This window comes from Mesoplodon densirostris, chromosome 2 (genome assembly GCF_025265405.1).
Source record: "Mesoplodon densirostris isolate mMesDen1 chromosome 2, mMesDen1 primary haplotype, whole genome shotgun sequence".
Classification (NCBI taxonomy): domain Eukaryota; kingdom Metazoa; phylum Chordata; class Mammalia; order Artiodactyla; family Ziphiidae; genus Mesoplodon; species Mesoplodon densirostris.
Window position 1 is genome coordinate 31,361,292 of NC_082662.1, and position 60,948 is coordinate 31,422,239.

General features: G+C 48.9%; 2 protein-coding genes and 1 long non-coding RNA gene across 6 annotated transcripts; 2 read left to right on the forward strand and 1 right to left on the reverse strand.

Moving 5' to 3' along the window:
• The first annotated feature begins 2,862 nt into the window (after positions 1-2,862).
• Positions 2,863-6,090, forward strand: LOC132483785 (uncharacterized). The gene is made up of 3 exons (XR_009531112.1): positions 2,863-3,235; positions 5,516-5,682; positions 6,005-6,090. It is a non-coding gene; the product is annotated as an uncharacterized LOC132483785 (long non-coding RNA).
• Positions 6,091-15,900: 9,810 nt separating this feature from the next.
• ZC3H12A (zinc finger CCCH-type containing 12A) lies at positions 15,901-25,434 on the forward strand. The gene is made up of 6 exons (XM_060089509.1): positions 15,901-15,939; positions 16,816-17,291; positions 21,689-21,828; positions 22,799-23,033; positions 23,532-23,638; positions 23,837-25,434. The coding sequence occupies exons 2-6, from the start codon at positions 16,897-16,899 to the stop codon at positions 24,709-24,711; spliced, it is 1,752 nt and encodes a 583-aa protein (XP_059945492.1). The 5' UTR covers positions 15,901-15,939; positions 16,816-16,896; the 3' UTR covers positions 24,712-25,434.
• Positions 25,435-30,904: 5,470 nt separating this feature from the next.
• On the reverse strand, positions 30,905-60,625 carry MEAF6 (MYST/Esa1 associated factor 6). 4 transcript variants are annotated; one of them, XR_009531113.1, is made up of 8 exons: positions 60,505-60,625; positions 59,189-59,304; positions 54,945-55,032; positions 54,721-54,766; positions 40,641-40,833; positions 37,005-37,062; positions 36,338-36,371; positions 35,725-35,851 (listed from the first exon to the last, which is right to left on the reverse strand). XR_009531113.1 is itself a non-coding variant. In XM_060089510.1 (7 exons), the coding sequence occupies exons 1-7, from the start codon at positions 60,592-60,594 to the stop codon at positions 35,843-35,845; spliced, it is 576 nt and encodes a 191-aa protein (XP_059945493.1). In that variant the 5' UTR covers positions 60,595-60,625; the 3' UTR covers positions 35,725-35,842. The 4 variants fall into 4 exon arrangements, 3 of the variants coding, with proteins under 3 accessions (XP_059945495.1, XP_059945493.1, XP_059945494.1); XM_060089510.1 differs by lacking the exon at positions 37,005-37,062; XM_060089512.1 differs by lacking the exons at positions 35,725-35,851; positions 36,338-36,371; positions 37,005-37,062 and adding an exon at positions 30,905-31,211.
• Between the last annotated feature and the right edge of the window lie 323 nt (positions 60,626-60,948).

The following is a 60,948-nucleotide window of genomic DNA, read 5'->3' on the forward strand; positions in this document are numbered from 1 at the left end:
TGGATGACTAATTATATGGTCATCCTACTCCAAATCCCCCACATCAGTGAGGGGGGCTCAGAGCTTGCCCCCCGGGGTTCTGGGGAAGAAGTCCTGACCCTTGACCTGTTTTCTGCCTGACTACAGAGTCCTATCCTGGAGCCCTAACCTCACACTTGGCTCGGGCTAAAGAAGCTCATTACCTCAGTCAGCGTGATGAAGAGTTGGGGTGGGGAGAGGCTGGGGAAAGGCCTAGGGTGCCCGGAAGGCACTGGGAATGGAGTCTGGGACTCCGGGACTCCTCTCCACCGCTGCCGGCAATTTACGCAACTCTTGATGCTCGACTTCCTCTTCTCTCCAGGGAAGCTGGGGGTGGAGGGATTAGCCACAAGGCTATCCTTACCAACAGTTGCAAAGATCAAATCAAACCAGAGAATGGATATGAAACTGTTTTGTAAACTGTAAAGTGTTGCTCACTTTTGACCAGCCACCGAAGCAGAATTTCCAGGTTCTCTTCCTGGAGGTGACCAGAGATGGGGACAGAGAGGGTCACAAAGGGGCACAAATGCGGAAGGGGCGATCTAGCCGGTGCCTTGGCACGCAGAAGTCCTGTAACTCACAGCCTGTGTCCTGCAGAGCCTGACCCACTACTCACAGGCCCCCAACACCTGCCCAGGGCGCTCTGGCCCCCTCAGAGACCCATCCTCCAGGCAGCAGCAACGGCTGCCAGCAAGCTCCATCCCTCTGTCTGCGGGAGCTACCTTCTCAGAAAAGCTCAGAGAGGACATCTTAGTGGCTTCAAAGTGGCACCCTTTTTATTCTAGGCAGAATTCCTTTCCCTTAGTTCCTAAATGGTACACCAAGGAACACCTCCCTACTCCCACTTGCCACCCCCAGCAGGATTTAATGACAGTTCTGAGAGAGGGGGACCCAGTGGGTGGGGCTCCAGGCTCACTCTTGCCCCCTCCCCTTTCCCCTCCTCCCCCCTCCCCCTTCCCCTCCTCCCCCCTTCTCCCCTTCTCGCTCTCTTTAACCAGAGTAGCTCTATTTTATATATTCTTTCCAAGGTTTTGCTTGCACAGAAATTTCCACCGTTAAAATACCTTTTCTGCTCCTCCTCTTCTCTTCCTTCCTTCCTGAACCATTCAGTCCTAAAACCATCAGGGGCAGCAGAGCAAAGGAGACATCTGCATGGGGGTGGGGGAACCACTACGGACAGGAGGGAGGTGTCACAGCGGGGTGAGGAGGGGTCCACGTTGGGGGAGGCAGCCTCGCACAGGGTGTCAGAGCCCCAGCAGGGTGGGGAGAGTATCCCAAAGGGACAGCCTGGCCTGGAGTGTCAGAACACAAACGGGGTGAGGGGGCAGCCACACATGGGGGCAGCCCGGGGTGAGTAGGGCAGCCACGTTGGGGGGATGGGCCCAGCGTGGGAAACCAGAGGCCAAGCTGGATGAGGAGGGGGACAGGCTGGGATCCTAAGGCAGTGGGAGGAGGGGGTCTAAATGGAGGGGGCAGTAACCCTCCCTGGGGACTCAGAGTCTGAAACAGGGCAGTTCAGAGAGGGGAGGGACAACCCAGATCACCACCAGTCAAGCCTCCTTCTCCCCTTGTCCAAATCTATTCTAAAGCCAAGGAGGACCTGGAGCCCTTCCCAAATCAATTGAAGTCATCAAATATTCCCTGAGCACTGGTGATGTGCTGGACAGCATGCTGGGTGCTGGAGGAGAGAGCCAGGACGGAGCACGACAGCCCAGAGGGCAGGATGGCTCGGAGCCCACCATCATAGGACAGGGGTGATGGGAGCACCTGGGGGACAGGGGGGCAGCGGGACCACTCAGGGACAACAGGAACTGTCCAAAGAGGCAAGCTGAGCAGTGAAAGAAGATGACTTTGCCAAGTGTGCCGGGATGAGGGCAGCAATGACTCTGGACCTCGATTTCTCCCCAGGGGAGAGAGCCCATCCTCACCTGCCCAGGTTCATCCCATCCCCAGGGGCCAGAGCCACCAAGAACCTCACAAGAGGTCTTTCCATCCTGGGGCCCCAAGGACTCACCCTAGGCACAGGCCCTTCAGGATAGACAGGGAGCTTCCGGGGCCGCCTCACTTTTATCCACACCCCACTTCACCTGGAGGCTCGCCTCGATGGGAAGGTCCCCCCTCTGCTTTCTTTTCTGAGGTTCAACATCTCTCATCATTGAGACATTCTGCCTGGTGCTTGAGTCCCTCTTGCTTTCTTTATTAAGAAAAATGGCTTGCTGAGGCCCTTCCCCACTACTGCTGAAACACTGATAAAATCTGTCCCAGGAGAAGGTGGGGGGGAAGCTGACCAGGTCAGTGAGTTGGGGGATGCACCAAAACCCTCCCTCAGGCACAGGCTCTGCTCCCAGTCCTTATTTTTTTCCTCAAAAGCCCTAAGCTATGATCCTTCCTTTGGGGGCCCCTCTGTCCTTCCCACACCTAGGGGAGATCCCCACTCATGCACCCCCAGCACAACAGTCCTTAGTCTGACTCCTCAAAGGGCCCTTTCGGCAGAGAAATGCTGGCAGGGTCCCACTCCAGGTGGTCCCTTCCATTTGGGCCTCAAGGTGGCCCGGCCCAGCCTCGAAAAGGAACGGTTGGACTCCATATGACCTGACTTTCAGGCTTCAAACGGCCCCAGGAGAGGTCGAGGCTGGACCCCAGAAAGGACTTCCTTTGGTTGAGATGCGGCAATGACGTTCTCGTGCCCCGCCTCCCTGCGGTCACCACGAGGGGGCGCCACAGCCCAACCCACGGGCTGTGTTATCAGAGGCCCGGCGGTGTCGCCGAGGAGCCAGGGAGGGTCTGGCGGGCCTCGGGGGCGCGGGGGTGCGGGGCTGTAGAGAAGCTGTTGAAGGAGCCCGAACCACCTGGCCGGAGGTGACACGCCCGCGCCGCGCGGCCGGGACTCGAGAAAGGGAGTGGCAACGGGTTTTGCCTAGTCATCGCCTGCGAAGACTCGCGTCACCTCTGATGTCAGGGCTTCCAGAGGCTTCGTTCCAGTTCCGGGCTCCAGGAAAGAGCGTCGCGGGGCGCAGAGGTTACACAACTTCCCCCAAGGTCGCGTCGGAAAGGACCCGCAGGGCCGGAATTCGAACCCGTCTCAGCGGGCATGTACCCGCCTGCACGGTCGGCAGGTGGCCGGGCTCCGCGTAGCATCCTCCCCAAAACCACCGCACAGCCCGCGCCGGCCTTGGCCTGGCTTCCTTCCTTCTCGTCCCTCAAAAGGTCTTTCATGGTAAGATCTCCTTGGCAGCCTTATAAAAAAAGATCCTCCTGAAACCACAAGTGTTTTTAAATGAATTCAGGTCCCAAATTCCCGGAGTACGGCGCGGAGGCGGAAGGTGACGGAAAGTCTTTCAGCGTGAAAGTTAGACGTCAAGGGCGCGGGGGCCCTCCCCCGACCTCCAGAGCTGGCGCTGCGGAGACACGAGGGCCCTCACGCGTCTCAGGAAGTGTCTGCTTTTGAGAACGCACCGGTCCTTGTGCTCTGAGTGTTTGGAGTCCGGTCCATTATGAGAAATCTCCTTTTGAGGATGGACATAGTCAAATCCAGATGTTGGCCTCGCAGAACAAAAAGCTCCCTCCAGACTCTCTTTAGGAAGAAACAGGTTCTCATCCTTTGAAGGAATAACATCTCTTGATAAGTGGAATTTTTCCCCCCAGCCAACAACCTTCTGCTCTGACTTTGTTAAAACCGGTTTAATAGCCCATCTCTGTTCCATTTCTGATGCCAGGATGGCAGTGACAAGGCGGAATGTCACCAGCTGCTGGATTCAATAGATTGAGTATGGCTTCACTAAGAAGAGAAGGCTGGATTTTTTTTTTTAGTATACATCATTTATTTAGATAGATTTCTTTTAGTTCAAGACATACATTCTAAAAGGGCAAATGTAAGATGACATACAGATTGTCAGAACAACTTCCCAAATTGTACACTTCATTTTGCTGATTCAAAAATGCTTGAATAACAACTTTTCAGAAAGAAGGATGCATTATTCACTAAGTGTAGACACTGATTGTAAAACAATCCCAGTAACGTTCATTTCTTAAAAGTACATCTTAGGGGGCTTCCCTGGTGGCGCAGTGGTTGAGAGTCCGCCTGCCAATGCAGGGGACACGGGTTCGTGCCCCATTCCGGGAAGATCCCACATGCCGTGGAGCGGCTGGGCCCGTGAGCCATTGCCGCTGCGCCTGCACGTCCGGAGCCTGTGCTCCGCAACGGGAGAGGCCACAACAGTGAGAGGCCCGCGTACCGCAAAAAAAAAAAAAAAAAAAGTACATCTTAAAATAGGGGAAATATGGACTACATATTTGTTGACTACAATATGTGTATATATAGCCAACAAGGATGTTTTATCAGTAAGGTCTAGTATTGTTGCTGAAACTGAGAGCTCGAAGCAGGAATCCTCTCCTAATTCTTCTTGCATACCACCAGTGATAGGATGCTCACTACCTATGAACACAATCCTTTTCATTGTGGGACAGTTCTGCCAGAGTTGGTTCTCAGTGCCTTGTCATCTCCGCGTTCTGCCCTTGGAGCAGGCAGGGTTATTGGTGCTCCCGTCTCTGCCCCCTGAGTCTCTCTTCTCTGAAGTCAGGATCCCCAGTTCTTCACTATCCTTTGCCCTCCACAAATTGGCCTCTGGTCTCTCCCTGTCCCCTCAAAGGTATGGCAACCAGAATTGAACCCAACCTTCCAGCTATCACCTCCCTCATCCTCAATCTATACCGCCGAAGATGCAGTCTGAGATCACATTAGTTTGGGGGCAGCCATCTTAACATGGGATTATATTGAACCTTCAGCCAAAACCTTTTTCATGAAAAATCTTTTCATTTTACGTCCATCCCCATTCCATTTTACTTCAGGGAGTTTAGTCTATCATTTCGTCTGCTTTAGGTGATTTCGAACCCTGGTTTGGTCATTTAAAATACCAGCCGCTATACCTAGTTTTAGGTCATCTGCAAATTGAATAAGCATGCTTTCTGCACCTTTACCCGAGGTATTTACCTAATGTTATGTGGTAACCTCACTCAGCCAGCCAGTGTCTCTAGGACTCAGTTTCCCCATCTAATAATGAAAAGTGAAGAGATGAACTCTAGTACTAGAGCTTGTGTACTACCTGTCAGACACTACACCAAGCCCTTTGCAAATACCTCGATGTTAATTAGTCACACCAGTTCTATGAGGGAGGCATTATTATCATCCTCCCCATTCTACAGATGAGGAAAACAAGGCTTTGTAGGATTAGAATCCAGTCCTGTCTGGCACCCAATCCAATGCTTTTAGCCACAGCGGCTCATTGCCTCCCTCAGATATGATCTGGAATAGAGCCGTTGGGCCCCCAACAGCAGTCTTCTTACAAGTTGCTAAACAGCACTCCTGGGGCACCCCTCAAAGATCCCCAAGTGCCACGCATGGATCAGAAACAGTACAGAGCTGCAAGTTGAAGGGGAATTCAGAAAGGAATACCAGATGCTTCAATTATGATGTGTGTGTGTCTGTGTGTCTGTGTAGGTGTCTGTGTGGGTACAGATGATCAAAGACAAATGATGATCACAGAAAAGCGGACCTCTGCCCCCCGCCATGCCTTCAGAGCAAAGTGGATTAAAAACTTCAAGAATGACTGAAGTGAATGTGTTTGCCAGCTCTGTGGAATTGGGGGTTTGGCGTCAGAACTTCAGGTAGGTTTCTATACATAAAGAAAGTGATGTTTCTTACACACCTGGTTAGTAGTCTGGGAGTCAGGCCCACCACACACCAGAGCCAGATGATTCAGCCACATGGCCGCACTCCGTATTCCCAACAGCCCTTGAAAAAGACGCTATTTTCAGAGCTTCGTCTGTGGTAAAGCTAATGAGGTTTAATCTTGCAAGTGAGAGGCTCTCCCCAGATCCTACAGGGACAGTGCTTCACTTTACATTTGTAATTTTTAAGATCCCCCCACAAACTTCAGAAACTTCAGACCCTACAGAACCTTCTCTTATTGCTTCCCCCATTTTATAGATGAAGAAAAATGCGGCACAGAGATGTCAAGCAAGTTACCCAAGGTGGCAGGGCCAGGAGGTGGTGAAGTTGGGATTCAAACTCTTAACCCCCTCAGATGAACCAACAAGGGCTTGAGGAGTCTTCCCAGGGGATTCATGTCTTTAATGCAGTACTGGGTTTCAATTTCAATTTTGTGTCAATTTCTGTATTTTAATCAGTTAAGAAATACTTTGTATTGGGACTTCTCTGGCAGTCCAGTGTTTAGGACTCTGAACTTCCACTGCAGGGGGCACAGGTTGGATCCCTGGTCCAGGAACTAAGATCCCACATGCAGTGCAGTGCTGCCAAAATAAAAAAAAAAAATACATTGTATTAATTGTCTAAAGGGCATTGCATGATTGAGAGACTGAGTGCTTGTCAAACGGTGATTCGCAGTTACTCCGTCCTTTTATCACTTAGCTGAACACTGCCAGCCCCTGGCATAGCTTTGCCTATGAAACAATTTAAAATTATTTTTATTATAATAACAAATTTATAGTCTATACCCATCATAGATCACTGGTTAAAGACAAAAATCCTAAAAAACAAAATTTGATGCTGAAATATAAGTTAATTGGGAAAAAAGTTAATGAAAATATTTCTGTAAATTCCTCCTATCTACACACTGCTTACATCTGATCATAATTTTCACAAGTTATTTGATAAATACTGTTGGGACCGCCAAGAATCCACCAGGATAACTAAATTGGGTCCCTACCTTACACCTGTGCCAAAATTAATTCCAACCTATTTTATTTTATTTATTTTTTTGGCTGTGCCACTCAGCTTACAGGATCTCACTTCCCCGACCGAGGGACTGAACCCAGGCCATGGCAGTGAAAGCTGGAATCCTAACCACTAGGCCACTAGGGAACTCCCTCCCACAGATTTTTTGTTTAACTATACATAAAAAGAAGAAACCATAAATGTGTCAGAAAAAAAATGGGCGTATTTGTGTCATAATCTTAAGAATGGAGGCCTTCTTACGTATCACAGAAAAACCCCAAACCATACAAGAAAATGATGTTTCTCTACATAAAATTGAAAAGTTTTCCTGAGTTAAGAAAAAAGAAACACACATACAAAGTCAAATGACAGCTGAATAGGAAAGGAAAATATTTGAAATCTATCACAAAGAGCTAATTTCCCTTATCTTTAAAGAGCTCCTGTGAATCAGTAAGGATAAAAGACCAATATTCAACAGAAAAATAGGCAAAGGACGTAAACAACTAGTCAGCCCCCAAAATGCAAATTGGTCTCAAATGTAAGAAAAAAGAACCTTCATCCTCACTTACAGTAAGTGAAATACAATGAGATACCATTTTGCATCCACTAGGTTGACAAAGATCAAAACGTCTGGTGACCACGGTGGGGCAAGGATATGGTGACATGGGCCGTTTTCATCATTACCGGTGGGAAGGTAATGGTACGATTTCTATGAAGAGCAATTTAGCATATTCTTCTAAAGCTCAGCACTCACATACCCTTTGTTATGGGTTGAATTGTGTCCCCCCACCAAATTCACATGTTGAAGTTCTAACCCTCAGTACCTCAGAATGTGACCCTATTTGGAAATCAGGACATTACGGATGGAATTAGTTAAGATGAGGTCATACTGGAGTGGAGAGGGGCCCTCATCCAACATGACTGTTATGCTTATAAAAAGGAGAAATGTGGACATAGACACACACACACAAGGAGAATGCCATGTGAACATCAAGGCTGAGATGAGGTGACACAGCTACAAGCCAAGGGACACCAAAAAGTGCCAGCAGGGCTTCCCTGGTGGCACAGTGGTTCAGAGTCTGCCTGCCGATGCAGGGGACATGGGTTCGTACCCCGGTCCGGGAAGATCCCACATGCTGCGGAGCGGCTGGGCCCTTGAGCCATGGCCGCTGAGCCTGCGCTTCCGGAGCCTGTGCTCTGCAACGGGAGAGGCCACAACAGTGAGAGGCCCGCGTAATGCAAAAAAAAAAAAAAAAAAAAAAAAAAAAAAAAGTGCCAGCAAACCACCAGGAGCCATGGAAGAGACCTGGAACAGATTCTCCCCGACAGCTCTCAGAAGGAGCCAACCGGGCCCCACCTGACCTCAGACTTCCAGCCTCCAGAACTGTGAAATAATAAATTTCTGTTGCTCAACATTCAGTTTGTAGTACTTTGTTACAGCAGCCCTACCAAACTAAGACATTCTTTGACCCAACAAGATGAATTCATCCTACTATGTATTTGTGCAATTGCAAAGTGGTGAGCAGATGGGGGTCTACTTGCAGTGCTGTTTGTAATAGCTAAAGGTCAGAAACAACCTAAATGTCTTAAAAGTCACAAACCGCCTAAATAAATTATGGAATTATCCCAAAGTTCTATTAGGAAGAGAGAAAAGAAAGGTGTAGCTGGTTGTAGAGAGGGCCTCGTTTGTATAAAAATAAAGAGAAACAAAGCAGAATGTAGGTGAGCAAATATTTGCTTGCAGCTGCATAGATTCTATCTGGAAAGATACACAAGAAATTGCTAACTTCAGTTGTTCCTGGAGAACAGGAACACTTTAAGGACCATGGAAAGGAGATTTTGGTTCTACTCAAAACACACCTGTACCTTTTGAACCTTTTACACTGTTTATGTAACACCTGTTCAAAAAAAAAAAATCTGTGTATAACATCAAGATGCCTCTAGTACTTCAAAAACCAACAGGAAAAAGAAAATATAGCCATTTTAGCTTTTCATCTTTTGGAAATAACATCTATTTATACCTGAAATAGGTTATTTGAGGAGATATCTTCTCTCTTACCTCTTCGTTTAGAAACAAAGCACAAAATGTGTTTTGAAAATAACCAAATAACTCACAAAAATGAAGCACAAGATGCCAAAACTCTAAACTCCCATGTATTGAAAGCAAATCTATTTTTTAATTCATAGCATGTAGTTAAATTTCAATCTATAATGACAATTTCAGCATACATTCAGTCTCCAAATCAAGCCTAACAAGATATTTTCAATTCATTTGTCTATAAATCTTAATTTTCCTCATAAAATTAATTTAAATTCTATTAAACAGTTGGCATAACTTATTAAATAGGAAAGGGTCAAAAGTAGCCTTTAAAATAACAAATCTTACGAAATATACACTTTCTAATACAACCTCTGGAGTCAGACTGATCTAAAATAAAATAAATTTTCTCAAAATATCTTCTTACCTTGCAAAAAAAAGAAATTATCTTCTTTATTCGAAAAAGGGTTTGTGAGGTCATTGATCGCTGTGAAAACAATTGGAGTGTTCAAACATGTTGAGAAATACAACCTGGGCTCATCCTGTATGTTTGTGCAAGCTGTGAACTGTATAACTCCAGGGGGTGCCATTGAGAGCATAATCCAAATTGTGCAGTGCACTGCCTGTGCAACCAGCCATATCAATCCTGTGCCTACTGAAAATGTTGGGGGTCATGGAAGGTTTTTGGGGAGGAGAGGGTAGGTGTCAGAGGTGGGGTCACATAGATTGGGAGGCCAGAATCTCATGCATACAGCCTCCCATCTCTCCAGGTTGACCTCCCTTGTGGAGGCACTAGCAACAGAAATATCCTGAGTTTTCTCTGAGCCTTACAGCCTTGGTTTTCCTAAGGTTGGTGGCAGGAGGACCATCTGCCAGGGCCTACAATCATCTCCTTGGCCGGTACAACTCAAAGTCCTCTTTAATCACTTAGCAGCTGAGAAGCAAGGCCAAAAGAAGGGACCCCACCATACCCTTCATTTTACTCCTACCCTAAAGGAGGCAGAGGTGGCTAGCGCAAGAGGAGAGGTGGAGGCAGCTGAACCTGAAATGACATTCAGGACATTTGGCCTCCGGGACCGGCTCTACCACTGCCTTTCTGTGTGATCTTGGCAAATCTGTAAGCCTTTCTGGGCTTCTGCCTCCCTGTTTGCAAAACGAAGAGGATTATTGCCATTCTTTATCTGTCTCTTGGAAAAACACACAAAAGAAGACAGAAAAACACAAAGCTATGATTTCACAGGGAATGCACACAAGTTCAAGCATTCCAATTATTATCATTAAACATCAAGAATTTGTCAGGAGGCTCTGAGCAGCTATAAAACCTCAAGCAAATCTCATGACCTCCCTGGGCCTTCGTTTTACCATGTGCCAAATGGCAAAGCTTGAATTAGATCAGCAGTTTGCTGACTTTTTCACCACTAAGAGTTTATTTTATTATTTCCAAACCATCCCCACAGACCTCACATTTTGTAAGATTTTATCCTCTAAGCTGTATTTAGGTCATTACTGTATACTTAAGAAATATTAAGTAATTATTGTTATCATTATAAAGGATATTTTTGGTTGTGACAGAATTTATGGGCTTACATAGGCAGAGTCTAGAACTAGGAATAGCTTCAGGCAAGGCTCGATCCAGCAGCTGTTACTGAGGACCAATGTTCTTCTAGTCTCTTGGCTCTGCCTCTCTGAAGTGTCACAAGGTGGCTTCCAGAAACTCTTGGGACTCCTTGCTTTTCTCCCTTGTGATTGGCAAGAAACAGAGAGCTTGCTGCCCGGTTAACATAAAGAAAAGACACAGAATTGAGACTCATTAACCTGGTTAGCCTGATTTGGGTCACATACCCTCTCCTGACCAATTACCAAACCTGAAGAATAAGACGTATTGATTTGCTTAGGCCAGTTAGGCCCCACTGCTGGAATGGGGTCATTTCTGACCAGATCACATGGCTGGGAAATTCCCAGCACTGTTAGGAAGGGGGAATCGGACGAAGGGTGCTGGAGAGACACCAGCAAGTTCCCTGTGGTGTGTTTATCAACCAGTGATATCTCAAACAGCCCATCAGAACTTGTGACCAGCAGGTGAGCTGCACATTAGTGACCTCCGGGATCTTGTGAACTGGTCTCAATGACAACCTCATCTGTGGATGGCCACACTGACCACGTGAGTCGACGTCAGCCCAGCTGTGGTTAGACTTGGCCCAGATGCAAATTCACCCATGAAGCTTCTAGTTCTCTACTCCCACCCAGCCTTTCAGAGATGGCTCAGCTGGAGGCCCAGGTGAACCTCAGACTCCCCAGTTCCCAGGCCTATGCCTGCCCTTTTCAGATACAAGAGGACATCTGTGAGCTGGATTTGGCAAAGAGGAAGCCACAGAGATGTCCACAGCAAAACATACCTGGAACCCCGGCTGCCTCGTTCACTGACTCACCACAGATTTACCAACACTGTGCCAGGTGGTGTCCCAGGGACCCATCTTCAAGGAGTCACAGTGAGGTGGGGAGACAGAGGTGCCCCAGACCATTACAGTTCAGTGTGGAAACACAGTGAGGCGGGCAGCAGCGGGACAGCGGCAGGCCCCTCCCCATCTCGGGCCAAAGGGCATGAAAGTCCACCCCAGCACTATCAGCAGCAGGACCACTTCAGCCCAGCCTGGACTCTCCTGGCCCGAGGGAAGCTATCTCTGGTAGCTTCAAGGATCTCACCCAAGTTGTGCCCCCCCAGTACAGATGGGGAAGTGTTCAACCCCAGGACTGGGGACCCAAGGTTCAGCACACCATCAGGGTCTTGCAGGATTCTCTCTGGCCCCTTCAGTGCAGTGGCTTTGGGTCTGGGGAGGAGTGGGAGTGGGGGTAGCGGGACAAGCCAACTCACCCTTTTGCCTGCCTTCAGACCCCACCTCTTCCTAAATCTTCAAAACCAGGTGGGATTCACTGGTTAAGCAAGCACACAGCGAAGCCAAAGGGGTCCCCTGCCACTGCTCTCTCCAACAGACACCTGAGATTCTACTACTCCTTTGAGTAAGGCATTGCCCTTATCAGGTCGTCAAGTAAGTCACCAGTATTTCTGAGTACCTGTGTGGGTCTGATCTCCCTGTCTCTGGCAAATGGGGCCAGGGATGCCTGGGATGGAGAAAGCCTGGCTAGTCCCATTCTCAACTTTTCCAACATTAACTTGCCATGTGGCCAGAGGCAAGTCCCTTTCCTGCTCTGCCTCTCCATCTATAAAATAAAGGTTCTGGTGGGCTTCCCTGGTGGCACAGTGGTTGAGAGTCTGCCTGCCGATGCAGGGGACACGGGTTCGTGCCCCGGTCCAGGAAGATCCCACATGCCGTGGAGTGGCTGGGCCCGTGAGCCATGGCTGCTGAGCCTGTGCGTCCGGAGCCTGTGCTCCACAACGGGAGAGGCCACAACAGTGAGAGGCCCACGTACTGCAAAAAAATTTAAAAAATAAAAATAAAATAAAGGTTCTGGGATAATCAGTCTCTATGAGGCTTTCCAGCTCTAACAGTCCAGAATGTGAGCATTCAAGGTTCAGCAAAGAACAGGGAGCAGGGGTGGCTGAACTGGGGGAAGAGGGGGGCCATCTGGCCAGGACCTCACAGACCAAAAGGATATATATAGCTATAGATATAGATATATAGATATATAGGATATATAGATATATACCAATAGAAATGAACAAAGCCATCTATCCTTCTTATCTACAAGGCCCATGAAATTATATACATATTTTTTAAATAAACTTTTTAATTTTGGAATTAATTTTCAATTTACAAAAGAGTTGTAAAGATAGTACAGAGAGTTCCCGCATACCCCTCACCTAGTTTCAGTTTCCCCTAATGTGATCATCTCATACCACTGTGGTACGTTTGTCAAAGCAAAAAAAAAAAAAAAAAAAAAAATTGGTACATCTCTATTAACTAAAATCCAGACCTTATTTGGATTTTACCAGCTTTTCCATTAATGCTCTCTCTGTTCCAGGATCCAACCAGGAACTATACTGCATCCACCCGGCATGTCTCTTCGTGTCCTATGGTCTGCTTCTGTCTTTCCATGCTTTTCATGACCCTTTCAGTTTTGAGGAGTCCTGATCAAGTATTTTGTAGAATGTCCTTCAATGGGAGTTTGTCTGAGGTTTTTCTCTGGGGTTACGGGTTTGGGGAAGAATACCACAGGGATGAGCTGCCCTCCTCATCATATACTGTTGGGGGCACATAATAGCCACTTGACTTATCATGGGGTGGTGGTAACCTTGATCACTCGGTCAAGGTGGTGTCTGCCAGGTGTCTCCACCATACACTTCCTATTGTTCTCTTTCCCTACTCTGTTATTTAGAAGCAAGTCACTAAGGCCAGGGCACATTCAAAGGAAGAGGAGAGGATAATTAGCCTGGAGAAGGGAGAACCTACACGTGTTATTTGTAAGATTTGTCTCTACCCCGGCCCCACCCAGCTAGTTATTTATTCAACAATTTATTTCTACCAGTACCAACTCAGGGATATGGATTTTATACTTTGGGTTACTATCTAATACTCCATTATCCATTTTATTGCTCTAACTGTTGCCGCTTTGGCCATTGGGAGCTTTTGGCTCCTGAGTCGCTTTGACACACTCCTACCCTTTTGAGTTTGGGGCACTTCCTAACTCTGGCACCACAATACACTCCAAGTTCATTTTTTTCCCTGTCCCAGCCCTAGAATCAGCCGTTTCTCTGAGGAAGTAATATATTTTTAAAACAAACCCTCCAATTATCTTGTCAATAGTCCAAATGTACTGCACCGCATTTGAATACATGATGAAAGAGTTCATTTGTTCAACCGAATTTTAAAACATACTTCAATTTTTATAGCTCCTAATGTGACAAGTCTTTTTTTTTTTTTTTTTTTGGCCATGCAGTGTGACATGTAGGACCTTAGTTCCCTGACCAGGGATCGAACTCACGCCCCTTGCAGTGGAAGCGCAGAGTCTTAACCTCTAGACCTCCAGGGAAGTCCAACAAGTCTTTTTAAAATATATTAGGAGCCTCAAAACATGGGGGGGATCTGGCCCTTTCTCCATTTCCAGGAGGGCTTGTGGAGCTGAACCTCTGCGGCCACACTGCTAAGGCTTGGGGGCAGCCTGCCCACGCTTCCTACAGTGGTGACCTAGCTCCTGTGTCCTTCCCAGTCTGAGCTGCCTGGTGGAGCTACCAAAGTCCTAGGTAATTCCTGGGACCTTTCTCTCTCCAGCCTCTCCTCGCCCCCCTGCCCAGGGGGCGACCAGTCCTGGAGCTCTGCAGACCCCACTCAGGCTAGCCAGGTGCAAGCAGGTGGCAGGAGAGCAGGAAGCCTCCAGGAAGGAAGTTGGCAAGCCCAGCCACTGAGACGTGCGTTCAAGGGATGGGGGGGGGGTGGAGCGGGTGGGCTGAGCACATTAGATCCAGAGGGCTCCTGGGGATTCGGGCCAAAGTTTGCAAAATCCAGCTAGAAGTGGAGCAGGGTTTCCCCGGAGCAGTCCTGGGTTCTGCAGAAGAGAGTCAGCTTCTCGGGAAAGAGCCGCCTTCATGAGCCGGAAGAGAGCGAGACTGCGGCTCACTCTGGGAGGACACGGAGCTGCATGACTCATCACCCAGTCCTGCTGGCTCCCCCTGGCACAGTGCTGGGCAGCATAGGGCCTGGGATTATGGGCGGAGTCCCAGCCTGGTCCTGGCCCAGGAGGCGGTCCAGGTTGGCAATCACAATCCGGCACGTAGGGACGTAGGCAGGGTGCTGTGGGAGCACCGAGGAGGAAGCAACTCAGCACCAAAGCAGTCTGGGCAGGCCTCACAGAGGAGGTGACATTATCAAAAAGAGGAATAGAATTGGCCAGGCAGCAGTAGGGAGGGAAGACGGGGAGGGCACTCCCGGGGCTAAGATAGGAGATGCAAAGGCACGGAAGTGTCTGCAAGGCCCTGGCACAGTGCCTGCCACCCAGCGAGTACTCCATAAATGCGAGGCATTATCGCTGTGGTTAACTTATCATCATTATGATTATTGACCTGGACTCATTACTTAATATTTTTACTACCATAAAGGCAGTTAATACAATGAATGAATGTCTAAATATACTGCACTTTTCACTGAATTTTTCCCAACTATAAAAGGGGCTGTTCTGAAGATTACGTCTACAGTACACACAGCACTGGGCAGGAGTAGTGGTGAGCACGTAGGCTGGCACACGGAAGGAGCCTCGTTTTCCCCCTCTCCTGGAGGCCAGCCCCTGGGGGTCCTGTGCCTGGAAGACACAGAAGAAGAGGTATTTGGGGGTCTTTAAAGATGACCAGACAACAAAGCAGGGACTTGGCTAGGTGGGATCATTGGTGGTTTCAAAAGTGACAAAGGTGGAACTTGGTGCCCTGGAATGGGAGCTCCTGGTCCTGGTTGCAAGTCTTTCCAGCTGGGACAAGGCAGGTTGTACCTGCCCTTCTATCCTGGCAAGATCCTTATTTCAGAAAAAATTGTACCTGGCCCTGGATGGGGCCCCAGCTCTGTGTACCTGCTCCAATCACGGTGTACCTGTTGAGTGTCCCTGTCTCAAGGCGAAAAGTGCCTGCCTGGGTGTACCTGTCTTGATAACTATGGCTCTGCCTCCAACCGTGTGTGTGGACCAACGCCTGTGTCCCGTACTGTACCTTCGGTGTACTTAGGTCTGAAAGTACGCGGCTGTACCTGTGCCTGTATCGCCATACCCTAGGTCTGCTCGTGACTAACTCGGTACGCATACTTGGTTCAGCCTGGGCTTACCTTACGCCTGCGGGCCGTGCACTCCTGCCCTGCAGATGTCCTCGCCGCAGGAGGCTAGAGGTCCACGAAAGGGGAAGCTGTCCGCAGCTCCTGCCGGGATTCCTGGCCAGGCCTGGCGCTCTCGGGCTGCGGGGGCGGGTCCTGAGGCCAGGGCGGAGTGGGGAGGGATGGGGCGGGGATGGGGCGGGGCGGGGGCGGAGCAGGAAGGGGCGATGGCCGCTCCGCCCCCTGCCGCCCGGGCCGGCTCTCGCCCCCCCGCGCCCGGCTTCCGCGTCATGGTCCCGAGCGCCACCTCCCCGCCCACCCGCCCCGTATAAAAGCGCCGCCGGCCTGGCCCCGGGGACTCGGACCCATGGAGATGCCGGCGGTCGCGGCTGCCGCACGGCAGGGTGAGGCGCGCGCGACGAGGAGGGGGCGCGGGTGCGGGTGCGGGCTTAAGGGGCGGTTGGAGGAGCGGATGGGAAGGGCTTTGGCTGGGACTGACCTGAGCGGGAGGGACGTGGGGCCGGTCGGCTCCGGCCTCCCCTACGCCCAGGATCCTCCCAACTTAGTCCAAGTCGGAGGATCCTGAGGGTAGGGAGACGGAGGTCCGGAGGGGGAATAGAGCGCTCGCGAGGCGCTGGGCCGGGACACCCTCAGCGTCACCGAGCCCGGAGGCCAACCAGAGTTTCCCAGCAACTTTTCCCTCTGGTGGGTCGCCCCGGAAACTTCCCCTCCCCCGGTCCGGGAGTCCGGCCACGGGCCCCGCGCCTCCTGGCCTGGGCTCCGAGCACTGGGCAGGCGGGCGGGAGGAGGCGATGGCTTCAAGGGGGAAGCCCCCCCGCCCCGCCCCGCCCCCCAACGCAGTTCCAACCCAGTGGGTTTCCATCTGAGAGCCCCGCCCCGCAGCTGTCGGGACGCGGCGAGGTCCTCGGAGGCCTCCCAAGACTTCTGGGTCCCCTGGGTTGGCGGGGGGCTGGGGTTGGGGTGGGAGGAGGGGTCAGACTGCCTAAGTTCAAATCCTTGCGCCATCAGCTAACAGCTGGATGGCCTAGAGCAAGTTCGTAACGTCTGTGGCTCAGTTTCCTCCTTTGTATTATGGGAATGATGCTCCCCAGCTGGGAGGGCTTTGGAGAGGATAACAGAGGTAACACGGAAGATGGCTTTGCATTTTGCATACTGCCACCAGTCCGTGTGGTCTCATCCTGTTGGATGGGGCGGGGTCAGGAGAGGGGTGAGAGAGAGAGAGCCATTCCCCATCCCTAACCCTCATGGTTGTCATACAGGAGCTGTGACAAGTGCCTTCCACCAGTCGGAGCTGTGAGTGGCCGGTGGAGAGAGAGGCCCACCCAGGAAGCCACCCCACCATGAGTCTGTGGGAGCTTGAAGACGGCCACAGCTGCCGAGGGACCCCCAGGCCAGCCCAGGAGTCCACGGCTGAGGAGGCAAGGACTGCAGAGCTGCAGATGAAGGTTGACTTCTTCCGGAAGCTGGGCTACTCATCTGCTGAGATCCACAGTGTCCTGCAGAAGCTGGGGGTCCAGGCAGACACCAACACTGTGCTGGGCGAGCTGGTGAAACATGGGTCAGCGGCCGAGCGGGAGCGCCAGGCATCGCCGGACCCCTGCCCTCAGCTGCCTCTGGTCCCCCGGGGTGGGGGCAACCCCAAGGCCCCCATCCTGGAGCCCTCTCCCCCCGAGGAGGACAAGGAGGGCAGTGACCTGAGGCCTGTGGTCATCGATGGGAGCAACGTGGCTATGAGGTACATGTCACTTCTGTGGCATTCCAAGAGTGTGTCCGGGAATGGTGGCCGTGTGTCTCTGCACCTCTGGTAGAGAGGATTTCAGAAAGGAGTTTGACCTCTTCTTCAGACTGGTCTAGAGGAAGGAAAAGCCCTTTATGGAGGCCCTACTGTGTGCCAGGAGGCTCCCTTAATCCTCTTGGCTTCTTGGAAGTGGGTTTTAGGGATGTTTGAGGGAGCTCAAAGTGTTGCTCAGGGTCACACGACTGGTAAGTGCCAGAGCAAAGATTGGAACTGAGGTCCTTCTGTCTCCAGAGCTACCTTATGCTCTTCAAGAGGGATCAGACTGTGGGCTCCAGCTTACTACATAGGAGCTTTCTTTCCTCCTCCATGAGATGGGGATAACCCACCCCTCAGGTGGTGGTTGTGAGGAGTGAATGCACAGAAGCTGGAGAGAAGTAAGGGCTCATTAATCAGTAGTAGTTGTTATTGTTACTATTATTCAGAGTCTGGGCCTGCTGAGGCCTTGTCCCAGACCTGGACTCCCATGGAAGAGGGCCCAGCTACTGAGGCCTTTGTAGCTGTGACCAAGAGTAACCTTGAGGATCTGGCTCTACATCAGGGGTGTGGGTGGGTAGCTTGATGCTTTGGCTCCAGGGGAGCAGTGACTTGGGTCACTTCTGCTGGAGCCACCTGTGCTGGACTGAGCTCTGAGGGCTCCCCAGGGGGCAGAGCCAGGACTCAGCCCCGTAACCATCCCACCTCTCCCCTACGCAGGCTCGGGGTGGGGGCGGGGGCGGGGCGGGGAGGGGAGGGGAGGGGCGGCGGGAGGGCTGCCGCGGACCGCAGGGAGCCCAGACTTCCCTTCCATCCAGGCCCTGCCCTCTGGCCCTGCTTTCTCCCAGTCCTTTCAAGGCAGGCTGGTGAGTCAGGGTTGGGTGGATGGTTCACAAGGAAAGGTTCCTGTGGGTGTGGATGGGGAGATCCCAGACACAGGTGTGAAGTGGGAAGGACTCCTTCCCTGGCTTCCCTGAGGTCTCTCAGGTGGGCTGCCTAAGGCCTCTATGCCTTTGCCCCCTCGGCCCCTCCCACAGCTGGCCCACCTGGCCCAGCTCAGCTGTCTGGCTGGTCCTGGCCCAGCTCAGCAGGTGTGCAGGTGGCCCTCTTCCAGCCAACTTTTGGGTCAGTCAGTCTTCCCATCTCTGAAATGGACTGAGCCTAGGTGGAAATTGAGGAAAGCTGGCATCCACAGGCCAGCGGCCGCTGGTCCCAATATGTGCTTTGAGAGTTAGGGGATCCCTCTCAGGCTCCAGCAGTGTTTGGCTGGGATCAGCCAGTGACTCCCTCCTCTAGGGGCGTGGGCCAGAGCGCTGAGCCCCAGGGGCAGCCATGTGCTGTGTGTGTTTGTGTCCCGGCAGAAGGAGGAGGGGCCTGGGCGGGAGGAGGGGCAGGTGGTGCAGTGGGTGGCCAGAGGCTGAGCCGCAGGGGCTTTCTGAGCTGGGGCAGTAGCAGGAGGGGAATTCCAGCCTCAAACTTCCTGTCTCAGCCGCTGCAGGGTTCCTGCCCTCCTGCCCCCTCCCGCCCAGGGCTGGCGGGCCAGCCCCTGCCATATGCAAATCGTGGGGAAATTCACCTCTGTTTCCTTCTAAGGGAATTTTTCTCCACTAGCTGGGCCCAGCCCAGGCAGATCTTTTCACCTGGGTAGCCTGCCTTTTGGCCCTGCCCTCTGCCCTAGGGCGGGAGCCGCTGAGCTGGAGTCTCCTACAGAATCGGCACATCTTAGCAGTGTCTCGTCAGACAGGCTGAGGGGCCCTGACCTTCTGGGCGGACAGGACTGTGGTGTGGGATGGGAGGATGTCTGGTTTTCCTGTGCCAGCACAGCTTCCTCCACAGCAGCGAAGGGGGGACTAAAGTTAGCTGTAGAGAGGCACTCCTGGCTTGGGAGGGCAGGATCTGGGCTTGACTCGAGGGACTGGAACATGTGTTCTACTTCTCCCAAGACTAAGGTTCTGACTACCTGCTTAAGGGATATTCTGGGGGCTAGGGCGGCTGAGAGCAGACTCGTCCCCAGCCAGGGTTTCTGATGCCCAGAAGCAGTACACTGTCCTGGAAGCCCCGGTGTCCCTTGAAGTCCCAGGGCTTGCAGGTGCTGGCCTGGGATGGGGCATATGCAGGTACACACGTGTGTGTGTATAGAAGGAGGCAGGTAAATGCATGTGCAGACTGCATACCTGAGGCAGGGATCCGAGGCAGAGATGATCCCATCCCCACATTTCTGGGGAGACAGAAGGCCTAGGGCAGGGGGAAGCACCGGGCGTTGCGGAGACAAGACGTGGGCCCTGACCCATCCCGCCAGGTCAGGGAAGGCTTCTCAGAGGCAGTGACACCTCACCTGGGTCCTGACAGAGGAGAGGAGTTTGCCAGATGCATGGTTTTCCCTGTTCCCAGCCTGCCCCACCCTCTGAACAGTTTGTTCAAACTCAAGTTTGGGAGCTTTTTTTTCTTTCCTAAATAAACCTCAGCTCTTCTGTTAGGGGCAGGAAGGCAATCCAGTACCCCCCAGATGTGGGTTCAAGTTCTGCCTCTTACCAGTAGCCAGGGAACCATCAATGAGTCTCAGAGCCTTGTAAGGATGAAGCAAAGAGGTGTACGATGTACCTGGCCTCTAGCAGGTGCTTGGTACCCACCCATCCCCGCTCCGGGCCTGCTGTCAGGGTTGGCACTTGTCTTTGTACTGTCTTAGCATCAGCACCCGTGGTGGCTATGAGCACAGCCTCTGGGTCTGCATTTCGGTCAGACCACTGCTACTGTGTGATGCCAGCAACTGGTTGCCCTCTGTGGACCAGTTTCCACACCTGAATAAAAGGGCAAGTGGGACTTCCCTGGTGGTCCAGTGGTTAAGACTGCGCACTGCCAATGCAGGGGGCTCGGGTTCAATCCCTGGTCGGTCAGCTAAGATCCCACGTGACACGCAGCACAGCAAAAAAAAAAAAAAAAAGTGGGGTGGGCCGGGGCCCTTTGTTGATAGTACCCTCCTCAGAGACTTGCTGGTGATTCAGTATTGAGCGTGGAGATCAGGACCTGCCTTACATCTCTCAGTAAATGTTAACTTTTATTGTAAGCAGGCCGGCGGATGTCAGGGAGGCCCCACCTGGTGGGGGTGAGCCCTGCCTTCGGGCTGGACTTTGCCTCACCTACAGTTTACGGAGACCTTCAGCCCTGGGAGCCCCCCACCTCACTCCCAGACAGCCTCCGTGCCCGCCAGCTACCCTACCTCCCTTTCTACTTCTCTCGGGGCTCCAGCTATTACCGCCCCCAAGCCAGCCACAGGATGTGGTTGGCCATGGAGTTGCCTCTTTTGCATAACGCTTATTCTGTTTTATGTGCCAAATATGAGAGTCTGAGTTGTTCGCTAAGGGGCAGGGGTTGTCGGGGTGAGAGCCCCAGCTGACCCCTTCCAGCCCCCTAGCCTGGTCCTGGAGCCCTGCCATGACACCCAGTATTACCTGGGAGCCCCCTTCTATTCCCAGGAAGCCAGCTGGAACCTCCACTTTGTTGGACTGTCTTTGGCCTCAAGAAAACAGGAACGTTGTCCCACTGACATGGGCCCTTCTTAAGGAGGCTGCAGACCACCCGGCCCATTTTTCAGACAGAGAAGCTGAGCCAGAGCAAGCTCAGGGCTTGCTTCTGGACCCAGCCACATTTGGATGGGGTGAGGTCTGGTCCACGGCCCTGGGATATCCCATTTCCCAGCTCTCCTGCTGGCAGAGTCCCCAGAGTCTTCCACACCATCTTTTTGCCTCGGGTCATGCCTTCTCCAAAAGGGCAAGAAGAGAACAGGGAGTCCAGGCGTTCTGGGGAATTGGCAGTCAGAGGAAAAGCAGTTCCTTTCACTTTCAGAACGAAAGGCCTCACAGCTGCCTCCTGCCCTGTGTCCCTCGCCCTCCTCAGTCCCAGCCCCTGCGGTTTGAGCAGGACTGAACTGTAATCCAACTCTAATCCGGAGCAATCTGGTTTCTCCTTCCCAGCACCCACCCTCAGCCCTGCCGAGCCAGCGAGGGAGGGGTGGTGACTCAGTCAGCCTGTGTACATCTGTGTCCCCATGGTCCCCGTGCCTTTCCCCCACCCCCAGGTGTGTTGTAAGCAGCCTGACCCTTCCCCATGTGGGGAGCGGGTGCTGCCAGATTCCTGGGCGTTTCCTCACTGTCAGGAGACGGAACCTCAGGGAAAGCCCCGGGTCTGGCCATCCCGGGCGGTGTGGGAACCAGCAGGGAATACAGGCCCTGGGCCCCCGGCCAGGAGGCAGGGCGCTGAGCCCAGCGGCTCCACCGGCCAGGGCAGGGGCTGGAGTGCAACCCACCTCCCTCTTGTGCGGGCCTGGGAGCAGCGGGCCGACCCCGTCCTCCTCTCCTCCCCAGCCACGGGAACAAGGAGGTCTTCTCATGCCGGGGTATCCTCCTGGCAGTGAACTGGTTTCTGGAGCGGGGCCACACAGACATCACAGTGTTTGTACCATCTTGGAGGAAGGAGCAGCCTCGGCCCGATGTGCCCATCACAGGTGAGTGGCACCTCTGAAGGGGCCTGGTCTCCCTGCCCCAGGAGCCCCCATTCTCCTCAGTAGAGACCCTTTGGGTGTGAGCAACAGCTTCTAGGCCCCAAGCAGGGACCAGCATTCTTTTCCTGGCTTTTGCTGTCCTCAGCATCCCTGCTCTGAACAGCGGTCCTTGGAGATCACCTTGGGCAACCTCTGCCTCCGGGTCCTGGGCACCTCCCTCGCCTGATGGTGGCGTGCCCTTGCCATTTCCCCAACAGCACAGGGGCAGCATGGTGTGGCAGCTGAGCCCCTGGGCTCTAGAATCCTGGCTCAGTCCCTTCTGGCTCTGAGCCACTTGCCCCTCATCTGAGACGCGGGATGGGGTGAGGATTTGATAAACTCGCAGGGTTGGTCGTGAGGATCACACGGGTTAATACACGTAAGTGCTCAGAAGAGCGCCTGGCACATACACAGCAAGTGCCAGCTGCTACCATTGCTCTTACATGAGCCCCCCACCTTGGGGAGGAGAACCTGAATTTATTTCCCTGGAAGTCTTGAGATCTGGGGGCAGGCTGGCTGGGGCTGCCCGCTCCAAGAAAAGCAGTCCCTTCTGGGTGGGTCCTTCTGTTCTGGTTGAGACACTCCTCTGACCCCAGCTCAAGCCGCGGCTCATTCCTAGATCCCTCGAGAACAGGCTGGGCGCGACCAGGCCTGGTGTCCAGGAGGGGGAAGGAGGCAGCCCAGCTCTACTGAGGAGCCTTCCCTGAGCAGGACCTGCCAGGCTGTTCTCCAGGGTCCTTGGTCTTTGGGCAGCAAACTAGGCGCCAGGCCCAGCAAGGGGCTGGGCCTCAGCAGCGGCCTCTGCAGAGCCTCTTCCTGTTCCTGCGACCCTGGAGTTGAGAGCCCTGTGTCCGGCAACCGGGGGTTCGGGGAGCCCTGCGAGCTGGCTCTGGGTCCAGGCTGGGCCCTGACCTGCGCCCCTGCTGCCTCCCAGACCAGCACATCCTGCGGGACCTGGAGAAGAAGAAGATCCTGGTGTTCACGCCGTCGAGGCGCGTGGGCGGCAAGCGCGTGGTCTGCTATGACGACCGCTTCATCGTGAAGCTGGCCTTCGAGTCCGACGGCATCGTGGTCTCTAATGACACTTACCGGGACCTCCAGGGTGAGCGGCAGGAGTGGAAGCGCTTCATCGAGGAGCGGCTGCTCATGTACTCCTTCGTCAACGACAAGTACGTTCCCGCCAGCGCCGGGAGGTGCCTGGGGGAGGGGTGCAGCTGGGGCAGCTCTGCTGCGGGGCCGTGGCCTCGGGCCCAGGCAGCGGGCCCCACGTAGGAAGGGTCAGGCTGGGACCAGACTGGGGCTGTCTGATCTGGGGAATGGAGAAGGAGCATGTGGCACAGGATGTGGTCGGTGCTTCCAAGAGGGCATCTGCACTCGCCAGCGCCGAAGCTCTGACCAGAGGCCGGTGGGTGCAGCCTTCGATTCAGATGTTTGGCCTCAGCGAGCTCCCAGCAGGAGAGTCGCCCTAAAGGTGCCCATGGCTGCGGCCTTCTGGCCTGGGACCTCCTCCACTCCCTTGGGACAGTACCCCCTAGAGCCCAGGGATGTCCTGCCGGGCAGACAGCAGTTTTAGGAGCTGCCCTCCTCTCCGTGCTAGCGAGGCTTCCTGTCCTGCCCCCTCGTCGGCACTGGGAAGTCCCCCTTCATGTCTCGCGCCTCCTCCGCAGGTTCATGCCCCCTGATGACCCCTTGGGCCGTCACGGGCCGAGCCTGGACAACTTCCTGCGTAAGAAGCCACTCATGGCCGAGCACAGGAAGCAGCCGTGTCCCTATGGTAAGAGCCCCAGCCCCACCCTCCAGGGCCCTCCTCACACCATCCCCTTCCTCTCTTGCCTGAGTCGGCCTGCGCCCCGCCCCACGTTCTTTCTCTCGGGGACCCCCAACCCCATGTTTCCTGTGCTACCCGCTTCCGTCTCCCACCCCCTGGTTCTAGAGCTCCCCCGGCTGAGAGACCTCCTTAATTCTCTCTCAGGGAGGAAATGCACCTATGGGATCAAGTGTCGATTCTTCCACCCCGAGCGGCCAAGCCGGCCCCAGCGCTCCGTGGCTGACGAGCTCCGTGCCAACGCCCTCCTCTCGCCCCCCAGGCCGCCGAGCAAGGAGAAAAGTGGCCGGCGGCCTTCACCTTCCTCTCAGCCCGGCTCTCTGCCAACAGAGCATGAGCAGTGCAGCCCGGATGGGAAGAAGCTGGGGGCCCAGGCATCCCCGGGAACCCACCGGGAAGGCCTGACACAGACCTTCACCCCGGCAGGCAGGAGCCTCCCACCTAGTGGGGGCAGTGGCAGCAGCTTTGGGCCCTCCGACTGGTTCCCGCAGACCCTGGACTCTCTCCCATATAACTCCCAGGATTGCCTGGACTCAGGCATTGGCTCCCTGGAGAGCCAGATGTCAGAACTCTGGGGGATCCGAGGAGGCGGCCCTGCTGAGCCGGGCCCACCTCGGGGCCCTTATGCCGGCTACCGCCCCTATGGGGCCGAGCTCCCCGCCACTCCGGCCTTCTCTGCCTTTGGCCGGGCCATGGGTGCTGGCCACTTCAGCGTCCCTGCTGACTACGCACCCCCGCCAGCTGCCTTTCCACCTCGAGAGTACTGGTCTGAGCCATACCAGCTGCCCCCACCCACCCGAGTCCTGCAGGAGCCCCGGGTGCCGGGCCCAGGGGCTGACAGGGGCCCCTGGGGCGGGGCAGGCAGCCTAGCCAAGGAGCGAGCCAGCGTGTACACCAAGCTGTGTGGCGTCTTCCCCCCGCACCTGGTGGAGGCCGTGATGGGGCGCTTCCCGCAGCTCCTGGACCCCCAGCAGCTAGCCGCCGAGATCCTCTCCTACAAGTCCCAGCACCTCAGTGAGTAAGCCGGCCAGCCGCCCGGGCAGCACCTCCGGCCTCCGAGGGCTGCCAGGCCGGGCTTTGAGCCTTCAAGCAGCCCAGCCCCGGCCCCAGCCTGGAGGCTGGACAGAGGGAGGATTCAAGTAGGGAAGAGAACCCACCAACCAAAGATACTGTAGGATTGGTTCTGGCACCTCTAGGCGTCTGCCCAAGGGGTCAGGAGCGATCACCCTGTTGATGCACATTGTATCTGTAGTTTAAGGAGACGCTGCCAGTAACGGCTGTCAGTCTGTGGCTGAGGCCCAAACCCTCCTTTCTCTCAGAGGGCGGGGAGGGAGGCAGCGGGGAGCAGAGGCCTGGGCTGGGGGCCCTCTGCACGGCCCCCCACCTCCGCCCCGTCCCTGGGATGCCGGCCTTGGCCGGCTCGTTGGGCACCGTGTGCCTGCCCTCTGTGGGCCCTCCTCTAAGCCAATGAGGCCTCGTCCGTGCTCTAGCGGGCCCGGGGCTTCATGTTAGTAAGCAAGTTGCTTCTTAATAACCCCCTTCCGTCCCACTCTGTGCTCCTATCCCATCGCCCCTGCAGGGTCAAGGGCACTCTGCCCCACCCTCTCCTCCCCCCTTCCTCTGTATTCAGAGCCATCTCGCCCTTCCCCAAAGGGGGACATGTGTCTGTGTGTGTACAGGTGTAAATGTTAAATATTTTAACTGGAAAGCCCTTGCCTCTCTTCACACATCAATAAAGTACAATGTGAGCCCCTCTAAGAGGTGATGGTCTTTGCTGCTTCCGGGTGGAGCCGGCTCCTGGGTGATGGAAGGTCAGCAGGCGGGCACCCCGGATCTGCCTCCACGCCAGCTCCCTGACCCGCTCTGGAAGGAGGGTTTTCTGAGCTCTGCCGAGAGGGCTCTGCCCCTTGGGGTAGAGGCGTCCTTCCTGAGGCCTCGGGTCAGGCCTTGAGAGGAGGCGGCTGTGGACACATGGGCGGAGTGTCAGGGAGCAGAAGCGTGAAGCTTGGAGTCCTGAGGCTTCAGCATGGGGAAGGGGTGCTCTTGCGGGTGAGTAGGGGGATGGATCAGGCTGGCCCCTCCGTCTGCCCCGTGACCAGACCTGAGCGTTCCAGGACAGCTTGTAGAGTGGGCCTAAGGGCTCAGCTCTGTCCCGTCCTCCCAGATCTTGCCCTGCTTCAGGCCCGGAGTGGAGTAGGGGGCACTGGGGTGGAATCAGCCTGGAGAGGCCCTGCCAGGGTAACCTCCAAGCAGGAGGTTAGGGGTCCCTGGCCCCAAACACAAGAACAGGTTCTGCCACCACGAATGTTACCTGGGGCAAGTGACTACCCCTCTGGGTCTCAGTTTCCGCATCTATGAAGTGGGGATGATGATGGCACCTACCTTACAGGGCTATACCTTACGGGAGGATGTGAGATCATCCGTGTTGTGTTCACCTCCACCCACCATCTCAACCTTCCCATCTGCCCCTGGAAGGGAAAGGGCCAGGCAGGAATACACAATTTTTAAAAAAAATAAGTTTATTTTATTTATTTATTTTTGGCTGCGTTGGGTCTTCGTTGCTGTGCCCAGGCTTTTTCTAGCTGTGGCGAGCGGGGGCTACTCTTCATTGCGGTGTGCGGGCTTCTCATTGCAGTGGCTTCTCTTGTTGCGGAGCACGGGCTCTAGGCACCTGGGCTTCTGTAGTTGTGGCTCGTGGGCTCTAGAGCACAGGCTCAGTAGCTGTGGCGCACGGATTTAGTTGCTCCGTGGCATGTGGGATTCTTCCCAGACCAGGGCTCGAACCCGTGTCCCCTGCATTGGCAGGCGGATTCTTAACCACTGCACCACCAGGGAAGTCCTACACAATTTTTTTTTTTCAGATAAAAATGAGGTATAAATGTTAAATATTTTAAGTGAAAAGCTGGACAGTCAGATGATCCCCAAACACCATCAGCAGTGGAAAAAATAGTTTTAAGAATTACATCTTTGGGCTTCCCCGGTGGCGCAGTGGTTGAGAATCTGCCTGCCAATGCAGGGCACACGGGTTCGAGCCCTGGTCTGGGAAGATCCCACATGCCGCGGAGCAACTAGGCCCATGAGCCACAACTACTGAGCCTGCGCGTCTGGAGCCTGTGCTCCGCACCAAGAGAGGCCGCGATAGTGAGAGGCCGGCGCACCACGATGAAGAGTGTGGCCCCCGCTCTCTGCAACTAGAGAAAGCCCTCGCACAGAAACAGAAGACCCCCACACAGCCAAAAATAAATAAATAAATAAAGGAGTTCCTTTAAAAAAAAAAAAGAATTAACATCTTTGAACATTTCACCCAATTTGTACTTTTTATTTGTGAAGCTTTTATTGTATCTATTTTTTTCTAGAAACTGCTTTCCCATAGAATGGCTGTGCAGCATGTTGTAGGAAAGGCCACCCCGGTGATCTCCCTGCACATTAGGGACCCCCCGCCCCCAGCCAGTTGCTCTTGGCCCAGAACGCTCTGTAGAAGCCTGCACTTGAGGCAGGAATCTGCGTGCACGATGTGATAGTGACTGCAGCAAACGTTACTTCCAAGCCCCCATGTCGCGCTTTTCCAGGCGCTCTGTGCCTGTCGCGTCCAGCTGCCTTGGGACGCTTTACCTGCACCAGGAAATGTCGCTGCCTCGTTTATAAAATAGTTTTTCCAGTCGAGAACAGTATTCCAGATAAAAGGCTACTTATGGGCCTTTGTGTTTATAGACAGGAAGCTAAAATACCGGACTGTCCAGTTCATTATCAGCCGCTGACTGATAATGAGTGACTTTGCCCGAGGTCCCACGGAGGACTCAGGCAGGGCCTCTGATTGGGGTCCCCTGGCCCCACAAACCTGAGGAAGGGAGGGACCCAGACACTGGTTCGCAGTGACTCTCGGGCCCCTGAGGGGGATGGAGGTGGAGGGGGTGCCCTCAGCCCCGCCCCTCACAGCCATGTGGAGTTACATCTGCATGGGGACCCTCCCACGGGAGCGCTGGCCTGATCACCCCATGGCCCTGCTCACGGCAGGTGCGCCAGCAGTCCCACCCACGCGGCCCCCTCTCTGCACACCACAGGGTGGGGAGGGTCATGAAGGCCGTGAGGCTGCAAGAGGGGCCTGGAAGGAGAAGTCGGGCGCCTTCCCCCCTCTGCCCATCCCACCAGCCTGCTCTCCGTAAGCGTGAAGGCTCACACTTGGTTCCTGACCAGAGCTGAACTCTTGGTCATTCACTGCTTCTGCTTTGTGGCGAGGGGAGGAAGAGGCAGATTCCACAGGCAGGTGGGCAGTGGACAGGCGGCAGTGGGCAGCAGGTCCGGGCTTGCTGTGGTACCGCCTGGCCTTGCTGGCTCGCTGGCAGGCACGGACAAGGGCAGCAGAGCCCACACGGCAGGTGCGAGCTGGGGCCGGGCTCGTGGAGGACTGAGTCAGTTCACTGCCCTGTCGTCTTTGCTTTCCCGGCAGCTTCGGCCTGGCTGGGCTGGCCGTCCAGGGTTCAGAGCTTCCCCTCCAGGCCTCTTTCTCAATCTGGCTTCCGGGCAGAGCTGCTCAGAGGCTGCCAGGCCCAATGCCCAGCATGTTTCTTTCCCAGGACTTGGGTTTTAACTGTGAGGTTTTCCTCACCACCTCCTGCCCCACCCGCTGAAGCATCTTTATTCACGAGGCCTCAGCGTCCCCTCCTGAGAAAGGGACATGATGGTCCCTGCTTCTCCCTAGATTTGACAAGAGGACACCTCAGTGTGGCTGGTGGCAGCACAGGAGGGAGCAGCCCTGGGTTCGGGTCCCCCTCACTGGCTGTGGGGCCTCTCGGGGCCTGGGCGGCCCTCTCGGGGCCTGGGCTTCCTGGCCTACCTCACAACACGGTTGTAAAGTATGAGAGAAAGACAAGTACCACGTGATATTGCTTATCTGTGGAATCTAAAAAAATGGTACAAATGAACTTATTTACAAAACAAAAATAGTCACAGCTGTAGAAAACAAACTTATGGTTACCAAGGGGAAGGGGTGTTTGGGGAGGGATGAACTGGGAGATTGGGATGGACATGTACACACTACTGTACATAAAACAGATAACAAATAAGAACCTGCTGTACAGCACAGGGAACTCAGTACTCTGTAATGACCTATAGGGGAAAAGAATCTAAAAAAGAGCGGATATATGTATATGTATAACTGAGTCACTTTGCTGTACACCTGAAACTAACACAACATTGTAAATCAACGATACTCCAGTAAAAATTTTTTAAAATAGGGCTTCCCTGGTGGCGCAGTGGTTGAGTCCGCTTGCCGATGCAGGGGACACATGTGCATGCCCGGGTCCGGGAAGATCCCACATGCCGCGGAGCGGCTAGGTCTGTGAGCCATGGCCACTGAGCCTGTGCGTCCGTAGCCTGTGCTCCGCAACGGGAGAGGCCACAACAGTGAGAGGCACGCGTACCGCCAAAAAAAAAAAAATTTTTTTTAAATAATAAAAGAAAATAGAAATACTTGGGGGAAAAAAAGTGTGAAGGAGAGAGTGGCAGGGCCAGAACGTGACCCTGAGACAGGATCTCAAGCCACTGAGGTGCTGGAGGGGATCAAGCTCCAGTCACTGCCCTGCCGGCTCTTTCCTCCTTTTGTTTTCCTGGTTCCAGGGGCTGAGAAGCCAAAGGGGAGCGTATGCAAATCCCTGCATTGGGAAATGACCCTGGGGCGCTCACAGAGGATGGCCTCCTGCCAGCCCTTCCCCCAACCCCCCTAGGCCCCTACACCCCACCCTGGGGCTCTCACCAGCAGGGGCCTGACCCTGGGTCTTCTTGCAAGTTCTGTCCTGCACTCGGGTTAACCACACTGGGGCGCAGGATGACTACAGAAGCCTTGGCCTCCCTGGCAGAGAACTGGATGCAATTCCCTGCCTGGAGGTCCCCGCCCCCGCTGTCCCCATCGTACCGCGCCAGCCTGACGAAACTCTACAGTCCCTAAAGATCTGAGGGCCTAAACTAGGAGCAGGAGAGCTTTGGGGCTCCAGGAGAGCAGCTCCTGGGCAACCTCCACCCCAGTGCGGCTAACACCCCAAACAGCACTGGTCTCCTGCAGGGTGGTATGGGGGAGTGGCTGGGAGAGGCCACCAGTCACCATCCAGCTGCCACTTCCTCCCTCTTCCTGCCACGCTCTGTGCCCTCCCTCCTCCCCCCAGGTCCCCTGGAAAAGCCAGACTGTGTCTCCCCTACACAGAAGGGCAAGCCCCCTGCCCTGAAGGAGGCGCTGGGCAGGTCTCTATGACAAACAGACTGGGATTCAAGGGGACACAAATCTAGAGTTGGGGGAGGGGTAGTGCCATCAGCCCAAGCCCTGGGCCCAGCTGGTCTCCAGGGGTTCCTGCCGCTAAAGAAGGAAGTTCCGGGATCCTAGCACTTTTGCCCCAGGGATTCTCAAACCTCTGGCTCATTTTTTTTCCCTAGACCATATAGCAGGGTGGGTAGAGGGTGGTGAGTAAGAGCCTGTTCTGGGGGCCTCCTAGTTCATGGGAAGGGTGTGGGAGATTTGGCTGAAAGGGACAGGAAGTAGGGCCCTACAATTAAGGAAAATGAAGCCTTCCCAGGCCATGGTATGTAAATCCTTCCGGCTAGTTCCTGGACGGGGAGGAGGCCCCAGGCTGTCATTCTGGGGTGTGGCCTCAAAGCCCGACTCAAGGCCGCTACGGGTGATCTTAAGCTGCACACCCATTTAAGAAATGGCTGCAAAACTAGGTGGGAGAAATGGACTGGGCAACCCACCCACCGCACAGGGTTAGGAGGTTGCTAGGAGGCAGGTCACTGGGAAGGGTCCAAAGGCTCTGATTCTGGCTGCTCTCCAGAGAAGAGCCTCGCTAAAGGTCAGGGGCGCTGTGGTGTTCTGCCTGCCACCTGCTGGCACCTCCTGGTAAGGACTGCCTGGGGAGCAGGGGGCCTGCTTAGCCCACAGGGCTGCCAGCCCAGGCCTGAGCACAGGGCCTAGAAACTGGGATGCTTGGCAGGATCCGAAAACACAAAACTAAAGAGAAAAATATGGAAAGTAAGTGCTACGGCAAAAACAGGGAATTCTCAGTGGTCTTTGCAGCTCCACCTGGAAAGCAACACCAGAGTTCACAGTGTGCCCTACAAAGTTTAGAGTTCCAGAAAATTCCAACTGTTCTGGGTAACAAATTATCCAAGAAAAATTCTCAGGAACTGGACAAATAGGGAGGAAAGGAAAAGGAGAAAGAAATACTTGTATTCCTTTTTTTTTTTTTTTTTTTGGCTGCACTGGGTCCTCGTTGCTGAGCGCGGGCTCCTCTTCTTTGAGGTGCACAGGCTTCTCACTGCAGTGGTCTCTCCTGCTGTGGAACACGGGCTCTAGGTACGCGGGCTTCAGTAGTTGCGGCGCCCGGGCTCTAGGGCGCACAGGCTTCAGTAGTTGTGGCTCAGAGGCTCAGTGGCTCCGCAGCATGTGGGATCTTCCCAGACCAGGGATTGAACCTGTGTCTCCTGCATTGGCAGGCGGATTCTTCACCACTGCGCCACCAGGGAAGTCCCTGTATTCCTATTTTTAAAGTGATATGGAAGATAAAGTCACAGTGAGTTCCACGTATTTCAACCCTTTGGCTCAGCCATCCCACCGCTAAGCACTGTGTTTGCAAAATGATGTGTGTAACGCACCACAACACTGCCTGAAACAGCAAAAGATGGGAAATAACATTAACACTATCAGTAGAGGACTGGGTTAGATAGATTTTGGTAACAAATGTAATGGAGTATTAGGTAGCCAACAGAAACGAGGCCGCTGCATTTACAGAACATTTTCTAAGCTATATTAGTAGCTGAAAAAAGTATGCTCCCCTTTCGGTAATAGTCACACATACGTGTGCATGTTGCTCACGAATGTACAAGGTTCTTCTGGAAGGGTACACAGGAAACTGTCTCCGGGAAGGACAACTGGGAGCAGAGGGACAGGTGGACTGACTTTTCATTGACCGCACTTCAGTACCACTTGAATATATGCCACTTGCATGTATTACTTATTCAGATTAGATTGTTGTTTGGTTTTTTTTTTTGCGGTACGCGGGCCTCTCACTGCTGTGGCCTCTCCCGTTGCAGAGCACAGGCTCTGGACACGCAGGCTCAGCGGCCATGGCTCACTGGCCCAGCCACTCGGCATGTGGGATCTTCCCGGACCGGGGCATGAACCCGCGTCCCCTGCATTGGCAGGCAGACTCTCAACCACTGCGCCACCAAGGAGGCCCCAGATTAGATATTTTAAAGCACCCTTGGGTAGAGAAATAAGTTATGGGGGGTGGGGATGGGGATCTGAGGAGGCCTGTATTGGCCAGGGGTCTCTAATGTTTATTCTTTTTTTTTTTTGGCACCACGCAGATTATGGCATCTTCGTTCCCCAACCAGGGATCAATCCCTGGCCCACAGCAGTGCAAGCGTGGAGTCCTAACCACGAGACCACCAGGGAATTCTCAGCTAATGTTTATTCTTGTACACGAACGGTGAAAAGTTGGTGCACACCTACCCCCAACATGTGTATGTTGTTAAACCATGATAAGTGCCATTTTGGAAGATCAAAATGGTTGACTGCTTGTGGTTCAACCTAATATTTATTTACAAATTACCTTACATGTACTAATGAATGAATATTTCTGCATATTATATAACACAAAGTGAGGAACTAAGTAAGGCTGAGCCAGAAAGTAAATATAAACCAAAGGCCTGCCGTGTTCTTCCCAGCCCCCAACCCCTCCCCTTGGAGACCAGCACCCTTTGAAGTGGGGATCAGAATCAACTCCGCCACAGCCCATCTCAGTGAGGAAAACCGTTTCAAATCATGAAGCTTACCGCTTATAAAATTCAGGCCTGATAATGTTAACTTGGATTAACACAGGAATGAGAACCTCAGCCCCTTCTTCTTCTCTCTGCACCTCCCAAGCACATGGCCCTCGCAGGGACTCAATATGACCCCAGCCTGGGAGAAGTAAATGTGTGCAGAGCGCAGCCCTGCTCCCCCACTGCAGCATCCCCAGTCAGGCTTCCGATGTGAGTTTTTAAGTGTAATGATGCCTCAGTAATTTGGAGTAAGGCTAAGGGGCAGAGGAGTCAGAATAAAAGCAAAAACTAAGTCACACAGTGTTTCAAAACAGCGTACTTACTGCTCTCAAGCTTAGGCCATTTAATACTTGTTTCAGTTCCCTTACTTGGCACACAGATCAAGAAGTCAAGAATACTCTCTTTAGAATACATACTCACAGGGTACTTACATTACCCCAGCACCCAAAAGCTCAATCTTGGAGTCGGAAATAATGCTAATGCCTGCTTCCTCCTCTTTCACAGCAAGGGATTTTCTTCTAAGCAAAGAGAATAAACTCCATGATAGGGTAAACGTTTAACCTAATTATGGATCAATTTCCTACAGCACTCCAAAGGGCCCCAAGATGGGGACAACAGCTTCGACAGGCCATGCTCTCAACCCTCACTAGCCCTGTCCAAATTCACAACGCTTCCCTCGGTCCCTCCCCTGGGCCCCAAATAGCTTCTCACCTCCTGCTTTGTAGGTTGTTCCCGTTCTCCATGTTCAACTTTTAGGGTCTGATGGTGTTTAGAGCACTTTGAGCTATTTCCTCATCTCCTGGAAGAGGGTACTTGAGACTCCCTAGGAAGCTCTATACAGGCACCATCCTCCCAGGGTAAGACATAAAGTGCCTGGATTTTTTTTTAGTATCTTGTAACTACCAAAAGGAGCAAAGGACAACCTATTCCCATCTTAGAGATGAGAAGGTTAAAGGCCAGAAGCCAAGTACTATTCCAAACCCAACCAAGCTGGTGAAGGCAGTACCTTCTCAGTGGTCCTGGCAGCCATTCCAGGGCAGAAGTCACTGGTGGGGGCAGCTAAGATGGGAGGACACAGGCCACCCAGCAGACCACCTCCACCAAGTGTCACAGATAGGAACTGCGAGGGCAACTGCCACCTAAATACACGTGTTCCTCCACTAGGAAGGTTGTTCCTCTAATCAAGAACTTGATCAAGGTCATAACCTTATCCTCTTTTAAACTCAAGCAAACTTAAGCTTAGCTGATAGCCAAAGTTGCAAACATCACAAGTATGGTAGGCAGGGATCTCCCGGCATTTTTTCCCAAACCAGCCCAACATAGGGAACCTAAGTGATCTCTCAAGACTCTTGTATCTCCAGTATGTCTGGCCAACTTACAGGAAAGTTGTGAGGTCTCCTAATCAATGATTAAACTTTATAGAGAAAATAGTATAAAGCAAGCCATGTCTCTAACCATAATTACACATACATAGAGGTATTCATACACATAGATATGCTTTTAATAATATATCTTTTTAAGAGTAGTCCTACTCTATCTCTAGCAAAAGTCAAACTGTGAGAGTCAGAAATATCTTCAGGTTTGCTGTGTGCTGTCCTCAGAGTTAAGGAAACCACTGGGATCCCATCCTTCCCTCCGGGGAAAGGAGACTGACAAAAAAGGATACAGAAAGCTTCTGGTTTCCACTGTCTTTAGTTTTGTTTTTAAGGAACAATCTATATAAGAAACTACTTCCTTAAAAAATCCCTGAAGTTCTGCTACCAAAGACATAGGCAAAGACATCTAAATAGCCACAGAGTCAAAAAAAAAAAAAAAAAAAAAAGTTTATTTGAGAACAAGAGGAAGTTTTTGCACATCTGACAAGGTAGACGTGTTTTGATAATAGACGCCATCCATATTTCAGCTCTACCAATATTGCCACAAATGGAACATATTTTTTCTAATGAAGATATGGACATAAGTAAAGGACTATGACTAAATAGAGTCAAAGGAAAGGTGAGGCCCCACAGCTTATCCCTTAGACTGATTCATGACATAGGATTTAAATCGAACAATCCAGTCTCCTAATGCAGTGGTTCTCAACTTGGTTTCTTATCAGAATGCCAGGGACTCTTCGAACGAATATCCCCAATACTAGGCTGTACCCGAGTCAGAGTCTTGGGGAGTGGGACCCAGGCACTGGTATTTTTTTAAGCATCCCAGGTGATTCCAATGTGCAGCCAAGGTGGACCGCTGCTCCAGAGGCAGGTAACAACCATCAACAGGCTCCTCAGCCCATCCACCCTGAAAGGAAGGGGCATTTGCTGGGCATCGCGGCCTCTCGGTGATCCTGTCATTCACTTTGCTCAAGGACTCCAGGCGTTATCAGCTTTGGGTACAATGTAGAGCCTTTCCATTTGCCTTAGTGATTTTTAGAGCAATATTTAATCAGGCAAATACCATCAAAGAGAGAAAAGATGGAAAAAGAAATTTCCGTAAGGCATGATACAAATAAGTAAGTGAAAAAACAATCTCAAGTTTAAAAGTGAAGGATGAGAAGTCAAAGCCTGTGAAATTTTATTTATACAAAAGAATAAAAATACCTATTTTAAAAGGACTGATTTAAACTTATGTTTTTCAGCTTTCCTGTTCCTTGAACATGAAACTGCTTCCAACTCAAAAAGATTTAAGATAAGTAATTATTAAATAAACACTCTTTACCTTCCCTCTGCAAAAAAAAAAAAAAAAAGCCAAGTCCCCATTTTATTTATGGTAAACCAAATTATTTTCAGTTAAGAATATTGGCAACTGCACGAAACAGATTATCAGATATGTCAGCAGGAAGGTATGAGCTGTACAATGGCATTACAAAAAGTCCCAAAAGAAAATAAGATGGTAAAAACAATCATAGAAAAATGATAAAACACAAACAAAATAAGAAAACGCCAGATATTTACAGCCTCCCTCTGAAATGTGACTTGTTCTACGTTCAGCATAAAACAAACCTAGAGAACATTTCTCGATGCGCATCACAGATGAAGCTGGTGCCAGCCAGTTTGACGGGAGAGACATTGGTTCCAAGAAGTGAGAAATGCACAGTTAGCAACTTGCTGGGCTTAAAACAATGTCTTGGGTCTTCCTGCAATTGTTACTAAAAATGACACAAAATAAATGCTCCGATATGGTCTTACAGAAACGACTTGTTTGTCACCACATTTCAGAACAAACTACTCAGAGTCACAGGCACCGGGTCTGGGAAAGCAGAGATGGATGGCCACGCAGCCAGGTGAGGGGTGTTTATCTTTGTGAGGTCGGAGGAGGGAAGCAGGGCTCTATAGCCTGGACGCTTCTGCACTAATGAGTCTTCTAATAATCCTGAAGAGAGAAAAACAAAAGTCCCAACTTATTCTCAGCAGAACACTGATAAATTCTCACCAACAACCCTGCTAGGCTATTGCTCTGTAGCCAAAGATTCTATTTCAAATATGACAGACAATATTTCACATCGAAAATGGCTTGTCTTCTGAATCCACAAAGGGGCAGAAACATCAATTCTGCCTTATTAGACCTGAGAACTCACCAGTTAGAGGCATGGGGGTGGTGAGGAGGGGTAGTATTAACAGTTCATTATTTAATCAAAGCGAATTTTTCTTCAGTAAAAAATGTGTGAGCCTTTCTCTCTCCAAAATATAAAGAAAGTACACAAACCTAAAAGTCAAAGTGCATCCAGATGGATACCCCAGACTTTAAAACAAGAACTGTGACCCCAGATTAGGAACACTCAAGCTCTGAAGACAAATACGTTTTCTAACCATCTACAAAAATCACCAGCCTCTCTGAAATGGTCTGGCTGATACTTACAGCTCGTGGTTTTTTGTTTAACTTCAGATCAATCCTGTGATAGGAAAGATAAAAGATATTTGCATTTTAATTTACAGAAAACGGGTCCAAGAATCAGCTACTGCATAGGGCACAAGCTATAACAAAGACTATTTGGTTAAGTAAAATCCACATTCTTCATTAGACTATGTCATATTTAGTTGTTTACCCAGATATTATTAAGCAAGTATTTATTAAAAACATGAGCAGATACTCTTGCCACAAGGTAAACTTAGATGACTCAAAAAGAAATACACTATAGCAGTTATAAAAGTCGTACAATTTTTAAAAATTATTCCAAAATTACACGTTAAAGAGCTTGGATTAAGAGGGCATGCTCTACGTTAATGTGTTAGCTCTGCAACTATGCTGCTGATAATCACTGAGACACTGAGTGATTAAGAACAGGAAAGAGACTAGGAGTTTGTATTCCTGGACATGAAACACAAAAGAAATTCAACAAATTTCAATTTTTAAATCTTTCCAGAGCAAAACATCAAGATCTTAAACTATCAATCTCCTTATGAAGCAAAGCCAGGATATCAATTTAAATATTAATCAAAGTAAAGGTTATCTATTTTTAAAGAAATTAAAATGCATAAAAGTGAAGTTTACTTAATTTTGCTTAAGTTATTAAATAAAATGTTACCTCCATCACGTTTTTCTGTTTTTAAAAAAAACTTCCCAGCCTAACCTAATATACATACCTACAATTAAACAGATAAACTATGGGTTAGAAAGGTCTCAGAAAGGCATATTTGTCTCTACACACTAAACAACACAGCACAAATACTAATTCAAATCAAACTTACTCAAAGTCATAATCAAACATGCCAGACGGGCTGAGGGGCAGCATTTGAAAGGAAGAAAGCAATAGAAATTAATATCCTAATTGAATAAATTAGTTGATTAGCCACCCTAGCAAGATTTGTAGAAACAAAATCACTTTTAAGAATCTTAAGCCACAAAGTTTCAAACATCAAAGATTCTGTGGTTGGGAGATTCCCTTCCCTCAATGGATTTCATATCAGAAGAACAGACTATAAAAAGAAAAGTTATTTCATTAGAAAACTAGATACCTGCAGGGCTTCTATTAACTGCCAGATTCAGAGTTAGAACTTTTAAAATATTTAATTATAATGAAAAATAAACAGGGTATTTAGAAGAAATAGAGAACAAAGGGTTTAGTCACATAATGAAAAGTGCTTTGAAGACAGTACCAACAACTCGGCATAATATGCTTTCACTAAAATGAAAGATAAAAATATCATACATTTTTGAAAATAGAAAACATTTTGCAATTTCTAACTCGGGTTTTATATTTAAGCATGTCCAAACATGGTACTCCTTTTCTCTGCATTCATGCTAGAAGCCAAGGGTTGAATCAGAGTCTAATTCCAAAAACCACAGAGCCATATTACTCTGCCCCTGAACTGGTGAAGGCAGTTAACGGTTTATGTCAGGGCTACAATTATGGAACGCCGAAGTCTGCAGTGCGCCTATTGAAACAAAGGGAAGTTGACATCCACAAGCACCCAAGCCGTAAGGGTCCAGATGGAAGCAGCCTAGAGGAGAAGGCCGTTTTGGGCCATCGCCGCTAACAGACCACGGGCTGGGCAGACCTCCAAAGCAAATGTTAACCAGGGGCACAACACCAGCTCCTTAGCTGGCTCCAGAGCCTTTCAGACTGTAGACAGGAGGTAAAACAATATCCATAATGGTTGTATTTCTCCTAGCCAATGTTTGCAAGAGTGAAGCTGGAAGAAAGCTTAACTTCAATAACCTTTATGCAACAGTTTCACTTAGGACATTTGGGAAAAGTATACAGTAAGTGTACAAACCAGGAACTGTCAGAAATTCAACTTTCAGCCTAACTTAACTTTGTTCAGAAATTAAAGAAGTAGACTGTACCTATTTCATGAAAACGTCACAAACTACCTAGAATTCTAGAGCTTGGTACAGTATCAAAAACCTGTAAGAGCAGCTATAGGTTATACTGATTTCAACTTTTTTCTTTAAAGACACTCGGACTTATCCTTCAGATATCACGTAAAATATAAGACTTTAGAATCTTGTGATCATTCATGAATGCTAAAAATTATCTGATAGATTTTTATATTCCTAAAGAGGACAAATTCAAAGTTCTTCCTTTTTTGCTAGGGTACTTATTTATTTCCACTTTGCTTTACTCATCACTAAACAGTGTCTTCCACATGGTGGGTATTCAGACTTTTGTTGAAATAATTTACTGTTGACTTTTATCTGACAATATGGGGTGTGGTACATTGAAGGAGAAACGACACTGTACTGGGAGCAAAGTTACAAACGTGTAGACAAAGTGCTCCCCCACGCCCGTCCCCCGATCAGTCAGACCCACTAAGACATTAGTCAGGGGCGAGGGGTTTGGGCCAGACACAATTCCCGACTAAAGATGGCAGGAATCTGAGAAGGTAAACCCAGCAGGATACTGAACCTGGGGAACACAAAAGGATCCTGCTTTCCAAACAGAAAGCCCCATTGTGAAGGCAGTAACTAACATCAAATATCTTTTTAAATCCTAGTATATTTCTGGAAGGAGTTAGTTCCTAGGGCCAGGAGAGGAAAGGGTAGGAAATGCTGTTACTATGGAAATCTACCATCAATCTGCAAGAAGAAAGTTAAGTTCAATGCCTAATTCCCTTTTATCAGCTGATCAGTATCATTAAGGAAAATAAGGTATTACCTGAAATAAACAATAGCTATCAATAGAGTCTAGTGTACCAGGAATGGAGAAAGTGTCCCAGAAACTTTCAAGGAATTTACCCCTCCTCTAGATACTCTGAAATAGGAAAATAATTATCCCATTTAAAATGACACTGGTGTAAACTTAATGAAAGCAACACAGAGCATGACCTTTTTATCTTGACAATTTAAAAAAATATTTTTAAGAGTATGGATCTCTGCTGTTTATGATAAACTAGCATCAGTCCTGTCACAGCGATTAAGCTGTAGCCTTACCAAAAAAAAAAAAAAAGAAAAGAGACAGAGAGATGCAATTTTTGCTCTCTCTTACTGCACTTATGAGATTGGCGTGGTGATTTCTGGTTTGCAGAAAAATGTTAAGCTGCAGTCCTTAGTCACTATCCGGAGGATATACTGTTTCTGGGTCTGAAAACCACTACCATCATTGACAAGAAGAACTCTTAAAAGAATTAAAGAATCAGTTGATGCCAAGGAGGCTTAAACCCATTAGAGTTAATTCTGTATTATCCCTGTATGCCACATCTGGCAAAGGTTAACAACTGTTAATATCCTGGGTGCCTGAGGGAATGTTCTATGGGACAACCCAGGCCAGAAGCAAACTGACTGGCACAGGGAAGCCCACCCATTTCTTGCACACCCCCTTTCATCTCCTCAGCATGCAGGCTCCTAAGAGGAGCAGGACAAAAGCCAACCTGGTGGATATCTGGTTTTCATACCTCCCAGAAGAAGGTTTGAGGCCATCCCTTCCTCTAGAAACTACTGCTTTACCCTCTCTGAGTTCAGCTGTATAATTTCCAATTACCTGAGCTAACAGGCCACGGCATTATCATATAAACCCCAAGCAGAGTGAATGCTAAAATCCTCTCTGGGTGGCACCTGACCTCTCTGTCCACTGATGTGATTCCTATCTCATTAGGCACTGCAAAAAAACACAGTGAACAAATATTTTCTAGGAAGGTGCTCTCGTATCTTATAGTCCTTATACTGCTGAAATCAGCATTTTACAAAGATATGTAAAAATAGAGAAATCATAAGCAATCAAAAAACTTGTATTTAAAAAGCATAAAGGCGCTATCAGATCAGTTCTGTCCATCCTCCAGGGAATAAGAACAGGCAGGGATCAGGATTAGGAGCAAAAGACTTCTCCCACTTTTCAGCTTCCCAACACATGCTAGTGGCATTTTCCAAATACCAGTACACAGATTCCATTTCTATTTCCCTTTTTCTCTTCCGAAAGGACTTCAAATTCACTGTATTAAACAAAAGTTTTATGGAATCAAATTCTTCTACACTAGAAACACTGAGAAGGATGTCTTCCTTCACAGTTACTCTAATGCCCACTAATTCCCCCCTTAGAGGAAAATTAGCCTGTTTCACTTGGACCAAATGAATTTCTTCCCATCAGCAACAGAAAAGACCACACCAATCCTGAAAAATGTTTATTCTATTAAAGTCCCTTCACAGCAATGGTCACGGAAGCTCTAAGTGGGTGGGGATAGGGTGGGGGCATAGAGGGTGGGGAAAGGTGGTCCCTACCACTGACCTGTGCCGGTTTTTATTCTTTCGTTTTTTATGGCTGCTATGATGACTCCCTGAGGAAGTAGAAGAAGCAGCCTTCTGAGGTTTCACTCCCTGCACAGATCCATCCAGATCCTCAGGATCCTCCTGGCTGGGCTCATTTTCCTGATTGTGGAAGTCTGGAGAAGTATCACTTTCCGTCCCACTTCCTGGCTCCCCTGGAGGGAATAAACACAAGTCCCCCAAAGCATCATCAGTACTCCTCAGGCAGTTTGTCCACCAGTCAGGAAAGATTTTCTGAGCACTAACACATAGAAAAAGACTTGTTTCCTACCCTCAAGGACCATATGTTCTAACTGACAGGAAGATACATACAGTCAAAGTTACCAGAGTTCCTGAGAAACTTGTAATCTGAAAACAATGTAACCAGAGGCAACAGACCTAAGGACAGCTGGGAGATTGGACCATAGAACCAAGATAACCTCGGTACATAAAGGTTATTTAAACAAGAATATGCTAATGGGATTAATAATTACATAAGAAGCATTATCAAAAACATTACATAGGTCTTCAGGAGGTGAGAGATGACCTTGGGAAAACATCCTACAGCTGGCCCTGGTCCCTTCCCCAGACCACATGGGAATCCTGACTTTCCATCAAGAAAAAGGGCCCAGGAGGAGAAGAGCCCCATTACCTATGTTACTCTGAGAAGCCTTAAGAACATTATTTTAAAAGTGGTAATACCCTGCAGCTGACAGATAATCCCAATTTTTTTAATTTATTTATTTTTAACATCTTTATTGGAGTATAATTGCTTTACAATGGTGTGTTAGTTTCTGCTGTATAACAAAGTGAATCAGCTATACATATACATGTATCCCCATATCTCCTCCCTCTTTCGCCTCCCTCCCACCCTCCCTATCCCACCCCTCTAAGTGGTCACAAAGCACCGAGCTGATCTCCCTGTGCTATGTGGCTGTTTCCCACTAGCTATCTATTTTACATTTGGTAGTGTATATATGTCCATGCCACTCTCTCACTTCGTCCCAGCTTACCCTTCCCCTCCCCATGTCCTCAAGTCCATTCTCTATGTCTGCGTCTTTAATCCTGTCCTACCCCTAGGTTCTTCAGAACGATTTTTTTTTTTTTTAGATTCCATATATATGTGTTAGCATACGGTATTTGTTTTTCTCTTTCTGACTTACTTCACTCTGTATGACAGACTCTAGGTCCATCCACCTCACTACAAATAACTCAGTTTCGTTCCTCTTTATGGCTGAGTAATATTCCATTGTACATATGTGTATGTGCCACATCTTCTTTATCCATTCACCTGTCGATAGACACTTAGGGTGCTTCCATGTCCTGGCTATTGTAAACAGAGCTGCAATGAACACTGTGGTACATGACTCTTTTTGAATTATGGTTTTCTCAGGGTATATGCCCAGTAGTGGGATTGCTGGGTCGTATGATAGTTTTTTTTTAGTTTTTTAAGGAACCTCCATAGTGTTCTCCACAGTGGCTGTATCAATTTACATTCCCACCAACAGTGCAAGAGGTTTCCCTTTTCTCCACACCCTCTCCAGCATTTACTATTTGTACATATTCCCAATTTTAAAACATCCCTCAGATATATTAAATAAGCAAGTTCAAGAACAATTTGCATAAATATGTTTTTAAGAAAAATTACATGTATTTTGGTAAATGTACACTTTTTCTTCCTGAAAGGAATTTCTTGAAACTCTTAATACAAAAGGATGGGGGAGGAGAAGACTTTCACTTTACTGAACTGTTGAAGAATCCTAAATATGTACATATATTACCTGTTTCTAAAAACTGTCAAAAGGGGTTATGTGGACAGCAGAACCAGGGACCACCTTTCTTCTTTTTATGTCTTTGTATTACAAACTACTGGGAAGAGATTTCAAACTGAGTAGCACATGGATATGAGAGCTAAAAGAAAGAGGCAATCCCAAAAAAGCAGAAGAGAGAAATTAGAAGCAGATCTCAGCAATCATGAAACCCTATTTTTGAACACTTCGTGAAAACAACAGAAGAAGGAGCTCTAAAACTAGGAAGCTAGAAAAAGTATACTGACCAACCCTGTCCTGAGGTTCAGGAAAACTGATTTCATATAAAAATTAGCACAAGAACTTCAAAACTTACTACACAAAGCTAGAGTAACCAAGACTGCATGGTACGAGCATAAGAATAGACATATAGGTCAAGGGAACAGAATTCAGAGTCCAGATATAAATCCTTACATTTATGGTCAATTGATTTTCAACAAGAATGACAAGACAATTCAATGAAAAAAGAATCGTCTTTTGACAAATGGTGCTAAGATAACTGGATATCCACATGCAAAAGAATGAAATTGGAACCCTATCTCACACCATATACAAAAATTAACTCAAAATGGATCAGAGACCTAAATGTAGGAGCTATAAAACTCTTAGAATCTATTGGATTAGGCAATGGTTTCTTAGATAAGACCACAAAAGCAAGCATGACAAAAGAAAAAATATGTAAAGTGAACTATATCATGTTATGTAAAACTCTTGAACTGCAAATATCACCCAAAAAGTAAAACAACCCACAGGGGTGAGGTGAGGGCAAAATGGGCAAAGGGGGTCAGCTATATGGTGACAGATGGAAACTAAACTTTTGGTGGTGAGAACACTGTAGTATATACAGAAGTCAAAGTATAATGTTGTACATATCAAACTTCTATGTTATAAAACCAATGCTAACTAGAAAAAAAAATCACAACCCACAGAATGGGAGAAAATTATTTGCACATCATATATCTGATAAAGACCTGTATCTAGAATTCATAAAGAACTCTTAGAACTCAATAATAAAAAGACAAAAAAAAAATTAAAAACATCAGCAATGGATTTGAATACACATTTCTCAAAAGAAGATATACAAATGGCCAATAAGCACAGGAAAAGATGCACAACATCATTAGCCATTAGGGAAATGCAAATCAAAACTACAATGAGATGGCACTGCCTACCCACTGGGTAACTATAATGGAAAGACAAACAGTAACAAGTGTTGGTGAAGATGTGGAGAAACTGGAACCTTCAAACACTGCTGATGGGAATATAAATTGTATAGCCAACTTGGAAGACAGTTTGGCAGTTCCTCAAAAGATCAAACATTGAGTTAACAAATCACCAGCAATTCCACTCCTGAGTATATATCCAAGAGAAATGATAACATGTTCACACAAAACTGGTCATAAATGTTCACAGAAGTATTATTCACAGCAGCAAAATGTCCATCAACTGATTAATGCATAAATAAAATGTGGTATGTCCATGCAATGGAATATAGGCACAGCTCAGAGACATTGTGGATTTGGTTCTAGACACCACAATAAAGCGAGTATCAAAATAATGTGAGTTACACAAATTTTTTGGTTTCCCAGTGCATATAAAAGTTATGTTTACACTATACTGAGTCTATTAAGTGTGCAACAGCATTATGTCTAAAAAAATGTACATACCTTAATTTAAAAATATATTATTGCTAAAAAATGCTAACCATCAACTGACAGCACAGGATTGCCACAAACATTCAATTTGTAAAAAATGCAGTATCTGCAAAGTGCAATAAAACAAAGTATGCCTGTATTATTCAGCATTAAAAAGAAATGCAGTACTAATACATGCTCTGTTTGGGAGTTTTTAAGTGTGATTATAGTGTAAAGGGCCTATCATTTATATAACTACCATATGATCCAGTAACCCCACTTATGGGTATTTATCCAGAAGAACTGAAATCAGGATCTTGAAGAGATATCTGCACTCCCATGTTCATTGCAGCATTATTCAATAGCCCAAATGTGGAAACGACTTAAATGTCTGTCAATAGATGAACGGATAAAGAAACTGTGGTAGGGCTTCCCTGGTGGCGCAGTGGTTAAAAATCTGCCTACCAACGCAGGGGACACGAGTTCGAGCTCTGGTCTGGGAAGATCCCACATGCCATGGAGCAACTAAGCCCATGTGCCACAGCTGCTGAGCCTGCAAGCCACAACTACTGAGCCCGAGTGCCACAACTACTGAAGCCCATGTGCCTAGAGCCCGTGCTCGCAACGAGAAGCCACTGCAATGAGAAGCCAACGCACCACAACAAAGAGTAGCCCCCGCTCGCCGCAACTAAAAGAAAGCCCATGCGCAACAAGGACCCAACGCAGCCAAAAATAAAATAAATAAATTTATTTTAAAAAAAGAAAATGTGGTATACACATAACAATGGAATATATTATTCAGCCTTAAAAAGAAGGAAATCCTGTCATATGCCACAACATGGATGAACCTGGAGGACGTTATGCTAAGTGAAATAAGCCAGTCACAGAAAAACAAATACTGCATGATTCCACTCCTATGAGGTATCTAAAACAGTCAAACTCACAGAAGCAGAAAGTAGAATGGTGGTTGCCAGTGGCTGGGGGGAGGGGGGAGGGGGGAGTTGCTGTTTAATGAGTATAAAGTTTCAGTCATGCAAGACAATTAAGTCCTAGAGATCTGCAGTGCAACTCTGTACAGTTAAGACTATTGTACTGTGCACTTAAAAATCTGTAGGTCTGGACTCCCTTGGTGGTGCAGTGGTTAAGAATCCACCTGCCAGTGCAGGGGACACTGGTTCGAGCCCTGGTCTGGGAAGATCCCACATGCTGTGGAGCAACCAAGCCCATGTGCCACAACTACTGAGCCTGCGCTCTAGAGCCTGCAAACCACAACTACTGAGCCCACACGCTGCAACTACTGAAGCCTGCGTGCCTAGAGCCCATGTTCCGCAACAAGAGAAGCCACCGCAACGAGAAGCCCACGCACCACAATGAAGAGTAGTCCCTGCTCGCTGCAACTAGAGAAAGCCTGCACACAGCAACGAAGACCCAATGCAGCCAAAAATAAATTAAAAAGTAAAAAAAAAAAAATCTGTAGATCTTATGTTTAGTGTTCTTGCCACAATTTAAAAACTATCATTTGGCAATACATACTAAAAGGGACTTCCCTGGTGGCGCAGTGGTTGAGAATCCGCCTGCCAATACAGGGGACATGGGTTTGATCCCTGGTCCGGGAAGATCCCACATGCTGCGGAGCAACTGAGCCCATGCGCCACAACTACTGAGTCTGTGCACTACAGCCCGCGAGCCGCAACTACTGAGCCCATGTGCTGCAACTACTGAGGCCCGCACGCCTAGAGCCCATGCTCTACAACGAGAAGCCTGCGCACCGCAATGAAGAGTAGCCCCTGCTCGCCAGGACTAGAGAAAGCCCACGTGCAGCAACAAAGACCCAACGCAGCCAAAAATAAATTTTTAAAAAATTAAAAAAAAAATCCAACATACTAGAATATGTATACAAGAAACGGGGGGAAATTTCTGAGATTTTTCAACATAATACAGGGGGTGGAGGTGAGGGTAGGTAGGGTGTGGATAGGACAGGACTGGCCACAGTGTGATGGTTTGGGGGCAGTGTGATAGGTACACAGGGATTCATTGTTTTGTCTGTATTTGCATAGATTAAAAATTCACTCTAATGAAAGAGTTTAAACATAATCTTTTTCCCCCTTATTTTACCCCAGTGTATCTGTAACAGGCCCTCCCAAGGTATGCCTTTAAGGATGGGAATGGCAAGACTCGTCTTGGAAAGTCCAGGGTGTTTTCCAACACCAACGACCAATTCCCTGATTCCCCAGACACCAACACTTGAATTTAATTCTGACACTAACTACTGGAGTCAGGGCAGAACCCACAACTTAAGGGCTCAGTCCCCCAAGAGTGCCCCCTACTTCAGACACCAGTCACCAGTCCTGGGCCTCCCAGACATCCAACAGACCAGCCATAAATCAGGGGTACCACAACCCCCGCCTCAGGGTCAATAATTTGCTAGAATCACGGACATGCTTTATTACAAAGGATACAACTCAGAAACAGGCTAATGGAAGAGGCACACAGGGCAAGGTATGGGGAGCGGCATGGAGCTTCCTTGCCTTCTCTGGGCTGGAAACCTTCCCAGCACTGCACCATGTTCACCAAGAGAAATTCCCATCATTTAGGGGTTTTTATAGAAATTTCATTATGCAGGCATGACTGATTAAGTCACTAGCCATTGGTGATGAGCTCAATCTCCAGCCCCCTTCCCCTCCCTGGAGGTTTCAGGGTTAAGGCTGAAAGTTCCAAACTTCTAGTCAAGGACTGGTCTTTTGGGTGACCAGCCCCCACCTGATGCTATCTGTGGACGAGGGAGGGGTGGTGAACACAGCCACCGGTCATCTCATTAGCATACAAAAGTCTACTCTTTTGCATGCTAGTCATTCTTTTCTTTTAAAATTTATTTATGTATTTATTTATTTTTGGCTGTGTTGGGTCTTCATTGCTGTGCACGGGCTTTCTCTAGATGCGGCGAGTGGGGTATACTCTTCATTGCGGTGCGCAGGCTTCTCATTGTGGTGGCTTCTCTTGTTGTGGAGCACAGGCTCTAGGCAAGTGGGCTTCAGTAGTTGTGGCTCGCAGGCTCTAGAGCGCGGGCTCAGTAGCTGTGGCACACGAGCTTATGTGCTCTGCGGCATGTGGGATCTTCCTGGACCAGGGCTCGAACTCGTGTCCTCTGCATTGGCAGGTGGATTCTTAACCACTGCGCCACCAGGGAAATCCCATGCTAGTCATTCTTAATATTCTGGAGAGTCCAAGAGTTTTAGGAGCTGTGTGCCAGGAAGGCGGACAAAGACCAAATATACATTTCCCTTCATACTACAGAAAGTAACTGGGCTGTATTTATGAAAATCATTCTTTGACACAGTAGTGACACTTCTGGGACGCTGTCATACAGAAATTAAAACTCCACTGCAAAAAAGCATATGGGTACAAGGATGTTTACTGTGACACTGTTCATAGCAGTGGAAAAGGGAGATGATGGGAATATTCATCAACAGAGGAGGAACAACCAGACTAGGGGGTATTTTCTGGCTTTTAAAAACAGTGCAGGACTTCATGTGGCACAGTGGTTAAGAATCCGCCTGCCAATGCAGGGGACACGGGTTCGAGCCCTGGTCCGGGAAGATCCCACATGCCACGAAGCAACTAAGCCCGTGCGCCACAACTACTGAGCCTGCGCCCTAGAGCCCACAAGCCACAACTACTGAGCCCGCATGCCTAGAACCCATGCTCCGCAACAAGAGAAGCCACCTCAGTGAGAAGCCTGCGCACTGCGACGAAGAGTAGCCCCCGCACACCACAACTAGAGAGAAGCCTGTGTGCCACAATGAAGAGTCTGTGCACTGCAACAAAAAAGATTCTGCATGCTGCAATAAAGATCTCACGTGTGGCAACTAAGGCCTGACGCAGCCAAATAAATAAAGAAATAGGGTTTCCCTGGTGGCGCAGTGGTTAAGAATCCGCCTACTAATGCAGGGGACACGGGTTTGAGCTCTGGTCCGGGAGGATCCCACATGCTGCAGAGCAACTAAGCCCGTGCACCACAACTACTTAGCCCATGTGCCACAACTACTGAAGCCCGTGCGCCTAGAGCCCGTGCTCCTCAACAAGAGAAGCCACCGCAATGAGAAGCCCACGCACCACAACAAAGAGTAGCCCCCGCTCTCCGCAACTAGAGAAAGCCCATGCGCAGCAACAAAGACCCAACGCAGCCAAAAATAAAAATAAATAAAATAAATAAATTTATAAAAAATAAATAAATAAGACTGCAAGATGCTAACAACAGCTGACACAGACATTCCTTACCATAAGCCAGGCACTGCTGTACACACTTCAAATATATTAATACATACAACCCTCACAATAGGGTTAAAAAGTTAAAAAAAAAATCTAACGAAATATAAAAAGATGAGTCTAAGATGGAGAAGTATGGTCAGGACAGCCTTCCTCTAACGTACTCAATCCTATTTATTCAGATAAAAAATGTCATCTCTGGGCTTCCCTGGTGGCGCAGTGGTTGGGAGTCCGCCTGCCGATGCAGGGAACGCGGGTTCGTGCCCCAGTCCGGGAGGATCCCACATGCCGCAGAGCGGCTGGGCCCGTGAGCCATGGCCACTGAGCCTGCGCGTCCGGAGCCTGTGCTCCGCAACAGGAGAGGCCACAAGGGTGAGAGGCCCGCGTACCGCAAAAAAAAAAAAAAAAAAAAAGTCATCTATGAAAATGCCAATGGTGGAGGCACTGGTTGGGGAAGGAGCAGGCTGACAGGGCATGTAGTCACAAAAGCTTTGGATCACAGACAGGATTGCAGAAGGGACATAGAACTAACTGAGGAGGGGCTAGGCACAGGGGAGAGAAGGGTTAACTAAAAAGGTGGGAAACAAGTAAGGAAGGCAAGTTAGATACGGCAAATTTTCTCTATGTTGCAATTCTACTCAAATACACTGAGGAGCAAAACCAACTATTTACTCATTTGGGGCCAGTTGCTATGGGAGTTCTGAGTAAATGGATGGATGAATTGGTCATATTCTATAAAGTGGGTACACGTGTACACACGCACACATGCAAACACAAACAAAGCAGCGTAAGTCAAATCAAAGGCCTATGAATAGAGTCTAGGCAGTAACCAATGTCCCAAAGGGCTGATGTGGATACTAAGTATTATGGGAGTCAGAGAAGAAAGAGCGGATTGTTCAGGAAAAGCTTCACTGAGGGGGTGGAATTTAAACTGGACCTTGAAAAATGAGAGCCAAGATAAGTACAAAAAATAGCACATGCAAAAAAGTGCAGAGGTGAGAAAACACAAGGTATTTGGGACAAATAAATCAAACAACACCTTTTAAACAGAGAGCTTGAGAAATGACAGGTGAAATGGAACGACAGGTTGAGCAGAGTCATAACTGTCAGACTAGGGGATCTAACACGGGGGACAATACGAGGGGATGTTAAGAAAACTGACTTGTTGCTTAATCTTTCTGAGCCTGTTTCCCCGTCTGTAAAATAGGAATTCTTTCTCTCACGTCTTGAGTACCTCTCTCTCTTTTTTTTTTTTTTTGCGGTACGTGGGCCTCTCACTGTTGTGGCCTCTCCCGTTGCGGAGCACAGGCTCCGGACGCGCAGGCTCAGCGGCCATGGCTCACGGGCCCAGCCGCTCCACGGCATGTGGGATCTTCCCAGACCGGGGCACGAACCCGTGTCCCCTGCATCGACAGGCGGACTCTCAACCACTGCGCCACCAGGGAAGCCCTTGAGTATCTCTTATGGACGAGACATTGGGCTAGATGCTTGGGGCTACAGCCATGTTCCCTATCCTCAATAAGTAGCTTTAGGGATTAAATGAGATAATGTAAAGTAAAATGTTTGCTTAGTGTCAGGAACACAGTAAGTGTTCAAATCTCAACATCTTTGAGATCTACAAACACATAAGTCAAATTCCAAGCAATCAGTCCGGGTTACTTGCAGTAAAACAGCTGCTAGCAGGACATAACAAGATGAAGGCATCCAGAATTTCGGAACAGGGAAGTAACACCAAACAACTAACGTGTATTGAGTTCTCTGTGCAAACACATGCTTTAAGATTAGGCTAGAAGCAGTTAATAAGAGGGACTGGAGCTGGGGAGACTAGATTAAACACTGCTAATGTACAAAGTGAGAGCACAAATAATCATTTCCTTCCTCGGCTCATGGAAGCAGAAGAGAAGTGATAGCAAGAGGACTGGGTTACAACCTATCAAGGTACAGCAGCAAGTCGGTCAATCGACTGCTGCTGACACCATGAAAAGACACACAAGTTTGCCTCTCACTGACATCAAACTGAGCAACTCATTCTTAGAGCAAATGACGTCAAATTTTAAGTTAAATACATCTACAAATGAGATGCTCTACTTAAAGGACTAGCTACTGAATAGTGCCACAGCAGTGACTTCTGATCAGCACGAAACGTTTAGAGGCAGAAAGGAAGGCACCCAGAACAATGCTCATGCAGCTGTTCACTTACCTGTGCAATGATGTAGATGCTGGAGGGGTTTGCTTTGATGAAAGCTTCAGAGAAGCCCAGTAAAACAAACAGGTGAGACTGCTGATCCTTTACAGGAAACTGGATAAAATCTGCCTGCTTTGTTTTTCTTTTACTTTATTCTTTTTAGAAAAATAATCAATGCTTCACTAATTAGCATAAAATTCCCCTTTGGGACCATGCTAATCCATTCTCATTCTAGTGTAGGTACATAAGAAGCCAAAGGAAGTAAAAGTAGTGCATTTTTTGAGGAAAATTTCGGAACAGTTCAAAAATAAATGCCAAAAGTACAAAACTCCAAAATCCTTGAGATCTGAGAATATACAAGTACAAAATCTAAGAGAAAGGGTTGTTTTCTTCATTGCCACCAAAGATCAAAAACACAGGAGTCATTCCACAAGATCTGTTATACAAAAATTCTGAGACAACGGAAAGACTCTGTACAAAGGAAAAAAAAGTGAAAGGCAAAGCAGACCATTCCTCATTCCTCTCTTGGAATTAAACTTTGGATCTTTTGGGGACCCTCAAGCCTTGAACTTGGTCCAAGCAGTCCTAGCAGAAGCAAACACAGGTCTTCTCTGGAAGACAGCACCTTCATCCCAGCTGTCAAATTATTCTACAAATACTTTTAACTATAGTGAACAGAAGTACACAGTCAAAGATAACCAAAAGGCACACAGGGAAATTAGATTTCATGAGTGATACAACAGCAGAAACAACAAACAGAAAGAGGCTCGTAAAGACTTCAGAAACTGAAATTAAATACAGACTACAGAAAACCTATGCTTACTATACTTAAAGAAGTAGGGACTTCACGGATGGCATGGTGGTTGAGAATCTGCCTGCCAATGCAGGGGACATGGGTTTGAGGCCTGGTCTGGGAAGATCCCACATGCCGCAGGGCAATTAAGCCCATGCGCCACAACTGCTGAGCCTGTGCTCTAGAGCCCGCGAGCCACAACTACTGAGCCCGTGTGCCAAATACTGAAGCTGCACGCCTAGAGCCCAAGCTGTGCGACAAGAGAAGCCACTGCAATGAGAAGCCCGCACACCACAACTAAGAGTAGCCCCCGCTCGCCGCAACTAGAGAAAGCCCGCACACAGCAACTAAGACCCAACAACAAAGACCCAATGCAGCCAAAAATAAATAAATAAATAAATATATATTTTTTTGTAAGTAAAAGAAAAGTTTGAAAACAACTGCAAAGAAAGGTACTAAAAAACCACATAGCAGGGGCTTCCCTGGTGGTGTAGTGGTTGGGAATCCACCTGCCAATGCAGGGGACATGGGTTCGAGCCCTGGTCCAGGAGGATTCCACATGCCGCGGAGCAGCTAGGCCCATGAGCCACGGCTGCTGGGCCTGTGCTCTGGAGCCCGCGAGCCACAACTACTGAGCCCACGTGCCACAACTGCTGGGGCCCTCGCGCCTAGAGCCCATGCTCTGCGACGAAGAGTGGCCCCCGCTCCCCACAGCTGGAGAAAGCCCACACACAGCAATGAGGACCCAACGCAGCCAAAAATAAATAAATAAATTTTATATATATATATATATATATATATATATATATATATATATGTATAAAAATCACATAGCAGATTTTTTAAGTAGTTAAGTAGAATTTCTGGAAATTAAAAATGTAGTAATAGGACTTCTCTGTTGGTCCAGTGGTTAAGACTCTGCACTTCTAATGCAGTGAGTGAAGGTTGATCCCCGGTTGGGGAACTAAGATCCCACATGCCACGCAGCATGGCCCAAAAAAAATTTTTTTAAGTATAATAAGGGCTTCCCTGGTGGCGCAGTGGTTGAGAGTCCGCCTGTCGATGCAGGGGACATGGGTTCGTGCCCCGGTCCAAGAAGATCCCACATGCCACGGAGCGGCTGGGCCCACGAGCCATGGCCGCTGAGCCTGCGCGTCCGGAGCCTGTGCTCCGCAACGGGAGAGGCCACAGCAGTGAGAGGCCCGTGTACCGAAAAGAAAAAAAAAAAAAAAAAAAAAGTATAATAAAAGATTTAAAAATCAAGAGAAGGTTTAACAGTAAATCAGACTCAACTGAAAAGAGAATTAGTGAATGGATAGGTCAGAAAAAAAATTACCCATAATGCAGCACAGAGACGAAAAAGAAGATATAGAAAAGATAATAAAAGACATAAAGGATGAAATGAGAGAGAAGGTTTAACTTACACTTAACCAGAGTACCAGGAGAAGAGAGAGAGAATGGAGCAAACACAGTATCTGAAGAGGTAACAGCTGGGAATTTTCCAGAACTGATAAAAAATACCAAACCATAGTTTCATGAAGTCCAATGAAACCCAAGCTAGATAAATTAAAAGAATGAAACCCAATAAAATAAATTTAAAATAAGTAAAGCAAAGAGGAACAGAAGAAGAAAGTAAGCTGGATGTGGTACTAAGATTCATTCCCCAAACACATGCTATAAATTCCTATTTGCTTTCTAGAGAGGAACCCCCAAATTTGGCTTTAAGCATTTTAGCACCCATACAAAGATGGAAACAGTCAATTAGCAGGTTTTCAGTAAAAACCAACTAGTCGTTCAGGGAAAATAACTATTCCTAAAGGAGATAATAATTAGTAATGATAATAAACGTTTGCAATGTCCTCTTACAGTAACAGAGTGACACGTTTTACAGGACCAAAATGTTACTAAGTGCAACTTTAGAGGGAAGACCAAGGAATACCAATATGATATATTCCAGAAATGGGGCTCAATCCACGGGGAAGATCTTAGGGGAATGGATGGCCTCCACATGCTCCGGAAAATCTTCAATACATCAGTATTTGTCTCAAGTCAAGCTGCTGAAAGCAGTGGCTTTAGGAGTCTTCCTGACCCGTATCTAGGCGCAACCCTTCTGTGTGGGTAATTAGGTACAGAGCCATATACTAAACTATCCGCTAAGCCTGGAGCAGGATAATAGGCTCTTGTGAAAACTGAGGAGTCAGACATCATTCCATCGCAGCTCACAGGAGTAAGGTCCAGAATGTTCTTAACCAGTCTTGTTACTCCACAAAGCAGATGAAATGGCTCTACATTCTAGAAGTGGTATTAATGGAGAAGAAATAAGATTTAACTGACAGTCACAATGAAAGAAAAAATCAAAAGGACTTGGTCCAACTGATTAGGCTGGCAGAAAGGAGTCAAAGCTGCCTACAAAGTTTTGAAGGACGGAGAACAGAAGTACTGTGAAACAAAACAACTAGGCAGACACATTTTGAAGGAAAGAGAACAGCTCAGTTTTAGACAAAATGTTTGAGTCTGACCATCTGAGTGGAAATGTCTAGAAGACATTTTCTAGAATTTTCTCGAAATGCATGACTAAAGCTCAGGAAAGGAGTTAGGGATAGGGCTAAAAATTCAGAAATCTGTACATGGAGATAATAATTGAAGTCACTGAGCAGTTCTAATTCCCATACTACCAAAATCCCTTCTCCTCAAACCACCGCCCTGGTAATGCAAACAAGAGAACTTGATCCCACAACAAGATATGCCATGTGAAAATACCCAGCCACAATACAAAAAGCAGGGTGTGTTTCAGAGTGACCCAACCCACAGGGAGAGCATCCAATACAGCTACATAGAGTCTGATACAGCAAGATAAACCTGCAGTTCTAAGTCCCATCACTAGAAATTAGAAAGGAGTTAGACTGTATGGCTTACATACAGAGAATGATACAATTTCTCTACAAAGTAAATACTACCTGCTCTCCATTTTAAATTTAAGAACACACAGGTACATTCTGTTCATAGGATCAGAATTTCCTAAGAATTATTAAATTGGGTGCATGAGGATTTATTAGATATGTCTGAAATTTTCCATGATAAAAGGGTTTTTTTAACTTTAAAAAATTCCCTAAGACTCAACAGGAGTGAAGACATATCTCTGTGTCTCTGAACAGGTGAAGGCAACCTTCACGTGACTGAAAAGGCAGGAAGGACACAGTAGTTTCTTCCCCCAAAGAAAGACATGATTAAGGATACCCAAAAGGGCTCCTAACTTCTAGAAAGAAGAGGCAAGAACAAGAGATGCAGTCTTCAGATACACCGTTGGATAGGAATTAAATACAGGGGCGATGGTAGCTTAAAAATAAACTGATGAAAAAGTAAAAAGACAAACTTACTCTTTTCAATGAGCTGGTCCTGAACTCCTGCCAATGCACTTACTGCCTAAAAGAAAAAACCACCAGTTACTATAAAAATTATCACAGATCTCAGGAGAGCACTCACAGACAGAAAGGAAAGAGACAACCAACTCACAGGTGGACAGGAAAGAGAAAACTCACAGAAACTTAACGGAGGTCTTCCTTAACAATGGGCCACAGAAAGATCCCCCCGCCTCACTTACAGCTGCTGAAGTAACTGAGGATTTACTGAAGAGCCGCTCTGCTTCCTTAAACTTCCGGTTCCTTCTATCGTTTTTGCTATTGGAGTTTCTAAAACACACACAAGAAACTCATTATAAGCACCAAGCTATGTCTGTGACTCAAGCTGAGGACGCACCAGGACAAATGTAAGGAACTCTTTTTTTCTTTTTTTTTTTTTTTTTTTTTGCGGTACGCGGGCCTCTCACTGTTGTGGCCTCTCCCGTTGTGGAGCACAGGCTCCGGACGCGCAGGCTCAGCGGCCATGGCTCACGGGCCCAGCCGCTCCACGGCATGTGGGATCTTCCCGGACCGGGGCACGAACCCGTGTCCCCTGCATCAGCAGGCGGACTCTCAACCACTGCACCACCAGGGAAGCCCAGGAACTCTTTTTTTTTTTAAATTACCAAGTTCCATACAGAAATGCCTCCACACCACTTGGATTGACCAAAATGACCTTCATGCTGAATGCCTATGTAGACAGAAATGTTTTCCAATGGATGGTATGTGGTCCACTGTGACACATGAGAACATGAGATTACTTCAGCTTTAGGTTCACAATCATTTTCATTTAATATGTATTTATTTTAATGCCTACTATTTAAAACATCTACCACAGACTAGTGCTATGAAGTATCTCTGTTAAATAATCTTAGTTTAAAAAACTTAAAGGGCTTCCCTGGTGGCACAGTGGATAAGAATCCGCCTGCCAATGCAGGGGACACGGGTTCGAGCCCTGGTCCGGGAAGATCCCACATGCCGCGGAGCAATTGAGCCTGTGCGCCACAACTACTGAGCCTGCACTCTAGAGCCCGCGAGCCACAACTACGGAAGCCCATGTGCCACAACTACTGAAGGCTTTGTGCCTAGAGCCTGTGCTCTGCAACAAGAGAAGCCACTGCAATGAGAGGCCCACACATCGCAACAAAGAGTAGCCCCTGCTCACCGCAACTAGAGAAAGCCCGTGTGCAGCAACGAAGACCCAACACAGCCATCAATCAATCAATCAATCAGTAAATAAATAAATAACTACCTAACTAACTACCCACCTACCTAACTAACTACCTACCTGCCTAACTAACTAACTAACTTAAAGAAAGAACCAGAGTTCCTTAGTGAAATGACTGATACCAGGTCTGAGACAAGAAAAGGACAAGGATGGGGCCTCCTTGGTGGCGCAGTTGTTAAGAACCCGCCTGCCAATGCAGGGGACACAGGTTCGAGCCCTGGTCCGGGAAGATCCCACATTGCGGAGCAACTAAGCCCGTGCACCACAACTACTAAGCCTGCTCTCTAGAGCCCGCGAAAACCACAACTACTGAGCCCACACGCCACAACTACCGAAGCCCAAGCACCTAGAGCCCGTGCTCTGCAAGGAGAGACGCCTCCGCAATGAGAAGCCCGCGCACCACAACAAAGAGTAGCCCCCGCTCACAGCGACTAGAGAAAAGCCCGCGCACAGCAACGAAGACCCAACACAGTCAAAAATAAATAAATTAAATAAATAAAGTTACTAAAAATTTTTTTTAAAAAAAGGACAAAGGAATCAGCCTGAGGAGGCTCCCTCGGGTCACGCTTGGGACAAACTAAGCATCAAAAAGGATAATGATGGGTGTGTTAGCATTGTGAAAAGTCAGTGAGCTAAACACTTATGATCTGTGCACTTCTTTGTATAGATTTCAATAAATTAATTTATACTAAAAAATAAAATAAACCTTTACAAAGTGACAGTACTAGATCCCAATACGCTGTTTTTTTTGTTTTTTGTTTTAAATCCATGCATCTAGGGCTTCCCTGGTGGCACAGTGGTTGAGAGTCCACCTGCCAATGCAGGGGACACGGGTTCGTGTCCCGGTCCGGGAGGATCTCACATGCCGTGGAGCGGCTGGGCCCGTGAGCCATGGCCGCTGAGCCTGCGCGTCCGGAGCCTGTGCTCTGCAACGGGAGAGGCCGTAACAGTGAGAGGCCTGCGTACCGGGAGGAAAAAAAAAACATCCATGCATCTACAGTGATTCTAAAGAGAGAGAAAGAGAGAATGAAAGGAAAAGAAGATAAAAAGGGAAGACTCTTCTTTCAGAAGAGTAATGCCAGTAATAAATGTAAAAGGAACAGTAAAATTAGAATCATCATTTTGCAACCTCCATTATAATAACTAATTCAGATAATCAACAATGGATACTAAAACCAGTGACAAAAATTGGGGTGAGCAGTATAATCACACTGCCTAAAAAGTATAACCTCCAGGGACTTCCCTAGTGGTCCAGTAGTAAAGAATCCACCTTACAACACAGGGGACGTGGGCTCGATCCCTGGTCAGGGAACTAAGATCCCACATGCCGTGGGGCAACTAAGCCTGCGTGCTAAAACTACTGAGCTTGCACACCTCAACTAGAGAGCCCTTGTGCACCCTGGAGCCCACGCGCGCCACAACTAGAAAGAGAAAAACCTGCACACCACAACTAGAGAGAAGCCGGAGAGCCGCAACTAGAGAGAAGCCCGCACGCCGCAATGAAGAGCCCGAGCACCGCAATGAAAGATCCCGCGTGCCACAACTAAGACCCGACACAGCCAAAGATAAATAAAATAAATAATAAATAAACCTTAAAAAATAAAAATAAATAAAATGTATAACCTCCGAAATTACTTGTTAATTACAAAGAGAAAAAAATAACTTTTACAATGGTGAAATCATATGATCAAACTTAGCAGCACCAATAATGGGGTAATCTGTCATTATGTGCCTCCTGATAAAACAGAGGTAAACAACAAGAGGTACACAAATCACTAATGCAACATTTTTGCCAAAAATATTTAAAGGATCTCTCATGAAGTCACTATAAAAAAAACCTAGAATTGGGACACTCTACAAGACAATGTCATGAACAACCTTACCACCAAAAAGGGTGGAAAGCTCCTAAATTAAGAGACTAAGGAGACACAACAGCCAAATGCAATGCACAAACACTCACTGGTTCAAAACAAGGTAGCAATGCATTTTAGGAACACTTAGGGAAATATGAATAAAGACTGTATATTACATAATTCTATTAATGTAGTGCTAATTTTCCAGGCATGATAATTGTTGGTTCCGTAAGAAAGATGTTCTTATTCTTAGGAGGTACCTGCTGACATAATTTAGGGCAAATGTCATGATATCTGCTTTTAACTTTTAAATGGTTTAGCAAAAAATATATATACATATATATATGGGAGAAAGGGGAGATATAACTACAAAGGGGTAGCATGAGGGAGATCTTTGTGATGATGGAAAAGTTCTGTACCTTGATTGCAGTGGTGGTTACAGGAATCTACCCACATGATAAAATGACAGAACTACATATACACATTATACCAATGTCAATTTCCTGGTTTTGCTATTGAACTATATGGTTACATAAAACCCCACCACATTGAGAGTCCGCCGGCCGATGCAGGGGACACAGGTTCGTGCCCCAGTCCGGGAAGATCCCACATGCCGCAGAGCGGCTAGGCCCATAACCCATGGCCGCTGAGCCTGCGCATCCGGAGCCTGTGCTCCACAACAGGAGAGGCCTCAACAGTGAGAGGCCTGCATACCGCAAAAAAAAAAAAAACCCAACCATTGGGGAAAACTGTACTGTTTTTGCAACTTCCTATGTATCTATAATTATTTCAAATTAAAAAAAAATTTTAAGTTTAGATATAGGGGTGTGTGTTAATACATTATAGAAAGGGAAAAAAGAGAGGAAAGCAAATGTGATAACAAGTTAACAACTGGTGAATGCTAGTGAAGGGTATCAAGAGATCACGAGCTCTTCTTTCAATTTTTCTCTAGATTTGAAAATTTTCAAAAAATTTAGAAACTTTTCAAGAATAATATTACTAAATAAACCGTGGTACAGTTGGCACACAGGTATGGCGAATCTTGTGAGGGTGGGACTCGTGACTGATTAAAATGTAGAAAACACTGATAGCAGTGCTGGTGTGTAAGGTATTACATGCTGTATTTCATTTAAGCTTCACACAACCCTGTGCCACTGGCCCGATTTCCTCTACTATACAGATGTAGGATTTGTCCAGGGTTACTCAGTGAGGCAGTGGCCGAGCCAGAGTCCAAGCTCAAGGGCAGACCTCTGTCCACCCCACTTCACTACTGTCTCCCTGCCAAGTCACTACCGACAACATACACAGCCCTAAACACAAATATTACTAGGGCACAACACAAACACTGCAGGCTTCTGACACTCACTTTTGGTTGGTCAGATACCGATCCCAGCCACGTATAATGTTGCCATACATCTGAGTGTCTTCCAGGTAGCTTCCCTCAAAAGCATAGATCTGTCTCTCCAAGTTTGCCAGTGTTTCCTGAGAGATGAAAAACAAGGAAGTGGTTAATGCTTTCTACATGCAAGCATTAAGCCTAACCAAACTGAAATCTTGGTATCAGACTTATAAACTCAAGTTCAACTATACAGAGTCAGCCTTGTGGAAAGAAGGCTGACATGCGCAGGGGCAGGCTGTTTCAGACTAAGACAGTCTAGACCCATCTTGTTGGATCCCTTTAAGAACAAAATGGAATAGAAAGAGCCTGTCCCCATTAAACTGTACACCCATGCCAAAGTTTGCACGTACTCAGGGGCTTCGTGGAAACCCAGCTGTCAAGAACCTGGGCGGAGGAAGAACGGGAGCAGTCTCCACTCCCACGCATAAAAGATACTGCTACCGGGAGAGGGAAGGGTGATCAGCCTTCCAGCGCCAACTCGCTCCCCTCCCTGCAGGCTCCGAAAGGCCGCCTGCACTAGGCTGCGGTTGCTATGGAAACCTGGAAGGGCAGCTTCAGGTGAGATGGGCCTCCCGATGCCCAAGCCAAAACGCAAGGGGAGGGAGGGCTTAGCCACCAGGGTGCAAGGGGTCCCGGGTGCGTGTCACAATTCCTAATTCACTAGACTGAGTCCGCTTCCCCTCGCCTGTCACCTTCTAAGATGTTCCCAAATACATCACAACCCTGCCCATCAAAAACCGCATCCAACTAATCTACTCCTAGTCCCCAAAAGGACATGCGCCCCTCCATCTTCCAAAGGCCTGCCTGGATGTGTGGGTCCCCCTCCCACACCTGTCTCCTACCCCATCCCCCAAAGCCCACTGGCAAGCCCGAACCAATCTCCTCCTACAGCCTGCCGACAAGCCCGGTCCCAAACCCTCAAAATCGTGGACCCGCCCGCCCTCGCCCACCCCGCAGAGCTCATGGACATTCTCCTCTCCAGGGCTCCCGCACGGAAGCCCCCACCCCTGGCGCCATCCTTCCTCCACGCCCCCACCTGCCTAGTCCCCTTCCCCCTCCCCGGCTCCGCGCCCCGCCCCCGGCCCCGGCTCCCTGCTCCGGATGCGCACGGCCGGGAGGCCGAGGCGCCGGCGGGCCGCGCAATGCGCAGCCGTCCTCAGGCCGCCGGACTCCCAGCCGCCGCGCTGCGCCGGCGGAGTAACGAACGGCGCGGCGGGGCCGGGTCCTGGAGGCGGAGGCAGGCACGGGGCCCCAACCCGGGCGCCCCCGGTGCCAGCCCTCACCGCCAGCTCCTGCTTCCGCTTCACGAGCTCCGCCAGCTCCCGCCGGGTGTCCGGGATCTGCGGCGGCGCCGCCTTGTTGTGCATCGCCATGTTGTGCCGAGGCGGGCGGTGGCGGCGCCAGGTTGGGGGCGGTCCTTGCGCGCCAACGCCCGCCAGGGGGCGCCCGCCGCCACACTGCGCCTGCGCTCGCGGCTTCCGGAGGCTCGCGGTGCCGCGCCGAGCTCCCGCCCGCGGGCTCGCGCCTACCCTGCCAGCAGGACCTCAGTGTTGGCCTCTGCTCTTGGTCCTGGCCGAGTTTCTGCACCACAAATTCACCGTGTCCAAAATCAGACCTCTCCGAGGTCTCCTCAAGTGAATGACTTTCATTGTCCGACGAATTGCCCAAGTCAGAAACATGGGTGCCATCCTCACCCTCCTTCATCCCCTTAATCCGATCCAAAACCA

Coding starts and splice junctions, on each gene's coding strand:
- ZC3H12A (XM_060089509.1), top strand. CDS start 16,897: ATGAGTCTGTGGGAGCTTGAAGACGGCCACAGCTGCCGAGGGACCCCC. Junction 17,292..21,688: donor GGGAGCAACGTGGCTATGAG/GTACATGTCACT, acceptor TCTCCTCCCCAG/CCACGGGAACAAGGAGGTCT. Junction 23,639..23,836: donor GAAGCAGCCGTGTCCCTATG/GTAAGAGCCCCA, acceptor ATTCTCTCTCAG/GGAGGAAATGCACCTATGGG.
- MEAF6 (XM_060089511.1), bottom strand. CDS start 60,594: ATGGCGATGCACAACAAGGCGGCGCCGCCGCAGATCCCGGACACCCGG. Junction 55,033..59,188: donor CGGTATCTGACCAACCAAAA/GTGAGTGTCAGA, acceptor TGTGTGTTTTAG/AAACTCCAATAGCAAAAACG. Junction 35,852..40,640: donor AAGAATAAAAACCGGCACAG/GTCAGTGGTAGG, acceptor TTCTCTCTTCAG/GATTATTAGAAGACTCATTA.